Genomic DNA, 72,089 nt, shown 5'->3' on the forward strand with positions numbered 1-72,089 from the left:
GGAAGTTAGTGACAGAGTTTGAGAAGGTGTGTAAAAGAAGGAAGCTGAAGATAAATGTGGGCAAAAGTAAGGTGATGAGATGTACAAGGGGAGAGAGTGACAGCAGACTGGAAGTGAGCATTAAGGGAGAGAGACTGGAGGAAGTGGATAGTTTTAGATACTTGGGTGCGAATGTGGCAGGAAAGAGAGGAATGTAGATTGAGAGAAGTGAGTAAATGTCTTTTTTGGATTAGAAAGTGTAATGAGAAATAGACATTTGGGAATTGATGCTAAGAGGAAGTTGTATGAAGAAGTGATTGTGCCGACAGCACTGTATGGGGCAGAAACTTGGAAAAAAGAAAGAGAGAAGGAGTTTGAATGTGTTTGAGATGAAATGCCTGAGAAGTATGATAGGGGTTACAAGGCTAGATAGAGTGAGAAATGAGGTAGTGAGGGGGAGAACGGGGGTGGAAAGGGAGTTGGGAGATAGGGTTGATGAAAGAGTATTAGGATGGTTTGGACTCATGGAAAGAATGAGTGAAGAAAGACTAGTAAAAGAGGTATGGAAGGCAGAGGTGGAAGGAGTGAACATGAGGGGACGTCCTAGGATGAGATGGATGGATGGTGTGAAAGGGGCATTACGAAAGAGGAATGTCTGTTGAGGAAGGACGGGAGAGGACAGAAGATAGGGGTGAATGGAGAAGGGTTGTGTATGGATGATGCTGTGATGCATGAGGGGGAGTGGGTGGGGGATGGGGGGTGAAGGAGTATGTATGAGAAATAAATTGACGCAGGCCGAAGGGATTTTTCTCTGTCTTCTCCTTTTCTGCATGAGAGGACGAAGAGGGGGGTCGCCGAATTAATGAAGCGGCGTTGCTGTGGAAATGCTGTGTCTTGCGACACTTCTACTGATCCAGGGCTGAACAGGATGCAGGTATGACCTGTAATCCAGGTGGTGCCAAGATGAGAGGGAGGGAAGAGGGTGGAGGGGAGTGGAGTATGTAGGGGATAGAATGAGTGGGAGTGGTTTCTATGCCTTTTTCTTTTTGGCTACTTCCCGAGTAAGGGGGAAAATACCTTTGGTATATGTATGTATCTTCTTGAATCTTACGGATTTGCACCATGAATTCTGCACGCTGCTCGAACATGTCTAGCTCCACTGGGGTGTCTTTGATTACACTCAGGAAGAGTGCATGTTGCAGCGACACCAGCATAAAGATGATCATTGTCAACTTTTTTTTCTTTCTCTTATCATGAATGTCAACTTCAAAAAGGTCCTCTGAGAGTACTTCTTTCCGGAGTTTAGGAACCTTTCCTCTTAGGTGAACAATAGGGGATTCACTCTGAAATAGTGTGTTGAAGGCAACATTTTTAGCTGAAAGTTCATGACTTCCAGCTGAGCTTCCATGGATTTGTTGTGAAGTGCTTGCAGGATGCTTACCACTGAATCTGAGGAATCTTTTTTCACTATGAAGTAGAAGTGAGCAGCAGACGATTACTCCAAGACGCTGTTTATATACTTAACCATTGAAAACTATCGAATTTGTGAAAGACCGAAAATTTTATGAAGAGGAATAGTGTGCATCGCGGCACATGATTGACTGAAACTTCGATGTCGTCGACTATGGTAGTCCATGCTCACTTGCGCACTACCATTTAGTAAACATCAATAAATAATTGTAGGTATTAGGGTGGTAATAACAGCTGTAAATACCTTAATTGACATTAAAGGCGACCAGAATTCCCCAGAGATCCCCCCAAGAAGCCAAAGTTCCCAGAGTGTCACTAAATGCATGAAAAATCCCAGTCTGGGGACAAAATCCTCAGAAATGGGAGCCCTGCTCCCTGCACCTATCGTCAGTACAACTCAGCAGGTTTCGACGTAGTGTAAACACAGTGCCACATTCCTAACGTTTTTAGCTAGGTTTCACATCAGCCATCCCTTTGTTAATAAATATTCACTGTTGCAGTATATGCTTATGCTAATTAGATCCAGTGTATGTCGACATTTTAAGAAAAAGATAGACCTGTGTATTTCAATCCTCGCTAAATTATCTACCTCTTGCCACACTTTGTGCCAACTGTTGTAAGACTAAGGAACTTAAAATGTAAGCTAAATCGTTTATCGTAATATGCGCAGTTTGCAAAAACAATATCCAGCATGAAACTAATAACAATAACAATCCCTTCCTTACCGATTAACATGTATTGTTTTATTCTGGTTGCCGCCAAGCTATTCCAGTGACCACCTCGGTAACGAAGGGATCGACAGATATGAAAAATATCACAATACAAGGAAGAAATCCCAAAGGTTCTTTCATTGCTGTGACGCACTATACCGACGTTATAGTAGCAAACGATTTGCCAACGAGATTACTAAGGATTCCAAAGGCGGAGCATGCCGACAGGAGACCTTTTGGTCCATATCTAGGTCGGATGCGAAAAAATCATAATAATAATAAAATAATAATAAATAAAAACTATTATAATGGAAATAACAAATAAAATAAATAAATGCATAGGTATAGTTAAATAAACAAACAGGTAAATAGTAAATAATAATAAATTAACATATAATAATAAATGAAAATCAGAGACAAATGATAAAACAAAAACAAATAATATAAAATAAATTATAATCATTACAGCATCTTGCTTAGGTGTTTATATAAATGATTCTTAAAGCTTCGAACTGAACTACATTGTACTACCTGTGCAGGAAGTTTATTCCATTCATTAACTACACGGTTGGCAAAGTTGTTTCTACCTACTTCCAAATTGAATCTATTTCCGGACAGTTTGAGACCATTATTTCTTGTCCGATTCTCATTCAATGTGAAAATTTTGTCACTTTTGATGTCAATTCCCTTTAGAATTTTAAAGACCTGTATCAAGTCACCTCTGAGTCTACGCTTTTTTGGGGGGAAACAGATTCATATGTTTTAGTCGATTTTCGTATGATTTATTTTTGATATTTGGAATCAGTTTTGTGGCTCGCCGTTGTACTTTTTCCACTCTGTCAATGTCTTTAATGAGATTCGGTGACCATACGGAAACAGCATATTCCAAATGTGGACGAACTAACGATTTATATAGCTTGTTAATGAGTGATGGACTTTTGAAATCAAAAGATCGCGCAATCAGTCCTAGAATCTTATTTGCTTTCTCAGAGGCTGAAATGCACTGCTTAGATGATTTGAGGTCGTTACTGATAATTACGCCGAGATCTTTTTCACTATCCACTTTTGTTGACGAATTTCCAAATAACTTGTAATCGTACTTAGTTATTTTTACCTATGTGCGTTACCTTGCATTTACTTGTGTTAAATTTCATTAGCCACTTTTCAGACCATTGCTGTAATTTATCTAAATCTTCTTGAATATCTAATTGGTTTGAGTGATCATTTGCCACTCCGCACAGTTTTGTATCATGAGCAAATTTGGAAACAGTAGATTTTTGTCCATGGTCTATATCATTTATATATACTATGAATAGAAGTGGCCCAAGAACGGATCCCTGAGGAACTCCACTTGTAACATTTTTCCATCTAGAAGTTTTTCCATTTAAAACAACTGTTTTCGACCATACAACTGTTTTCGACCATTCAACCAATTACTAGTCCAACCTAATAGGCTACCACTTACTCCGTGTGAAGCTAATTTAGTAAGTAGTCTTTCGTGTGGGACGGTATCAAAAGTTTTTGCAAAGTCTAGATATATTAAATCTATATTGTTTCTTTTGTCATAATTCGAGATAACTGTTGTAGAATTCGAGTAAGTTAGTCACGCAAGAACGTTTCCGTCTGAAACCATGCTGGCTATCATTTATCAAATGGTTACTTTCTAAATGATGTTCGATAGCATCTCTGATGATAGTTTCCATTATTTTTCCTACGATTGAAGTCAAACTTATAGGCCTATAGTTATTTGGTTTATTTTTGTCACCTTTTTTGAATATGGGAGTAACGTTAGCTAGCTTCCATTCTCTTGGGACATCTCCGGATATGATGGATTTCTTGAAAATAATTTCTAATGGAACAACAATCTCATTTTTCATTTCCTTTAAGATTCTTGGATGCCAACCGTCAGGCCCTGGTGTTTTATTAACTTTGAGTTTCTCTATACACCTTTTAATTTTTTCTTTTGTTATATTTACCGTAGTGAGTAAGTTTACCCTAGACTTTTCACAGGTTTCAGTTTGGAATTCACTTTGAGGTGTTTCGTTTACGAATACCGAGCTAAAATAATTGTTTAAGATATTACACATTCCTTCTTTTGAATATTCAAGTTGACCATCAGCAGATAATAGTGGACCAATGTGATTCCTAACAACCTTTTTATCTCTAATGTAACTATAGAATTCTTTGGGATTCTCTTTGGATTTATCAGCGATGTTAATTTCGTATTGTCGTTTTCTTTTTCTTATTGTCTTTTTTAAATCTCTCTGTATTGATACAATTTTCATAGTCATTAGATGCACCCAAGCACTTATATTTCTTATAAGCCTGTCTCTTTTTAGCAATACTTTTTTTCAGTTTCTTTGTCGAGCCACTTTGGGCGAGCCTGATTTGGGGGACGTCTGTCCTTAAGAGGAATGTAAATCTGAATCATCTTAGTGAGCGTATTTTGAAATATTTCCCACATCTGATCTACAGGTCTTTAGTTTAATTTTGCCTCCCAATCTGTAAGGTGAAGCTCCTGACTTAGTCCTATGAACTGAGCTTTACTGAAATCGGGTATTTTAGAAACACAAGTATCTATTCTAAAAAAAATTAGGAGTTTGAATCTAACTAAGTTGTGATCGCTATTTGCAACAGATTCACCGACTTCTACATCAGTTACCATGCTTTCGCGGCTAGTGATCAATAGATTGAGTAAGTTTCCATATCTTGTGGGCTCTTTTACATGCTGAACTAGGTAATTGTCACCAAGAAAATCAATCAAGCGACTACCTATATGGCCATGTTCAAAGGTTATCCAATCAATGTCAGTAAAATTGAAATCACCCATTATCAATAAATCCCAGTTGCAGAAACTAGACAGTTCTTGAAATAACAGTTTGTCGTCTGCTAATGATAATGTCTTTGGCCTATATATTACACCTATATTCATTTTTTCTCCATTTGTTTGGGTTAACTCAACCCACAAACTATCATATGCATCTTGTTTCACTTTTTCTAAAACAAGCATGAATATTGTTTTTAACGTACAACAGAACACCCCCACCTTTCTTGTGGTTTCTATCCTGATGAAAGTGTTTAAATCCCGCAATATTAAATTCAGCTTCGAACTCTGTACCATTTAACCATGTCTCAGTTATTCCTATCACATCGAGATTTTCGCTTTTGACATACGCCTGTATTTCTTGAAATTTGTTCCTAATACTACGAGCATTAAAGTACATGGTTTTAAGAAATTCGTGATTATTTCTTTTTGACACATTTTGAGTTTCAATATCATGTCTTACATTATCATTTTGTTTTTTATTTATACCTTGCTCTATATTATTATTTGATCCTTCATTGACATTCAATGCCTCATTAACATTTCTCCCATCAAAATTAACATTTCCCCCATCACGGACATCTGGTCGATCACGGTCATCCGATCTCTTTTGTACATTTTGTCCCCCTACGTCACCGTGATTCACGCCGGCCTCCCGTCGTTCATTGAAATTATGTCCGGCATCCCTTCCTAGAATTATATTTTGTCCTCCAGTGACATTATATCCTACCGTGATTTTTTTCCTCCACTATAATTACATCCCATCGTGATCTTTTGTCTTCCATTGTCATTACATCCTATCATGATATTTTGGCCTTCATTGACATTCTATCCGGTATCCCTTCCTAAAATTATATTTTGTCCTCCACTGACATTATATCCTACCGTGATATTTTCTCCTCCATTATCATTACATCCTACCGTGATATTTTCTCCTCCATTATCATTACATCCTATCGTGATATTTTGTCCTCCACTATCATTACTTCCCATCGTGATCTTTTGTCCTCCACTGTCATTACATCCCATTGCGACATTTTATCCTATGACATTACATCCTAATGTAACATTTCGTCCTCTAGCGACATTATATCCTAAAATTATATTTTGTCCTATACTGGCACATTTTTCTACATTAATGCTATACTCTACACTGTTTTCCCAAGTACATTCTATTTCCCCTTCCCTTTGGGCTTCTACCCTAAAAAAGGAGCTAATTCATTACAAACTCCCACAATGAGGTTTGTAAGAACATATTTGCCTCTGCGGGTAAGGTGGATCCCATCAGAAGCGTAAAGGTCATGGCGCCTAGAAAAGAGATACCAAGGATCAAGAAAGTGGTATCCCAATTGTGTGCACAACTGCGATATCCTATCATTGATCCCTATGGCTCTACTGTGCCAACACGAGCCTGCGTAGATCCTCGGGGGGATCCCACAGACTACGTGACGGCTCCCACGTTCCTTCATCTCCTGAAGGAGGACCTTGTAATTCCGAAAAAGCTCCTCTGATTTCACCCTACCTACATCGTTACTTCCCGTATGAGAGGTCATACAGGAAACCTTAATTCAAAATCCAGTCACCTCTAGATGGCTTAGATGGGATGGCCCCTCATAAGGTGGTGATAAATGGAAACGTAAATACAAACTTAGGGAAGGCCACGCTACCGGTGGAACGACAGTAGCATTGATCAAGATCAACAGCGGCACTTTGGAAATCCCGTGGGGTGCCAAGAAAGGGTGGCGATGGAACAACGAAGATGATCAGGCTTGGTGGAAATGGTTATGAGACGGCTGGCGAAAGACAGATACACGAGTAAGAGCAAGTGGTGCCAGACTATTTGAGTAGAGCAGGATGTGGAACGGAGTGAGGTAGGTACCAATCTTTTTATCCAATGTTGGTGCCGTCCTGTTTCAGCTTCTTATGGCGGGGTAGCTCAGTCAGTCAATCAGCCATTTTGAATCCACTGCTTGCTAAACAGAGGCCTTTCTCATACCCATGGCTAGCTCGACTGCCCCAATCTCTGCCACGTCACTCCTGCAAACTCATCCCTTCACCTTTTGTCTGGTCTCCCTTTTACACACTTCCCATCTCTTGGCGTCCACTCAGTAACACGCTCCATCGTCCATCATTCTCTCGTGCTAACTTACCTGCCCAATTCCACTTCCTCTCTTTTACCATATCCGCATTGTTTTTCACTCCAGTCTGCTTTCTCACCCAACTTGCTCACTCTGTCTTTCAGGGTTATTCCCACCACTGATCTCCTATATTCACTCAGCTTTATCTCCATTACCTTCGTCAGTTTCCAAGTCTCACCACTGTAGGTTATTGAAGTCATTATACAATGATTGTAAATTTTGTGTTTCAAACATAGAGGTAGAGAGCTCATTATGTAATACTTACCAAACATTTTCCAACCAATTGTAATACGCATTTTTATTTCATTATCATGGTCTTTAGTCACTTTTACCATACTCGTAGCATTTGCCCCGTCAAAGCCTAGTCCACAGCGTTTCGACATGTCCAAGCCAAGACCCTCGACAGTACGGACGAGCAATTGGGCCAGGCCTTTACCGGTGAGGTCCTATACTATTTGAATAGTGTAGGATTGACTGACTGGTTATACCACCTATATATTTTTTTCAACAATAAAAAGTATAAAAAAAAATCCTCACCCTCGTAGTATACCATATATGAAGTTTTATCAGAATCAAAGTAGCCCTAAATTAAAATCTATCCCCCCCAAATAAAAAAAAATCCTAGCAATATAACCTCTCAAAATATATTTACCGTCTAAATATGCTATATATGAAGTTTTAACAAAACAGGAGTACCTATTAATATGGAACCATCCCCCCAAAAATGTATATTAACCGAGCTATGAGTTCTGATAAAACGTGTCTGCAGTATCTACACAGACCAAGTACACCTCTCTTATCACCTCCGCTCTGCGATTACTGCGTATGAAAAGGCAAAATGAACGCCAAAATAGCAACTCTGAATATACAACTAAAGAAACCAAATCTAAATGTCAGAGTTCAATAAATGAAGTAATTTTTCTAGAATACTCACTCCCTTTTAGAAATTGTTTTGCAGACTATCCCAGTCGATTCCACCATCGTAGTATATTTTGATCAAAATACGTGTTGAAAGATCAGATTTCCGAAGATTCCCGAGACACGCAGCCTTTCATCACGCATCGGTGGAACGTCATAGGAATTAACATTGTATCACGCCTTAGAAGTGATTATTGCGTATACACTCGCGGTTTCTATTGAAAAATGTCGCAGAATTTAATTGAATATGAAGAAGAATTAGACAATGGAGGTCGTTCATCATCCGTCCAGCTATAAATGTTTGAGCCCATAATACGACGCAAACGTCAAAAATGATCAGGAAATGACTGAACATGCCGAAGTAGACCTTCTTGACTATGGTGATGAATATGGAAGTCCGACCGTAGTAGTGAAGAAAGTGGGAAGGAACAGGATCAGGAAGAGTAAAATCAGGGATACAGGGAAGAAAATAGGAAATATTGACTGGTATGTCTAGGGATAGGTTAGGCCTAAGGCGAAACTAGATCATCTTATTCTTTGTGTTATTTGTGTAGGCTGCCATACGTATTTTGTTAATTTGAATAGATTATGAATATTCGTTAAAATGTGCAGCACCAATAATGAATTAGTAATTAGGCTCACAAATAACAAATCCATTAGACATGCACATATTATGAACATGACATTTTTACGAATCTTCATATTATGAACATGACATTTTTACGAATCTTCATAATGTGTGCATGTCAAATGGATTCGTTATCTCTACGTCCAGTAATTATGAATTCATTATTGGTGCTGTATATTTTATGCATGTTCATATGTGCAGATTCACAATATGTGTATTACATAGAATACCTAGACCTAGTCTATTGGCTGGGAGGTGGGTTCTCGTGTGCGAGGGACGTCCCCGAAGCTCTTCTTCAGAATCATGAGAGATGACAAAAATAGTTTGGGTAGACTTTTGCTACCCCAGCAGTAATTGAGAAAATTACATATTTTAATGTAGCCCTTTTATACCCAAAAAAGACAAATTGCATTAACGTACCGTATATATCTGAAACTGGCATACAGATCATAAGGTCATACATGGGTCAAATTGGACTATAAAACGATGTAACCTGTATAAATCCATGACCAAAAAGCTAGAAAAATAAATATTTTCCTGTCTCTGATATGCCTTGTCGAATACCCTGCACTTTATAAGGAACCTGCAAAGAAATTGTTATATTTATACATGCTAGGATACTATATATTACAGGGGAGGATCCTAAAACATCAGAAATAGGATAGGGGCAGGTCAACAGCCATTGGAAGCTTAGTCTTAAAGATGTGCAAATCCAAATTATTGAGAGTGTTGGTATTATTGATGCATTTCTTAACCGTTTTCACACTCGACAGCTACACAAATAACCATAATCTGTCCAATTTTCTCACTGCTATTCAAGAGATTCAATGTTTACAATGGCGCGCGAATATGTATGACTTTGTGGTGACGTTGTCTCAACCGCCGACGCCGGACACACCGGAGATGACTACTTCCCTGGCCGGTCCAACCCAGACAGATGGCGTCAAAATGCGAGCGGAGGCGTATCCACTCGTCAAGGCTCACAGTTCGCTCACGAGGATCACAGTCAAAGGGAAGGCGGCCAAGCAGAAGATTAGACGTTCCAACGGGACCCGTCCGTGATCCCACAATGGGGTTTAAAAGGACGGCCTTGTATGAAGACGTCAGCTGAAGGAAGTCTTGCGGAATTTGTGTGCATTCGGCAGCTGGCTGAAGGGAGGACACTTTGGAAGAAATGTCGTTAGTGATGGTTCCTGGTATACGACTTGTTGCATGGTACAGACAATTATCCCTGGTGCTGACTGACATTCTGTAATGCTGTAGAAAGTCATAGCCTAGGATGAGTTGATAGACGTCTGCAATTACCAAGGTCCAGGGGAACTTGACATTCTGAAGATCCAGGACAACGTAGTGGCTGCCATTTGTGGCGATGAGTGTACCGTTGTCTGCGAGCAGATCGTATGACGGAAGGTCTTTACTTTGACTCAGGGCTGCTGCAGGAGGCATGATGCTGACGGCTGAGCCCGTGTCCATCAGGAAGGAGAGTCCAAAATGCTCATTACGCACAGAGAGGAGGGTAGAGGCGGGGTTGGCGGTGCCTACCGACCCCCGCATCTGGCGTTTCCCGACTAGTTGCAAGGCTCGGTACATCTGAATGCTTTCTCACCAAAGCGGGCATGGTACCAGCAGGTACCACTATCCCTCGGCAATTTTCTTATTTCGGCCATTTCCTCCCGGAGCTGCTGCACATTTTGGTTCCCGGCAATGTTCGACGGATGAACGGTTCTGCTCACTGCACTATTGACTACGGGAAAGCTGGTCGAGGGGTGCTAACAGGAAGACCCGCGATCATTAGCACCTGTAGTATCACTGCACACTATGTTCGCTGCACTGTTGCTGTTTTCTGTGAGCATGATGTTTATCGGAGGCCCGCAATCACTAGCACTTATAATATTGCTCACAGTAGTATTTCTTCTTTCTGAGAGCGTGGTGTTTATCGATGCTTGCAGAGGCCTATGGCGCTGGTACATCCCGTCGGCGGTTGAGACAACGTCAACACACCACTCCCCCTCCCCACCTCTTTGGAAGCGAGCAGCGTTGAGGGTAAGAAGTCGTGCGAACGAAGTGGGGGCAGCGGGCAGGCCTTTTGACAAGACGGCCGGTGTGGATAATTGTCCCGTCGAGCGAGATCTCTGGAGAGGATGGGCTGGATAATGAAGAAGAAGAAGGCGGCCGGCTGTAAGCGTGGTCATGGTTTTGACGAAAGGGTCCTGGCTGGGCATGGAGCTGTGGATATAGACGGGTGGGTGAGTGGTGTAAAGGGAAAGTTGGGGTGAACAATTGTGGTGGGAGGAAGATTGATTGATTGATTAATTAGAGTGGGCAAAAGCCCGGCACAGGGTCGTTAGACCATTCGTGCCATGGGATAAAATAGATAACGAGGTTAAAATACTAAATTCTAAAAATTAAAACAACTACAACGTTATTGACTAATTATCAAAATAATCTACGAAATATATACGAAGCCTAGACATTAAGTAGCGAACTACAATAGAAGTAAGATTACCAATACATAGGTACGACACAGTTAAGATTAAATATAATAGAATAAATTAACGTCTTTTAAAAATCCTACAAGGGGTTGTATCATGGGTGTAGCACCAAGCATCTTACGGAGGTCAGGAGGGAGGCCCCACTTCCGCCGCCAAGGCTCGTAGTATCTGCACTCGATCAGGAAATGGCGAACGGAAAAGGGGGAGCCACACCTCTCGCAAGAAGGGGGAATCCGGGGAAGAGAATAAAAATTCGTGGGTTATCTTTGTATGTCCAATACGTAAACGGTTTAAAAGTTTCGGATAGAAACGGTTGTGGTGGGAAAGGAGTGGCCAGCGATCTGCAGAACATTTTATGCTCCGTAGCTTTTGGTTCGTTCTAATATTGTCCCAGGTGGTGTCAAACTTTCTACGCACGCGGGAGGAGATGGTAGTGCGGATGTCGGAAAAGGGAGAGTCCCCGCGCGATGGTAAGGGACGGGCCGCCGCAGATTTGGCCGCTCTGTCCGCCTTCTCATTGCCAATGATACCAACGTGTCCAGGGGACCAGCAGAATCGGACAGTTTTTTCCCTGGCTGCTGTTCTCGTTAGCCACTCTTGGATCTCAGATATCACGGGGTGGGACGGAATAAAATTGGTAAGTGCTAAAATTGATGATTGAGAGTCGCTATAAATGGTAAAATCATTAAAATCTGAATTAAGAATAAAGTGCTTCAAAGCAAGTAAAATTGCGTAAAGTTCAGCCGTAAAGACAGATGAGGTGAAGGGTAATTTTGCCGTGAAAGTTTGAGACGATGTTACGGCTTCGCAGCCTACACCAGCGGGAGATTTTGACCCGTCAGTATAGACCGCGATGGAGTCGGCATGTGATTCTTTATGCTCCTCAAACGAGGCAGCAACGATGTAGGGCAGGTGTCCACTTTTTGATTGTTCCATGGGGCAGAACTCGGGAATGGGCTTGCACCAAGGTGGGGTATCAAATTTTCTGGATTCGGACACCTTGGGGGCAGTCGCTTCCCTCCTCAAGTAGACGGAGCGCGCGTATATGTGCTGGGACTGAAGCCGATCTTTTGGTGTTGTACGTATCCCTGAGTCTCACGTTATTAACCACGTCAAAAGATGGTATCTTTCTGAACGATTTGCACTTGAAGTAAAAGGAGAGTAAAAGTTGCTCCCTTCGGTTAGAGAGCGGCAAATCGCCAGAGAGGACGTAGAGGGATTCGACAGGAGAGGTACGGTAGGCACCAGTACACAGTCGCAAAGCCTGGTGGTGTACTGTATCGAGGGAGCGGAGGGACGTCACACTTGCCGAGGAATAGATCTGGCACGCGTAATCCAGCCGTGATCTTATGAGGGCGTGGTATAATCTGAGGAGCGAAGGCTGGTCCGCTCCCCAGAAAGTACAAAAGGAAGTCATCAGCGAAGAGTGAGCACTGGAGTGAAGTGTCTGCCTCAGCAACCGCCTGGACTATTCCATTGATGCTGACCAAGAACAAGGTGGGGCTGATGACGCTGCCTTGGGGGACACCTTACTCCTGGGGTTTGGGCGACGAATATGCTCCACCGATCTTCACTCTCAGAGTCCTATCTGATATGAAAGCTCGAAGGAAGGAAAACATCCTACCCCTTACTCCCATCTCGAGGAGGTTCATCAAGATACCCCCTCTCCAAGTCGTGTCGTACGCCTTCTCCAGGTCGAAGAAGACGGCGATGGTATTCATGTTGCGCACTAGGGCGTCCTGCACGTGTGTCGAAAAACGGAGTAGAGGATCTAAGGTGGAGCGGTGTCGACGAAAGCCGAATTGGTAAGGGGTGAGGTAGTCTCTACTCTCCAGGTAGTGGGTAAGTCGAAGGTTGACCATCCTCTCAAATATCTTGCATAATACACTCGTCAGGGCGATCGGCCGGTAACTAGAAGGGATCTGGTGATCCTTGCCTGGATTGGCTATGGGGATGATCGTAGACAATCGCCAAGATAATGGTAAGAGACCAGAGTACCAAATCCTGTTATATATCGCTAGAAGGGTTATGAGAGTCTCCGAAGGAAGGTGTTTAATCATGTCCACACTAATCGTGTCGTCGCCTGGGCTAGTATTCGGCGTTTGGTCGATAGCATGCTTGAGTTCGCGGAGGGAGAAGGGCAGATTGTAAGTTTCAGTGTCGGTAGGAGCGTGGTCATCAGAATTCGTCACGTGATCCGGTAGCTGGAGTTCTCGATGTAGGGCAGTAGAGCTGGAAATACGGGAGAAGTGTGTGGCGAGTTCCTCGGCCACCTCGCACGGGTCTGAGATAACGGTGTTATTTATAAGGAGGGACGGTTGAGGAGATGGTATGTACCTGCCGGAAAGCTTCATCACTCGGTTCCAAACTGACACCGAAGGCGTCGACGTTTTAATGGTCGATACGTATTTCTGCCATGATCATGCGCTTCGCCTCCTTCATATACTTTCGTTTGGTCGCAACCGCTTTCTGGTATACCATCTTATTAGTCTCCGTCGGAAGGCGACGGAAACGCCGGTAGCAGGAACGAGCGGTGTCACGAAGCTTCCGGCAGGTGTTGTCCCACCAGGGAACAGGTGGTCTGCCAATCGGTGGGCGGCTAACCGGTATAGAACCGCCGGCGGCGTTAAGAACAATTGAGACGAATTGATTATAAGCTTGAATCGGGTCATCCACTCGCAAGTCACTTAGTTCGGAGCACAGCTCCCCAAAGAGTGGCCAATTTGCCGCTTTCAACTTCCACCTTTGGGGCTGGGAGATGGGGGGAGGAGAAACACGAGAAACTACTATCGGGTAGTGGTCGCTGCCGTGTAAATCCGCACACACCCTCCAGGAGAAGTCCACGAGGACCGCTGAAGTGCAGATTCCGAGGTCCAGGACAGAAGTAGTGTTGAGGAAGATGTTATGATAAGTCGGGTTTTCATCGTTAATGAGGGAGACCTCGTTCTCCTCTAAAAGTTTTTCAATGGCGCGGCCCTTCTCGTTACGGGAAGAGCTATGCCACAAAGGACTGTGTGCGTTCAGATCACCAAGAATGATAAATGGGGGTGGGAGTGCATCGACAAGTTCTTGAATGTCGGAAGCATTAACGCTAGAGCTTGGTGGCAGGTATAGGGAGCAGATCGTGTAGCTCTTGCTAAGGATGGCCCGTACAGCGGTCGCCTGGAGAGTTGTGCGCAAAGGGATGATAGAATGTTGAACGCTTGCGTGGACGACTATTGCAGCACCGCCCCTGCTTGGAGAACCGGCTGCAGGAACGGTACCGTAGAACCTGTAGTTCATACCTAGATTATAGTGACTGGAGGGAAGCATAGTTTCTTGAAGACAGACAACTCCGGGGTTGTGTTCACGGAGGAGGTACTTCAATTCCTCCCCGTTCGCACGAAGACCTCGGATGTTCCATTGAAGGAGTGTCGTGGGTGGTGAGAATTTGAAGAACTAATTAGAGTGCCGCCCCCCGATGGGGGACGGCTTAAGTTGGCCATCATGGGGTTTACGAGATTCGCGTCCCATAAGAGTTTTTTGAGGTAAGGTCTTGGCTCTTTGGTCTCTTTCTTTCGGTCTTTGTTCTGGTGATTTAGAAGATGGATCGGGATTAGGAGGCGGTTGTTTCCTCGACGGATCTGGCGTGGTTTTGATAGGGTGAGGCTGTGTAAGCTTTTTATCGGATTTGGGGGACACTGAGGGAGGAGGCTGAAGGGAGGTGTTGGAGGGCGCGGTCTTGGATGGGCGGTCGTTCGAGTCGCCGTCGGGCAGGGGTCGTTTCTGGGGAAGCTTCTTGCCGGAAAGGGCAGGGTGATGTTTAGGTAACTGCGGGAATGATGGAAGGTCCAAGAGCGAAGTTGTGGAGTTGCTTGGCTCTTCATCATAACGTCTTCGGTATCAGGAATCTCCCCATCCTGCACAGACGACGGGGTGGAAATGATTGCGTCAATGGAGGCTGAGAACACGATTGTTCCGAAGAGGGGGGCTTTTTCTCAAAGGATGGTGTGGGCGATCTATAGACCTTAGTTGAAGATTTTGATGACTTGCTAGGCTTAGAGTTGTTCTGGGGCAATTGTGACTTACTGGCTTCAGGGCGCTTCTTCGGTGATCTATCAGAAGACATTACGGGTCGAGAAGAAGGATTAACTGGATCCAGAGTGCCAAGATTGGATGTATTTGTCAGATGTGGAGGGGGAGAATCAAGTATGAGATTACCGTCGGTGACGCGAGATATGACACGTTGGGAGGTCGACTGGCGTGAAGATTGAGAGGATTATGCGGGGACGGTCGCGGCGGATGATGTGGTATCCGGATGTGATGATGAGGGAAGGAGCGACGGGTTAGCCTTTACTGAAGCCTTCGTTGCCGATGCGTAAGACGTGGGGCGCTGACCCCCCCGTAGGATGGCTGCCGCACCGCGAAAGCTGGTTCGGTTATTGTACGCAGTTTCCGAGACCAGTCTTTGCCAGGAGCGTTCCTCACACTCCCTCGAGAATGTGCGGTGAGTGCCATTACAAGCAGCACAGTTTGGCGCGAGATCGCAGCATTCACCCTCAGTGACGTGGGATGGTTTGGCGCAGTTGCGGCAGAGGGCAGGAGAACTACAGATCTTGGTGGAGTGACCGTACCGCAGGCAGCGGGCGCATGTCCTTGGCGATTGAACGTGGGACCTAACCGTACAGCGGTGGGGCCCAATCACGATCACGTCTGGGGGATTTGGGTCGGAGAATTTTAATATTATCAGCGGTGTTGGAACAAACTTTTGTTCTTCTGGGCTATACTTGTATACTACGTGGGCATCCAAGACGTTCTGGGGGCACATGTTATGAAGGGTAGTGGTTGGAAGGCTACTAAGGGAAGAGTTAAAAATCTTACCCTTTGAGCCATTATAGTCATCATATGGAGAAATCTTGAGGATTCCGCTGCCATAAAAATCTCCGGACGTACCCTGGAGCATAAATCCCTGGTGGGGTTTTACCTTCACTAGGTAGGTGTTGCGACCAAAGCGCGTGAAGGTTTCTGGAGTGAGTGGAGGGTTGGCGATCATTTTGTTGATCATATTAAATACTAGGACATCGTTACTGCCCTCCTCGACAGTCACTAGGTTATACACGGGGGCTAAAGCATAGGGATGGGGACGTTCAGGGAGCTCGGGAGTAAGGTATGTATCATTAGGGACGAAGTCATCGTCTTGTTCTTCAATATTTGATATTTTTAGGATGGAACATTTCAAGGTCGAATCCGCGATTTCATTACCATTGAGGGCAACGCTGGCTGCAATGCATTCTGATGGAGCTAAGAAACGCACATAAAAGTTGTTATAATTTGACTTAACACGAAGAGAAATACGTTCGATAGTACCAAAAGGGGTAACTAGCTTCATGAGCTCGAAAAAGTTTAGGCGCCTTGGGGCATGTTCGATGCCAAGGAGTCTTTTATTCGGGGTAGACGACGCTGTCTTACCAGCTGCGTCAGCTGGAGCCGGATTTGGGGGGCCGGCCACCCCACTAGAAGGAGATTTTTTCATGATTGGCTGCCAGGGCCAGGTTGTAGTGAGGATAGGGAGGACGGCACCAGGCGGAGCCTCACGCCTGGGCTAGGACTTGGATCGTAATCCTACTGCACCGGCTTACCGTGCTGCAATGCAGGCGCCCTTCGAGGTGGCATGATACCCTGCCACCAACAAACCTATTGGCAGGGACGCATTACCGTAGGATGGGTGTAGCGCCGCTACTGAGAGGGGCGGTTGAAAGTTAGGTCGGAGGGAGGGGACAGCAAGCGGAAGAGAAGGGAAGAGTGGAAAAGGAAGTCTAAGAGGAAGCCCTGTGCGGGGAAACAAGAGCCCCGCCCGGGGATCGGCATTAGTCGCCTCTTACGACACGCAGCCGACGTGGCGGGGGCTATATTCTATACTACACCCCCTAGCCCCAGGGGGCTGGTGGGAGGAAGAGGTGGGCTGGCTTGATGTGGATCAATGGCAGGGATGTGCTGTAAGAGGGAGCATGCCAATGTTCCTAGTTCTTCTCCTCCACCCCCACAGTCTTCAATGCCTACTCGCAACTCCCCTTCCTCTACATTCACCCCTCCCGCACTCACATGTACCTATTGTACCAAGTCAGGTCATTCGAGTGATTTTCGTTTTTGTTGTAAGCGTCATGTACACAAGTCAAGGCAGTCCCCTTTCCGTAGGAATGTATAGGATGTTTCTTCTAACGTGACGCATGACCTCTCTAGAGTAGAGCCGCAGGATAAGCTTAGCTACTGTTATATCCATGGTCATTGTAAACACTCGACTGATCAGTGTTTCAAGATTTTGCAGCTTAGAGCTGAGACATCTTCTTAGCCTCGACAATTTCCGTCCCATTTTGACTAGTGCTCGTTTCACAACCCAAAAGTTTAACTCAGTTAATCACCTTCAACTTTTTTACCGAGAATACACTTCTTTCAGTCATCGTAGATACTGGTGCAGAATGTAATCCCATAAGTAGAAAACCTGATCATGCTCTCCGGGATTTGTACAATCTCCTTTTATCTACTTTTTGTAATAGTTTGCATTCTGTACAAGGTTCCTCCTTGCCTATTCTTGGGTCTGTTCGCATTCCCTTAAGGCTTTCTTTACATGCTACAGTTTTCCATGTCACTTTCGTTGTTGTATCTGGTCTTGCACTTGTGTGATTGCCTCATGGGCATCGATGCTCTTACAGCACATGGCATTGTATATCTCCTAGTCGTCGTGTAGTGACTTTCTGTAATTTTGTTATTCCTGCAACAGATAGGCCAGTTTCCATTTGTGACCCCTCCTGTGCATGATCAGGTTGTTCAGTTGCCTTCGAAGGGACCTCCTCGCTTTTCCTCTTCTATTCTTTCTTGTGCTGCTGATGTTGTATGAGAGCATTGTATTGGACCTTAAAGTGCAGTTTGAGTTCCGGTGCGCATTTCAGATGCTCTAATTGGATCTAATGTTTTATTTCAGCCTGACTCTGTTCATGTTCGTCGCCTTGCTTTGGAAGGGACTCTCTCCATTATTCGCGAGGACCATGTTACCATAGCTATGGAAGCCAATATCATGGTTGCTCAATTCACTCTCCTAGCAGTCATTTAGGCTCCTTTGAAATAGTTGACATTGATGGTTTCCAGGATTCACCACCTATCATTGCAGCTTCTGTGCTAGTCTCCATAAGTGAGTTACACGGCTCACTTGGCCTCCAAATTTGCAACGTTTGTAGGTGAGATTGATTTTCCTAACGAGACTCCTCGTCTCACTGAACTATTAGTGACCCACCGTCAGGCTCTGGCTTTGCCTGGTGATCCATTAGGATTTACAGATCGTGTGATTTATAGAACTGATCTTCAACCAGATGCTCGTCCTATTTATGTTCCCTATTACAGGTTGCCTCTCTTCGGCTTGTTGCTTCGGCTTGGATGACGACATGCTACGTGAAGGCACTGTACAAGAGTCTCACTCGGAGTGGAACTCAGCACTCCTCCTGGTGCCTAAGAAGGATGGATCTTTTCGTCCTGTTATTGATTGTAGGCGAGTTAACGAGGTCACTATTCCTGACTATTACCCTTTGCCTGTATTAAGTGACCTTCTTCAGTCCATTAGCACTGGTATTATGGTGTTCACCACCTTAGACTTGAAAGCGGGTTTTTGGAAGATACTCCTGGAGATGTCTCGTAAGGTCACGGCCTTCTCTATTCCCGATGGACATTATGAATGGCTTCGTTGTCCCATGGGGTTGCGAAATGCTCCTTTGACTTGCCAGCGCTTGATTAACTCCATTTTTCATGGTCTAATAGATAACTAACTTTTTGTTTACCTGGATGATTTACTCTTAGTTTCCAAGGATGTGGAAAACCACTTCACTAAGTTGTCCATGGTCTTGCAACGGTTTGCTGAGGCCGGATTGAAACTCAATTTGCCCAAGTGTTCTTTTCTTAAGTCTAGCATCCAATCCGTAGGTCACGTTGTTGACAAACATGGTATTCACACTACTGACGATAAGGTCAAAGCGTTTAGGGACTTCCCTACACCTAAGTCAGTTGAGCAGGTACGTTCCTTTCTTGGCCTGGCAGGGTATTATCGTGCATCTATTAGGAATTTTGCTTCAATTCTTCCTCACCAGCGGAAAAAAAAAAAAAAAAACACGGGAGCGACGTGCGAATTCGCTCGGGAAAGTTCCAATGTCCCTCTCGCAAATCCAATAGCAGGAGCGATCCCCCACAAAGAGAAAGAGAGAGAGAGAGAGAGAGAGAGAGAGAGAGAGAGAGAGAGAGAGAGAGAGAGAGAGAGAGAGAGAGAGAGAGAGAGAGAGAAATCGCTCCCGCGGCAAGATTCAACGTTTTTCATGCATTATCCATCATTTGGCAATCCCTGAATCCCATCACCAATGATGAAAGGATCAGAGCAAACAACTTACCTGTGATTAATCATTGAGTGTGACAAAAGCAAGTGAGGAAATGAAACAAATCAACAACTGTTTGGTATTCCAAGTATAAGAAATGAAATGGAATTTATTTGTGTCTTGCTTTGATACTTGAAAAAAAAATCACTTAGCACAGTGATATTCCTATCAAAGAAATGAAAATAGAACAGGATTTATGCTTTAATATTTGTATGTGTATCTACTGTACTATAGTTATAGAAAATCCATTTATGAATGAATTCAGGTGTAAATGAATTAATGGAGAATGAGGAGGTTAGGAGTTTGTGGTATGGTGGGAACTGGAAATAATCAGAATATTTGGAGGCAGTTTTGAAATGCAATTACAAGAAGGATTTAGATTAATTCAATACCTGCATTGACTAAACAGTAACTGGATCGAATCATCAAAATTCAAAGTGCAAGAGTTGAAGAGTGAGTAAAACTGATTAAGAGAGCTAGTGTAAACTGAGCATTGAGAATGAGAAGTTGAGAACTACATGCTAATGGACTAATCAAATAATCATATAAACAGGTTTAACCTATTAGGTTGCTATAACTAGATTAATATCAAGTAATGAAAATTACATAGTGACCTTGTACTGCTACCATACAAGACCTGCATAGTACTATGCAGGACAGCAGAAAGTCAGAAACTACTAGTTTTATTCTACAAAACTCTGCAAGTGGATCTTAAACAACTTAACAAGGAAAAAGTAATTTGCATCATATTGAAATAGATTAACTAATTTGACATGTTTGTATCAATACATTACAATAATAACCTGTAAATTTGCATGTATCTTATTCTTCCCCCACCCATCCCCCTCCCCCCAAAATTAAAGGCCGATTTGTTATTAAAAAAAAAAAAAAAAAAAAATATTTTTCATGCACATGAGTAATGAGTTAGCCTTCCAATAGTTTGAAGGAAATCGAACCTGCAAAGACATGGCTCTGGAAGCATAAAAAATGGCTCTGGTAATTAAAAAAAATGGCTGTGGTGAAATTAAAAAAAGAAAAAATTAAAAATGGCTCTGAAAAAAAAAAAAATCCGTTCCTCACTAACACGTCTCCTCAAGAAGGACCCTTCCGATGGAGTGATGTTCATCAGGAAATTTTTGATTCCCTGAAACCTCCACTTACTGCAGCCCCTGTGTTGGCATTCCCTGACTATAGCCTTCCCTATACTATTTGTACAGATGCTCCTGGTACAGGTATTGGAGCTGTACTTATGCACGTTGCTTGTAGCCTTCATAAATCTTGGGAGGATTGGCTTCCCCATGCCAGTGCTTGTATTAACAGCACCATTAATGTCTCTATGGGCAAGACGCCTCATTATATTTATGGAATGGAAAAACGACTCCCTCATGTGCTTGATAGTCCTACTCGTCCCCTCTACAATATTGAGGGCTATAGCCAACTCCAATGTCACACTTTGCATTCTATTTATAGTTCTGTAAGAGATCAACTTGATGTCTCCAAAGCCAAGATGTTGAAAAACCAGTACCTACGGGCTAAGCCTGTTAACATCAGCATTGGCGATCATGTGTATAAAAGCATGCCTGACCGCCAATCTAAGCTCAATTGTAGATTTGCAGGTCCCTTTTTGGTGACTGAACAGTTACATCCTAATAAGTTCAGGGTCTTTGATCCTTCACAGGGACTGAGCGAAGTGTTACACGTGGATAGGCTTAAGGTTACAAGAGTGCCTATCCCTGCATTTACCCGGCCTCCCCCAAGGCCCCCTGTACAAACTATGCCTTGTGTATCTACCCCCTCATAATTATAATCTCCAGTCAGGGGGTCCTTTGTCTTCTCAAACTGTATTTGTGCATTGCTTATGATGTATCCATGGTGTCTTGCAAAGTATTCTTTGTGATATTTACCATTTTTGTGTCCATTTCATAGGTATAACGTGTAGCTACTGTTTACCTATTAAGTAACATGTCCCAGACGTCCGGCAATTGCTCTCTTTTTCTCGTGTTTAACTGACGCCAGTTCTTATATTTCTTTATATGTGTGTATGTAGTTCTTGTGTATCTTTATATGTCGTATTGTTTTGTGTGTATACAGTTATATATTCCTTGTGTTAAGTAACTATGTATATCATTTTCATGTTTAGGGTATGCTGATGTGCCAATTTCTTTTCCACAATTTTGTGATTACACTGTAGTGTGTGTGGAGGGGTGTAGGGGGGTGGGTTGGAGCTGTAGCACCTAGGGTAGGAAGCAGCCGCATCCTAAGGGATGGCTTCATGCACTTGGTCAGCACCTTTCACCCCAACTCTCACTTGTGGCTCCTAGTAGCTACGTTCTCGGGCCAAATCACGTGGTCGACGTCCGCGCCGACAGCCCTCTAAGTCTCGTCACGTGACCCACGTGACAACGTGGAATGTCCAAACATTACACCAAGCGGGGAAATATTATGGGGTATGGAGAGAAATGAACAGAATGAAGATAGATGTTATGGGGCTTAGTGAGGTTAGGTGGCCAGGAGTGGGAGAGGTGAAAAATGAGCATGGAGTAATTGTATATTCTGGAGGAGAAGGAGCAGAAAAAGGGGTAGGAATAATGATGAACAAAAAGGTTGCTAGCACTATGAAGGGATTCTGGGCAATGTTAGACAGAGTGCTCTTGGTAAAACTCAGGGGAAAACCTTTTGACATATGTTTAATACAGGTGTATGCTCCCACAGCAGAAGCAGAGGAAAGGAAAGTAGATGATTTCTATGATGTTAGATCAAGCAATGGAACAATGTGGAAATCAAGAGGTTAAGATAGTTATTGGTGATGTAAATGCAAAAGTGGGTTCAGGTGGAGAAGAGGTTGTGGGGCCATTTCGGTTAGGAGAGAGAAATGACAGGGGAGAAAGATGGATAAGCTGGTGCATAGAACATCAACAAATAGTAATGAATACGTGGTTTAGGCAACATCCACGAAGGCTATGGACATGGAAGGCACCAGGAGATACAGCAAGAAATCAAATAGACTATTTTACTATCAACCGAAGATTTAGAAATGCAGTGATAAAGGTAAAAACATACCCAGGAGCAGATTGTAATAGTGATCATGTGCCAGTTGTTGCAGATATTAGAATAAAATTGAAGAAATTAAGAAAGGAGACGGGGAAATCGAGAAGAGAAGTGTGTTGAGAAAGGACGAAGACTTGAAAAAGAGGTATTTGGTTACAGTAGAAAATAGATATGAAGTGCTGCGAGAAGAAGGGGATGTAAATGATCCGGGGTTTCAGTGGCAAAGGTTATGTGAAGCAATAGAAGAGGGAAATAAAAAGGCACTTCCTGAAAATAGAAGGAGGAAAAACAAATGGATAACAGAGGAAATATTCGAACTGATGGATAAGAGAAGAGAAGCTAAAAATAGGGATAGAAATGAATATAGAGAACTTAATAGACAAATAAAAAAGAAGTGTATAGATGCCAAGGAGAGTTGGCTTGATGAACAATGTAGGGAAATTGAGGACCTTGAAAAAAGGGATTCTAAAATGATGTATGATAAGATTAGAGAAATTACCAAGAGAAAGGGGAGTAATGGGGGGCAATCAAAGATAGAGAAGGAAAGGTTTTAATGGACGAGGAAGATATTAAACATAGATGGGAGGAGTATGTAAGGGACCTATTTGAGGACGACAGACAAGAAGGAGAAGAGGAAAATTATAGATATCTAGATGGGGAAGAAATAATGGAAGAGGAAGTGAAATTTGCAATGAAGAAAATGAAAAAAGGGAAAGCCATGGGTGAGGATGGTGTGATGATTGAAATGTTAGAGGCATTAGGGGATTTTGCAATAAGAAAACTCGCTAGTCTAATAAACCAAATTTACGAAAAGGGTACATTAACGGAACATGTGTAACTCGATTTTTATACCAATACCAAAGAAACGGAACAATGGAATGTAGTAAACATCGCACAGTCAGTATCATGAGTCAAATAACCAAAATTATATTAAGGATAGTTTTAAATAGAATAAGAAATAAAGTGAGAGAACAAGTTTCATGGGAGCAATTTGGTTTCATAGAAGGGAAAGGAACAGCAAATGCAATTTTTATAATAAGAACGATTATGGAGAGGATGATAGAAAAACAACAAAATGTATATCTTTGCTTTGTTGACTACGAGAAGGCGTTTGATAGGGTAAGACATGAGGATTTGATAAATATTTTGGAAAGAGTGGATATAAATAGCAAAGACATGAATATCATTAGAAATTTGTATTGGAAGCAAAGAGCAGCAGTGAGGGTACGGGGAGGAAGAACAGAATTTCAAGCTATAAAGAGGGGAGTGCGTCAAGGCTGTGTTATGTCTCCAGATTTATTTAATTTATATGGGGAGATGATCCTTAGGGAATTAGAGGGAATGGAAGGGATTAAAATTGGAAGATTTAATATAAATCATATCAGATATGCTGATGACACGGTATTGGTGGCTGACTCAGAAGAAAAACTGCAACATCTATTGAATGTAACCGTAAGAGCTAGTGAGGAGAAAGGTTTAAATGTAAATATGGAGAAAACTAAATTACTAGTGGCCAGTAAAACAGATCCACCAAGAGTGCAAGTACAAATAGCAGGGAGAAGAATAGAACAAGTAACCAAATTTTCGTACCTGGGAAGCGTATTGACAGAAGATTGTAGATGTGAAAAAGAAATAAAATCAAGGATAGTGATAGCTAAAAGCACATTTCAGAAAATGAAAGGGGTTTTAACAAACAAGAAAATGTCTACAGATATAAGGAGAAGAACAGTTAAAACATTTATATGGTCAACACTATTATATGGTTCAGAAACGTGGACAATCAGCAAAAAATTGCAAGAAAACTTAGAAGCAGCAGAAATTTGGATATGGAGACGAGTATTAAGAGTACCATGGACAGCGAAGAAAACAAATGAAGAAGTATTGAGAGAAATGGAGACAGATAGGAAATTGATGACAACAATAAGGAAAAGACAGTTGCGATTCTTAGGACATATAATGAGGAGGGAAGGGTTGGAAGAGGTGGTGATGACGGGAATGGTGGAGGGAAGGAGAGCAAGAGGAAAGCAGAGGGAGAAGTATATGGGCAACGGGAAAACAACTCAAACCAGCACAGATGTTACAAGTAACTAGGGACCGTGAACGGTGGCGCTCCATGGTTGCCGAAGTCCAAGAGGATATGGCACGACGGTAAGGTAAGGTAAGGTGTGTGGAGTGTTGTGTATATTGTAAATTATGTCTTGCCTCGGTCATTACTTTTTCTTCTTGATTACTCGGTGCGGTCACCGAGTGGTGGTGGCTGAGCAATGTTGTGGTGTATATGTATGCAAATAGCATTGTACGATTGTCATACATGCTTTCCCTTTTTGCACATAAGTGATATGTAATTTATTTATATTAATTTATTGAAAATGTTGTATTGATTGGTTTACACGTGCCAATTTGTGAGAAAAAAAAAACCATGCGGGCGTGTTTGTTTTCCTGCGTTAAGTAAGCTTGGTGTCAAAAGAAGTCTTGTTTCTACCTCCAAATTGGCAACACGCTAGTCTTTGTTGTGCTTGTTAATTTAGATATTCCATTCAAATTCGTTTCATTAGCCACCCTATAACAGCACAAGAGGGAGGGCATCGGCCAACCATATGGGGGATGCTGTGGTTTCAGTGACTCAACTGGTGGTGGAACCTTTCTATGAGTCCATTGGCTTGTGGGTGGTATGCAGTGGTCCGGTTGCGGTTGGTGCCAAGGAATTTGAGGAGTCTGAACCAGAGGTCAGATTCAAACTGGGCACCCCTGTCAGTAATGGTGTGAGGGGCACCGAATCTGGATACCCAACCTGAGAGGAAGGCATGGGTAGTTGTCTCAGCAGAGATCAGGTAGAGGAATCACTTTTGGCCACCTGGTGTACCTGTCGATACAAATGAATAGGTAACGCATGCCACGACAGGGAGGTAGGGGGCCCACAATGTCCACATGGACTGATTGGAAGCGTTTTGTGGGTGCGGGGAAGTGATGGAGTGGACCATGGACGTGGCGCATCACCTTTGATGACTGGAAGGTAAGGCAGGTACGGGTCCATTCTCTGACGTCTTTGTTGATTCCAGGCCAGACGACGCGATCCAAGAGGAGACGTTGTGTTGCCCAAATTTTAGGGTGACTGTGGTCGTGGAACGCCGAAAACACATCCTTGTGATGACAGGCCGGGATATACGGACGGGGTTTGCCTGTAGAGATGTCATACCACACTGAAACGGGGGTATTAGGGAGCTGTTGGAGCTGCAGGGAGGATGTGTTATCCAGGTGGAGGTGATGGAGTTCTTCATCCTTAGTCTGGGAGGCTGCGATGAGTGCATGGTCGATGGGTCGGTGTTCAGGGATGACGCTACAGGTAGTCCTGGACAAGGCACCAGCAACATGGGTATCTTCTACCTTGATGTATTTGATGCGAGTATCAAATTAGGACAAAAATGACAGCTGCCGAGAGACTCTCGGTGAGTCGTGGTCAGATACTCTGTCCAGTGTGTTGGTGAGGGGCTTGTGGTCGGTAAGGATGGTGAAAGGACGTCCTTCTAGAAGGTAGAAGAAGTGCTTACCAGAGATGTCTGCTTCCCTGACCAGTCCAGTCCAACTCAGGCTGATGAGGTCACCATCGCGAGTGGAGACGTATCCACTCGTCAAGGCTCAAAGCCAAAGAGGAGGCGACCAATCAGAAGGCTAGACGTTCAAATGGGACCTGTCCGTGATCCCACAACGGGGCTCAAAAGGACAGCCTCTTGCCAACCGAGAGCAGAACAGCCGCCCAGGAGAACAGTCGCCCCTAGCATCGCTTCGTATGTACTCGCGCCAAATCTAACGCGTATTTCCGCCTTGACTAATTCTACCAAGAGTTTCAACGATAGTAACGCTTCTCCATTCTTTGTAAGTACATCATATTCTCAAGGCAAACAAAAAGACTTAAAAATGCTTAATATCCATTGTTATTCAGTGGTGTACTTTTTACATAAACATTTCCGGAAACACGTAATCGCTCCCTGTTTTTAGAGTCGTGCTTTCGAAGAAAAGAGATAAGACATAAAACTCTTAACTGTATCTGGTTCTAGGTCACAGCGAATACACAAGACATTAAGAACAAGCAGCAGCTCAGTGAGTCGGCAACTGCACTCTCTTACTGTAATTCACCGGCTGAAGTTCCTAGGTCCGGACTTTCCCATATTCATAGGACATGGAATGCAGGGTGAGCTCGACCTGGTGTTCAACAGCCAAGCTTTTTTCCTCAACTCAACTATCTCACCCACTGCCCCCACCCTCTCCGACCACATACCCTTAATTCTTCGCATCTCCACCTCATCCATCCTTATCCCCAGTGACCCTCTGTTACGCTACAGTCAGGCCGACTGGGAAGGCTTCAAAAATACTCGTATGACATACACTGACACAAACATGAATAACGCTCCACATGCAGCGATAGAACAAATTACGCTCACTCACAAAGTTTGTCAAAAACGCTGTGAAAAAGCACATTCCTAGAACAAAGCACTGCAAGGTTGCCAAGTTCACCGCTTATATGTGCACTAACAGACTACATATTGCACTACTGAACAGATTTACAGACCCATTACAAGCACCCCTAGAGGCCCGTGACGCTATCCTACAAAATATGCACTGGCTAGAGAGTAGCCTGAGAAAGTCCCTCTACATCGATTCACATCGTGAGGAGGAGCAACTGATGGCTTCGCTCTTCGCCGCCTGTGCAATGGACCCTTCCAACTTCTGGAGGACCATCAAACGACAGCTGGAGGAGTGCTCTGTGCCTCCACCCAAGGTCATCAACCATCTTAACCACTCTGCACACTCCCCCCAACACCAGGCTGAGCTTCTGGCGTCAGCATGGAGGTCTTTAAGCCCCATCCTGTGCAAGGACCACATTGCTTTAGCACCTTGCACAGTGTTAACTCTTCCATGAATAGCTGTAGTGACCTCATTTCCGAGGAGACTGTTGATCTCTGGAGTTAGATGAAGATGATCCTCTTACCTGCCCCATCGTTTTGGGGGTTATCTCGGCTTTAAAATTCAAATCCCCTGGTCCTTTAGGCATCGATGCACACCTACTCAAACGTATGCCAGACAACATAATCTCACACATGACGACACCATACAATAGCTTACTAGCCTCTGGGTACTTCCCACAGCTTTCCAAGGCCTCCCATACCATCCTCATTCCCAAACCCCAGAAACCCGTCTCCGCCCTCTTTTCATACCGGTCCAATCTCCCTTCTGGAGTACTTTGGTAAGGTGTTTGAGCACGTCCTCTGCCGCCGCCTGACCGGGTACCTGCAGACAGAATATGCTGAGAGACTGCCAGTTTGGTTTTCGGCAGGTGCGCGGTGCAGACTACGTTATTTTCATGATCATTCAGTGGGTTCAAAGATTGCCATACGGTTGCCCTGGTAAGGCCTTTTGGTTTGTAAGGATGTGGAGAAGGCATTTGATACTGTCTGGTATGAAGGTCTTAAGTACATATTGTACCACAATTTCGACTTTGCCCTGCCGTTCACAAGGTTGCTCTGCAACTACCTGGACGACAGAACAATAATAATAAAGAGACGGGGCTGTCTGTCCCTACCTTTTGTGCCGAAGGCTGGAGTACCGCAAGGGTCATTGTCCCCACTCTGTACAATTTATAAACGTATGACCTGCCAGAGCTGGCTTAACCACACAACCGAGCTCTTACTCTTTCGTATGCGGACGACACTAATCACATTAGCAGATCCAAAACGCTGCAGGGAGCGTTACACGTAATACAAAGCATACAAGATGGGACACGTGTGGCGCATTAAGACAAGCGCATCGAAATGCCAAGCTGTATACTTCTTCTGCAAGCAAACCAACAGAACAATCACGAACACTCCTTTTGAAATAAACAACACAAACGTCCCAGTAACCATGCTTGTGTGCTGGGTAGCACAATGGATAGTGCCCTTACCTGGACCCCACACTTCCGCAGACAGGGAGCGAGGGCTATGGCTGTGCTGGGAAGACTAAAACGCTTCATAAATGCAACACTGTCCACCAAACATCGATTGTACCTAGCCCTAGTCAGACCGATTCCATGCCAGTCCCCAGGATTGAGCCAGCTGGCATGTCCCACTAACAACTACGACCATCACAAAGTTCAGAATATCAAGTTCATCATGGGTTCGCGATGGAGTGACTTCAGAACCAATGAGTTCCTACACCGAGTTTCCAACATCCGTCCACTCAACCAACACAAACACAAACTTCACATGAAACACCAAGAAAGACTGCACGCCAAACACAAACACCTAATACGATACATCACACCCAGACTACACTCTACAGACTATTTGTCAGCTGCGCCTCTCCCATGTGCTTTGTACACGAGAAATCGTGTATCCATTCACCAGCTTTGATCGTGACCAGACGTGCCGCGATGTGCTGGGTTCTAAGTACCACAGACATGAGTCTGTCTATATCCAGCAGCAAGCATAAGGAAAGGTAGCAGATTCTCAGTAGACGTGCTATGGCTGGCCGGGTTCAGTCCTCGGTGTTTGTTGTTGCTGTTGTTAATAATAATAATGATGATGATAATAATGATGTTGATATCCAGCCCATCAATTATCAGGCTGTATGTACACACGCTTAGAGGCAAGAACAACCTGTAGATCAGATGTGGGAAATGTTTCAAAATACGCTTACTAAGATGATTCATACTTACATCCTGTTTAAGGAGAGACGCCCAAAATGGCTTGACAAAGAAACTTAAAAAAGTATTGCTAAAAGAGACAGGCTTATAAGAAATATTAGTGCTCGAGTGCACCTAATGACTATCAGAGTTACGTAATAATACAGAGTTAAAAGAAAAGGACAATAAACATCGAAAACTACAATACGAAATTAATATCGCTGATAAATCCAAAGAGAATCCCAAAAAATTCTATAGTTACATTAGAGATAAAAAGGTTATTAGGAATCACATTGGTCCACTAGTATCTGCTGACGGTCAACTTCAATATTCAAATGAAGGAATGTGTGACATTTTAAACAACTATTTTAGCTCAGTATTCATAAACGAAACACCTCAAAGTGAACTCCAAACTGAAACCTGTGAAAAGTCTAGGATGAACTTGCTCACTACGGTAACTATAACAAAAAGAAAATTTAAAAGGTATATAAAGAAACTCAAAGTTAATAAAACACCAAGAATCTTAAAGGAAATGAAAAATGAGATTGTTGTTCCATTAGAAAATATTTTTAAGAAATCCATCATATCCGGAGATGTTCCAAGAGAACGGAAGCTAGCTAACGTTACTCCCATATTCAAAAAAGGTGACAAAAAGAAACCAAATAACTACAGGCTTTAACTTGACTTCAATCGTAGGAAAAATTATGGAAACTATTATCAGAGATGCTATCGAACATCCTTTAGAAAGTAACCGTTTGATAAATGATAGTGTTACGGGCGGCTGGTATGTGAAGAGACGTTACGTATAACGTCTAAGTGCTTAAGAACCAGCTCACTTCTAGAAGCCACTGTAGGACTGAACTATCTGGTCAGGGCCTAGATAGTTCGTAAGACTAGAAGTAAAGGTAACAAAGAAGATTCCAGGAAAGGAATATTAAACTAGCGATAAAACTAGTAAACGAAATTATTAATGGAAAATATTTACAGGCAATCAACACAAAAGAGAATGGGCAGTAGGGTCAATGGGACCGTTACATGATTATAAGAATATGGAAATTATCGTTCAAATAAGAAACACAAGATAAGTATACAATATGGTACTATCTAAGTACAAAGAGATCAGGAACATGCATCAGAATAAGTAATAAGTACAAATATAAGTATAGTAATGCAATGTATATCAGACACGTAATGTAGGCAAAAAGGGTGATCACTTCACACCAATCGTCTCATGAATCTAAACCTTCTAGTTTTTATCAAGAGATCAATATGTGGGAATATGACTACGAGTCAGCGATTTCCACCGCTTATATACCATTGGACCGGAAGCGGGATACTTCCGGTTAAGGGTGCGGGTGAGGAGGAGGGTAAGTTAACACGTCAACCTGGGTAGTTTTAGGACCCTCGACTCGCTTGAACAATCTATTTATTTAGTAACTGTCAAATCTGTGCGCTCCGAACTATTCAGGATTTCGCTTGTCTGTTTGTTCTACAAGAGTGCGCACCTCTCCGCACGTAGGCAAGATTACATATAGTGGACGGGCGTTACTGCTTAACATTGTTACAATACATACATAGATAAGAAATATGAACATAGTTATGTAATACAAAGGAACACAATTCTATAACATAATTACACATATGACGTAATATCTAATATTACGTTACACCTCCACCGTTTGGGAAAGCTTTTCACTTTCTGTTGAAAAGCTACGTTCTGGAAACTACGGAGTAGTTCTGCGCAGGGGACAGCTTCTTGCTGTAGTAGGCGATAGCGTGAAGAACTTCATTATGTTCTTGCAAGAGGGCGGCACCGATACCGGTGTCGCTGGCGTCGACTTGCAGAAGAAAGGGTCGTTGGAAGTCGGGTGCCCTTAGAACTGGTGCGTTAGTGAGAAGGGACTTCAGGTTTTTGAAGGCCGTCTCACAGGTAGGTGTCCACACGAAGTCGTGGTCTTTTCTCAACAGGTCAGTCAATGGTTCTGCTACATCTGAAAAATTTGGACAAAAACGGCGATAATAGCCACTCATTCCAAGGAATCGACGTACCTCTCTACGATTAGTGGGTGTTGGTACATCATTGATGGCTTTTATCTTGGCGTCTATTGGAAACACTTGGGAATTTCCAACTTTAAATCCCAAATAGGGGACCTGTGTATGTCCGAAATCACATTTGGACAAATTGATGGTAAGGTTTGCTTGTTCTGCTCTATAAAAGAAATTATTTAGGTGTTCAATGTGTTCTGTCCAAGACTGACTAAATATTATCACATCATCTAGATAAGTTTTTACTCCTGGCAATCCTGCAACCAGATTACTTATCATTCTTTGGTAAGTGGCAGGGGCATTTTTAAGCCCAAATGGCATTGCTCTGAATTGGAACAATCCCTCTTCCGTAATGAAAGCGGTAACTTCTCTTGAGCGAGGGTGTACAGGGATTTGATAGTATCCCCTTAACATATCCAACTTGGATACATACTTGGCAGTTCCTAGACTGTCTATGATATCATCTATCCTAGGGATAGGAAAAGCATCGGCCTTAGTATGGGCATTGATTTTCCTGTAGTCAATGCACAGGCGATAAGAATTGTCAGATTTAGGGACAAGAATGCAAGGAGATGCCCAAGGACTACTGGAGGGTTCAATTATTCCCTGTTGAAGCAGAGTGTTTATTTCTGCTTTTATGAACTCCTTCTTTTTTGGATTGACTCTATAAGGGGCTTGTTTGATAGCCCTTGGCGAGTCTAGAATTATTTCATGTTCTATCAAAGAAGTGAATCTTGGGGAATCTAGAAATAATTTTGGAAAACTTCTTAAGAGAGAAAGAATGTCTTTACCTTGTTTCTCAGATAAGTGTCCTACTTTTATCTGAAGATTTTGTAGTATCTGAGAGTTTTCCAAGGGAATCTCAGGAGGATTAGGCAGGTTATCAGGAGGCTCTTCCGATTCTATTGTGGTAGAGCTGTAAATTGGAATTGGATCTCTGGAATGATAAGGTTTTAAGGTATTTATGTGACAGAGACGGGAACTCTTTCTTCTGTCTGGAGTTTTGATTATGTAGTTGAGATCACTGGCTCTGGACAAGACTTCGTAGGGTCCTTTGTATTTAGCCTGCAATGGATCTCCTGGTATGGGAAGATAAAGTAACACTTGATCTCCTGGAGAGAAAGTTCTAAGTTTAGAATTTTTATCATACCGACCTTTCATTATTCGTTGAGCATTCGTCAAGTTCTCTCTTGCCAACTTCCAAGCTTCTAACAACTTCTCGGTGACCTGGGACACGTATTTCAAAGAAGGAACAGGTGGTTCTTCTTTCATCCATTGTTCATGAAGTATCTTTAGGGGACCACGGACTTCATGACCGAAGACTAATTCTGACGGGCTGAATCCAAGGCTTTCTTGAATTGTTGTTCGGGTGGCGAACAACAAAAAGGGGAGTCCGTCTTCCCAATTTCGAGTGTTCTCAGCACAGAAGATTCTTAACATTGTCTTGAGCGTTTGGTGAAAGCGCTCTAGAGCACCTTGTGATTGAGGATGATAGGCGGAGGAAGTTACATGATTTATACCTAGTGTTACAAGAGTTTCTCTAAACTTGTTGGAAAGAAAATTACTTCCTTGATCACTTTGAATGTTCTTAGGAAATCCTACCATAGTGAAATATTTCAACATTTCTCTGATTATGTTTTGAGCTTTAATATTTTTCAAAGGAATTGCTTCTGGAAAACGAGTGCTCATACACATGATTGTGAGAATGTACTGATTTCCTTTACTTGAAGGAGGTAAAGGTCCTACACAGTCAATAAGAACTTTTTTAAATGGCTCTTCCATTACAGGAATGGGATGGAGTGGAGCTTCTACAATTTTCTGGTTGGGCTTACCTACAAGTTGACATGTATGACATGTTTTACAATATTGGGCAACATCTTTGACAACCGTGGGCCAATGGAAATGTTGGGTTATGTTGAACAAGGTCTTTCTTACCCCTAAGTGACCTGCTAAGGGAGTATCATGAGCCAATCTTAGAACATTATTCCTGAAACCAAGAGGGAGGACTATTTGATTCCTTACTTGCCATGGCTGGTCAGCGGTTGCGGTGGATGCTCTCCATTTTCGCATTAGGACTCCGTTTTCTATATAGAAACCTCGTGACATATTTTCAACTTCTTCTGGAGATGAAACAATCTCGTACAAATTTTTAAGAGAATGATCCGACTTCTGTTCTTTGATTAATTCTGCTCTAGATAGAGAAACTGGTGAAGAAGAAGATGGGTCCGTTTGGGAGAATAGGGATTCTAAATTATAGGTCTCCTCTTCAGATTTCTTGTACTGAGATCTGGTTACAGCACAAGCGGGAAACAACTGTAAGTTATCTGAAGGTTCTACTGAGGTCTTAGGGTTATTTGTTATTAAGGGAGAAATGACTTTGCTTCCAGCGATGTCATTGGCCAACAATAAAGATATTCCTACTATGGGAAGAGAGTCTACTACTGCTACTTTAACCATTCCGGTTGTTAAATCAGACCGCAAGAAAACATTATGTAATGGACATTTTACAATTCCTCCAACTCCTTCTATCAATATATCATAACCTGTATATGACTCACCCAGATTCTGCAAGACAGAATTTAAAATCAGACTTTGCTTTGCTCCTGTGTCTCGGAGTATGGAAATAGGATATTGTTGTGAACTACTACTATGAGATATAGTTCCTGAAGATACAAATGGTTTGAAACAAGGATCATGATCTGATGAGGGGGGTTCTACATTACTTGACAATACCGGCTTCTTTGGTAGTTTATCCTGAATAGAGGATTTTGAATCATCTGATTTTATATTACTTACAAGAGTTGGTGTCTTATTGGAGAACGAGGGTGTCAGTCTCTTTCTGCAATTAGAAATGTGATGGCCAACCTGTTTACAATATGAACAAGTTACAGGGGGATTAGTCTTAAACCTTTCCATTCTTTGCCAAGGTTGGTTTGGAGGATATTGATTGAAATCAGACCTGTAACTGAAATGTGATGGGCTAGACTGATTTTCAAAGTGTTTCTTTGGGGACCAAGGATCAGAGTATTTTGTTGAATCTGGAATATGTGACTTTGACTTTTGGGATTCCATTTGTCTTGACTTAGGTTTATGATTTAGTGTGAACTCATCAGCCAATACAGCAGCTTTAGTTAAAGTTTCGGGAACATGATCATCTATAAAAATCCTAAGATCTGTCTCTAAGGTATTCTTAAACTGCTCCAATAAAATCAACTGTTTGTCTATCTAAGGTGTCCGTTTCACTAGCCAAACACCACCTATTGAATAACCTCTCTTGTTGAGCCGCATATTCTACGTATGTTAACTGAGGTGTCTTCCTATAATTACGGAATTTCTGTCTATAGGCCTCTGGTATTAGTTCATAAGCTTTTAAAATACAAGCTTTCATATTATCATACTCGCTTTCTGCTTCTGAAAGAGAAGTATAAATTTGCTGAGCCTTACCCTTAAATTGTGTTTGAATGATTAATGGCCAATTTTCTTTAGGGATTTGTAACTGTTGCGCCAATTTTTCCCACTGAAGAAAGAAAATTTCTGGCTCTCCTTCTGAAAATTGGGGTAGAAGTTTTACATACTTGGAAATATCTATATGACCTTCCTGAACTACGGGTTGTCTATCAACAATCCTAGCTTCTACTTCTGCCTTCTTTAATTCTAACTCTGCCAATTTGACTTTAGTTTCGTTCTCTCTTTCTATTTGTTTCACTTTAGCTTCCTCTTCTCTAGCTCTAAATTCTGCCTCAATTTGCATTTGTTTCAGTTTAGTTTCCTCCTCTTTAGCTTTAAATTCTGCCTCAATTTGCATTTGTTTCAGTTTAGTTTCCTCCTCTTTAGCTTTAAATTCTGCCTCAATTTGCATTTGTTTCAGTTTAGTTTCCTCCTCTTTAGCTTTAAATTCTGCCTCAATTTGCATTTGTTTCAATTTAGCTTCCTCCTCAAAATCTACTCTCCTGACCTTTAATTCAATCTCCTTAATCTTAAGTTCGGTTAGTCGTGCCTCTATTTCTAACCTATTTGAAGGAATTTGTATAGCTGTAATCTCTTCTGGAGACAAGATCTCATCTTCGATCAAATTTTCAACAAGTTCCTGAAGTATTTTTTTCTTTCGTAAACTTGTATCAATGTCTACTCCAAAGTGCTTGCCTATTTCTATCAAAGTGTCTTTAGTTTGTTTCTTTAAGAAACTTACCTTGGGATTTTGAACGAATTCTTGAATTATATCATCCATCTCTATAAGAATGTGTTAAATACCTTATAAAATATCCTGGCAAGGTCGCCACTTTGTTACGGGCGGCTGGTATGTGAAGAGACGTTACGTATAACGTCTAAGTGCTTAAGAACCAGCTCACTTCTAGAAGCCACTGTAGGACTGAACTATCTGGTCAGGGCCTAGATAGTTCGTAAGACTAGAAGTAAAGGTAACAAAGAAGATTCCAGGAAAGGAATATTAAACTAGCGATAAAACTAGTAAACGAAATTATTAATGGAAAATATTTACAGGCAATCAACACAAAAGAGAATGGGCAGTAGGGTCAATGGGACCGTTACATGATTATAAGAATATGGAAATTATCGTTCAAATAAGAAACACAAGATAAGTATACAATATGGTACTATCTAAGTACAAAGAGATCAGGAACATGCATCAGAATAAGTAATAAGTACAAATATAAGTAAAGTAATGCAATGTATATCAGACACGTAATGTAGGCAAAAAGGGTGATCACTTCACACCAATCGTCTCATGAATCTAAACCTTCTAGTTTTTATCAAGAGATCAATATGTGGGAATATGACTACGAGTCAGCGATTTCCACCGCTTATATACCATTGGACCGGAAGCGGGATACTTCCGGTTAAGGGTGCGGGTGAGGAGGAGGGTAAGTTAACACGTCAACCTGGGTAGTTTTAGGACCCTCGACTCGCTTGAACAATCTATTTATTTAGTAACTGTCAAATCTGTGCGCTCCGAACTATTCAGGATTTCGCTTGTCTGTTTGTTCTACAAGAGTGCGCACCTCTCCGCACGTAGGCAAGATTACATATAGTGGACGGGCGTTACTGCTTAACATTGTTACAATACATACATAGATAAGAAATATGAACATAGTTATGTAATACAAAGGAACACAATTCTATAACATAATTACACATATGACGTAATATCTAATATTACGTTACAATAGCCAGCATGGATTCAGACGTACACGTTCTTGCGAGACTAATTTACTCGAATTCTACAGCACAGTCATCTCGAATTATGACAAAAGAAACAATATAGATTTAATATATCTAGACTTTGCAAAAGCTTTCGATACCGTCCCTCACGAAAGACTACTTACTAAATTAGCTTCACAAGGAGTAAAGTTGGACTAGAAATTTGTTGAATGATCAAAAACAGTTATTTTAAATGGCAAAACTTCTAGATACAAAAATGTTACGAGTGGAATTCCTTAGGGTTTCGTTCTTGGGTCACTTCTATTCATAGTATGTATGATATAGACCACTGACTAAAATCTATGGTCTTCAAATTTGCTGATGATACAAAACTGTGTGGAATGACAAATGATCACTTAAATCAATTAGATATTCAAGAAAATTTAGATAAATTACAGCAATGATCTGAAAAGTGGCTAATGAAATTTAACTCAAGTAAATGCAAGATTATGCACATAGATAAAAATAACAGTAAGTACGATTACAAGTTATTTGGAAATTCATTAACAAAAGTGGATAGTGAAAAGATCTCGACGTAATTATCAGTAACGATCTCAAATCATCTAAGCAATGTACTGTATTTCAGCCTCTGAGAAAGCAAATAAGATTCTAGGACTGATTACGCGATCTTTTGACTTCAAAAGTCCATCTCTCATTAACAAGCTATATAAATCAATAGTTCGTCCACATTTGGAATATGCCGTTTCCGTATGGTTACCGAATCTCATTAAAGAAATTAACAGATTAGAAAAAGTACAACGGCGAGCCACAAAACTGATTCCAAATATAAAAAATAAATCATACGAAAATCGACTAAAACATACGAATCTGTTTTCCCTACAAAGGCGTAGACTCAGAGCAGATTTGGTACAAGTCTAAGATTCTAAAGGAAACTGACAACATCAAAAGTGACAAAATGTTCACACTGAATGAGAATACAAGAAATGATGGTCTCAAACTGTCAGGAAATTAATTTAATTTGGAAGTGGATAGAAACAGCTTCGCCAACCGTGTAGCTAATGAATGGAATAAACTTAATTCCTGCAGAGGCAGTGCAATGTAGTTCAGTTCGAAGCTTTAATATTCGTTCGGATAAACACCTAAGCAAGTAGCTGTAAAGACTGACATTTTTATATTATTTATTTATTTGTTATTATTTGTCTGTTTATTATCATTTGCTTGATTTCTATCTTGTAATTAATTGACCACAAACGGGAACGTTAGAGAACTTACCTGGTTGAGTTCTCTAACTAATCGTCGGAACTGGTGTATTCTTGAGGCTTCGATGTAATAGTAGAAATCCCTTGCCGAGGTTTATTTGTCCTTCTGGTACCAGAGTTGAAGCTTGTCTGGCGTTCAGTTCACTAAACTTAGTCTCGTTCGGCTGGAATTCTTACGAGCCTTCAAAACGGCTTCGAAGCCACGGGACAACTGATACTTTAAGTTCTCAAGTTCCCGATTTGTTAACCAAAATTACAACATAGGCTTAGATAAATAATAAAGAGGGAGGGGAGTTTAATAATATATTAATTAAAATTACGATAGTGTGGTACGAAGTTACAGGAAAGGTTCCCGATTCGAAAATTAAACAAGCTTTCGGGAAATTGCCGTAGCTCAAGTAAACAATGCCATTCCCGTAACAACAATTACCACATAGTTATCTATCAAGTTATTATTTACTATATACCTGTTGTTTATGATTTAACTATACCTATGAATTTATTTATTATTATTTATGTAATTTCTATTTTTATTTATTTTTTATTAGTATAATTTTTTCGCATCCGACCTAGTTATGGACCAAAAGGTCTCCTGTCGGTATGCTCGTCCTTTGTAATGTTTAGCATACACAAACAAGCACATCGCAAACAAAAACACGACTACATGCACAAACACAAAAATTTCCTTCTACTGAAATTATTTTCGTTTTTAACTTTCTTTCCTACTGCATCTTCTCATTTCAGTTTACCTACCACTTAAATTATTTCCAATTTTTCTATCTTTACCTATACTACAAGCGAGCGGATCAGTTAGGTGTTCACACTACAAGCGGAGAGGAGAGGGGCGGAGCAGAGCGTCTGAGCGACTCGTCCAAGAATCACTCGCGATGGAGTATTTCGTGAGTGCGTTCATATTACTCGACAGCAAAAGACAGAAACGACAACACTGGGTTCATCCCATCATCATCAGAAGAGATCGGTATGGAGAATACCACCATCTCTTCCATGAACCAAGGAGAGATGAATTGCGATTCCACGCGTATTTACGGATGAAACCGGCAAGTTTCGATATTTTGCACTCCCTCATAGGAGAAAAAATGTCTAAAAAGTAAGGAAGGTTTTTTTTTTCAAAAATAATTAATGAATTATTATTGATACATGTGAGAAACAAAGTCTGGACAAAATTGACAAAATGTGTTTTATTTCCTTTTACGTAAGACACGCTTTTTATGCAGTGTTAATTAAGTAATTTTTGTTGAGGATACATTTTATTGATGCTATATGTCTTATCTCCTTTTACAGGATTACAGCTTTTCGTAGGCCAGTTGGAACGGAAAAACGTCTGGTAGTTACTTTAAGGTGAGTTAAAGTAATAAATTAGTTTCAGAAAATACTGTAGTTTGTTAGGACAGTTACCACTTGTTAAAGGGGTATTATAATTATGTTACATCTTTTAGGTCAGAAAATTGGTTAGGTGGCACAAGAGTGTGCTGGACACCAGATGCTCCCTCGACATAATTACTTTCTATTTGATTCAATAATGCCTTCGAAGTTATTTGCTTCAATTCCAGCTTAGTTTGTACAAGTCTTTTGTCTTCAATTTGTTTCAAATCATTGGTTAGATCCATAGCAAACACTTCCAGTGGGTGTTTGGTTTCTTCCTGCTTTTTTCTTGAAACTGCTAAGTTTCCTTCAACAGATCGAGATCGAGCTTCTCTTGTTCAATGTTGTGTGAGCATTATGAAATGTACGAAGCTGCACTTGTCGATGACTCGCTTGGACGCCTGCTGCCGGCTGACCATATCTTAGATGCCTGTAGTGCTTACTCCAGTATATTTTCTTCAAAAATTTCCTCAATTAGGTCGTCTGTGTCACTGACGCTCTTGTCATCGTTGTTCGGTCCGCTGCACTGTGTATCCTCTGGGAGACTTGATGTCATTTTACGGCCAATGAATTCATCTTTCATGAAGAGAAGCTGTTTAAAATAGGGCCATGTTATCTGAGAGGACTTGTCAAAGGCTGGGGCTCCAGATTTCGTTTTCGGCAGGGAATTCACTTTCTTTCTCATAGCATCTTTCAAGGCTTTCAGGCGCTCCTTGACCTCGTTGACTGAAAAAAGAAGGAAAAAACATTATATATATATATATATATATATATATATATATATATATGTATATATATATTTATATATATATGTTTATATATATATATATATATATATATATACATACACACATATATACATATATATATATATATATATATATATATATACTTGTGTGTGTGTGTGTGTGTGTGTGTGTGTGTGTGTGTGTGTGTGTGTGTGTGTGTGTGTGTGTGTGTGTGTGTGTGTGTGTGTGTGTGTGTGTATTTACCTAGTATTTACCTAGTTGTATTTTATGGGAAGGGGAGCTATGATAGTGATGCCCCGTCTTCATATCTCGTTTTATCTAGACTGTTCTTAAATTCGTATATTGTTTTTGAACACACCACTTTCTCATCTAACTTGTTCCAAACGTCTATTACCCTGTGGGGAAAGCTGTTCTTTTTCAGGTCTCTTCTATAACTGTCTTTCTTGATTTTCTTTCCGTATCCTCTTGTCCCATTTTATTAGATCCTCTCTATCAATAATTTCTATGCCTTTCATGATTCTATAAATAGTTATCAGGTTTCCTCTCTCTCTTCTTTGTTCTAATGTCTGTAGCTCAAGTTTTGCTAGTCTCTCTTCATATGATAATTCTGAGAGTGTTGGTGGCCACGTCGTCGCTGCATACTCCAATCTTGGTCTTATCAAAATGACTAGTATTTTCTTCACCATTTCTTCATCCAGGTATGTAAATGCCACCTTGATTGTTCTTATTAAATTATAAGTTTCTCCAAAAATTTTGTTTATATGTTTCTCAGGTGACATATTATTCATAACAATGACTCCCAGGTCCTTCTCATTTTCTACTTTTTTAATTTCTTCCTCTCCCAATTTATATGATCCCACTATTTTTTTTTTTTGCTTCTTCCAAATTCCATTATACTACACTTCTTAATATTGAATTCCATCTCCCACTTCCTACTCCATTCCCATACTTTATTGAGATCACTCTGTAGCGACTCACAATCTTCTTCAGTGTTCACTTTTTCAACAATTTTGCATCATCCGCAAAGAAGCTCATATAACTTTCAATTCCTTTATCCATATCATTAATATATATAGCAAACATTATTGGGGCCAGAACTGTTCCTTGTGGAACTCCACTTATCACTTCATCCCAATTGGAATGTTTGTCTCTTATCACCACTCTCATTTTTCTTTCATGCAAGAAGTCTTCCATCCACTTCAGCAGTTTGCCCTGTATTCCTCCTGCAGATTCTAATTTCTTTAGCAACTTCTTATGTGGTACCTTATCAAAAGCTTATTTTAGGTCTAGAAATGCACAATCAGCCCATTCATCTCTTTCTTATATTACTTCTATTAGCCTTGAATAGAAACAAATTAAGTTTGTGACCCATGATCGTCCTCGTCTAAATCCAAATTGCCTTGGATTTAGTACTTTTTTTTTCAAATGCCTTACCCATCTAATTTTGATCATTCTTTTACAAATTTTAGCTATCGTACTTTAAGAGAGACCGGTCTATAGTTTGTAGGGTCTTCCTTGTTTCCCCCTTTATATATTGGTACTATATTTGCTCTTTTCCAATTTTCTGGAACTTTTCCTTCTTTCAATGAACTGTTTATTAGACTATGTATTTTGTTTGTTAGATCATTCCTGCATTCTCTCAAAATCCAGTTTGCCATTTCATCTGGTCCATGCGATTTTCTGACAACGAGATTACTCAAGTGATTCATTATTTCATTCCTTGATACTTCTATCTCTTTCATAGGGGGGGACTTTCTCCTCCCAGTCGATATCTGTGTGTTTACCTAGTTGGATTACACGGGAAAGAAGCTATGCTCGTAGTGACCCGTCTTTGTATCTTTCAGTATCAAATTTTTTATTAAAATATTGAATAGTATTTGCACACACTGTTTCTTTATCTAAGTTATTCCATATATTCAGCACTCTGTGTGGGAAGCTATTCTTTCTCCGATCTCTTCTATAGTTATCATTTTTAGTTTCTTTTCATGACCTCTTGTTTTTCCATTGTCATTTTTAAGTAAATCTTTCCTGTCAAGGATTTCCATTCCTTTCATGATTCTACATATGATCAGTAGATCACCTGTTTCTCTTCTCTGCTCTAGTGTTGGTAGTTCCAATTTCGATAATCTTTGTTTGTATGTTAAATTGGAAAGAGGTGGTGCCAACTTTGTTGCTGCTCTCTGTATTCTTTCTAGTTTCCTTATATTCTTTTTAGTACTGGGTGTCCATAGTATCGCTGCATATTCCAGCTTTGGTCTAATTAATGTGTGTGTGTGTGTGTGTGTGTGTGTGTGTGTGTGTGTGTGTGTGTGTGTGTGTGTGTGTGTGTGTGTGTGTGTGTGTGTGTGTGTGTGCGTGCGTGTGTGTGTGTGTGTGTGTGTGTGTGTTTGTGTGTGTGTATTTACCTAGTTGTATTTAACTAGTTGTATTTTACGGGAAGGGGAGCTATGCTCGTGGTGTCCCGCCTTTGTATCTCGCAGTGTCTAGTTTGCTTTTAAACTCATGAATGGTTTTTGCGCATACTATTTCATTATCCAGTTTGTTCCAAGTGTCCACTACTCTGTGGAAAACTGTTTTTCTTCCGTTCTCTTCTGTAGCTATGTTGTTGTTGTTTTTTCTTTCCATGTCTTCTTGTGTTTCTCTTGTCCCAGTTTAGTAAGTCATCTCTATCGAGTATCTCTGTGCCTTTCATGATTCTGTAGATGGTCAATAGGTCACCTCTCTCTCTTCTTTGATCCAGCGTCGGTAACTCCAGTTTAGCCAGTCTCTCCTCATATGATAGGTTTGCAAGTGCAGGGCCATTTTTGTTTCTGCTCTCTGGATTCTTTCTATTTTCTTTATAATATTTCTTTTTGTGTTGTTGTAAACTCACTCATGTGGGGAGATTGTTTGTTATTATCTTCGTCCCAATTTTGTATTTTCTCTCTGGTGAAGACAGATTTAAAGTGATTGTTCATGACTTCGGCCATTTCTAATTCTTCTGTGTATTCTATATTTCCTTGCCGTAGTTTCACCATTTCCTGTTTGTTTTTAAGTTTACCATTCACATATCGATAGAATAGTTTAGGTTGATCTTTCCATTTATCTATAATATCTTTTTCATAGTTCCTTTTCTCCTCTCTTCTCACATTAACATACTCATATCTATAGTTTATATAAATTTGCCATTTACTAGTTTTTTTTTTTCTTTCTTTTCTCCACCTTTTCCAAGCTTTGTCCCTTCTGTCTCTTGCCTCACTGCATCTTTTGTTGAACCAAAATTTGATGTACTCTCTCGCTTTTGTCTTGGTACATGCCTGTTTACCCCTTCATTGTAATTTTCCATCAGGATATTCCATTTCTCATCCACTTTTGTCTCTTCCATATAGAATTTTTACCAGTTTGTATTCCGGAAGAATATCTTTAGTTTTGCAAAGTCCGTTTTGTTGTACATCAATCTTCCTTTCCTATGCTTTTTATTTCTCTTCATGTCTATTTCTTCTTTTAGTACAGTTTCGATGAGCATATGGTCACTCTTTCCAATTGGTGTCTTGTAATGGATTTTGTCCACTATTTCAGGTTCTGTTGTAAATATTAAATCTAGATTCGACGGCTCTTCATTGCTTCTGTATCTGGTGTTTTCGCTGACCCATGTGTGTGTGTGTGTGTGTGTGTGTGTGTATTCACCTTGGTCTTTGGATCACGTGTCGAACTCGTGATCGACAGCTATTTCCCTCCCGGAAGAGAGCTCAGAGCTCGTATGACCGATCTATGGGTAATGCTATGACCTTACACGCACACACACCCAACTCCCCGCCCACGAGAGTTGGAGTAACGACTCGAAGCGCAGCGATACTGAAATAATTTCAGCCCTGGGCAAGATTCGAACCCAGTACCCCCGGCACCACCGTGCTGAGAGTCTGAGCCTCTACCAACTGCGCCACCGAGTGTGAGTGTGTGTGTGTGTGTGTGTGTGTGTGTGTGTGTGTGTGTGTGTGTGTGTGTGTGTGTGTGTGTGTGTGTGTGTGTGTGTGTGTGTGTTTACCTAGTTGTATTTTACGGGAAGGGGAGCTATGCTCGTAGTGTCCCGTCTTCATATCTCATTTTATCTAAACTATTTTTAAATTCATGTATTGTTTTTGCACACACTACTTTCTCATCTAACTTGTTCCAACTGTCTATTACTCTGTGAGGAAAGCTGTTCTATTTCACATCTCTTCTATAGCTGTCTTTCTTGATTTTCTTTCCGTGTCCTTTTGTATTTCTATCATCCCATTTTATTAGATCCTCTCTATCAATAATTTCTATGCCTTTCATGATTCTGTAAATAGCTATCAAATCTCCTCCCTCTCTTCTTTGCTCTAGTGTCTGTAGCTCAAGTTTTGCTGGTCTCTCCTCATATGATATTTTTGAGAGTGTTGGTGCCAATTTTGTAATTGCTCTTTGTATTCTTTCAAGTTTTTTTTATACATTTTTTTGTACTTGGTGACCACATCGTTGCTGCATATTCCAATCTTGGTCTTATCAGAGTGATTAGTATTTTCTTCACCATTTCTTCATCCAGGTATGTAAATGCCACTTTGATTGTTCTTATTAGATTATAAGTTTCACCAAAAATCTTATTTATTTGTTTCTCAGGTGACATATCATTCATAACAATGACTCCCAGGTCCTTCTCATTTTCAACTTTTTTTTATTCTTTCTTCTCCCAATTTATATGATCCTGTTATTCTGTTTTTGCTTTTTCCAAATTCCATTATACTACACTTTTTACTATTGAACTCCATCTCCCACCTCCTACTCCATTCCCAGACCTTATTTAGATCACTCTGTAGTGATTCACAATCTTCTTCCCTGTTCACTTTTTTTAATAGTTTTGCATCATCTGCAAAGAAGCTCATATAACTTTCAATTTCTTCAACCATATCATTGATATATATAGCAAACATTATTGGGGCCAGAACTGTTCCTTGTGGAACACCGCTTATTACTTCATCCCAATTTGAGTGTCTGTCTCTTATCACTACTCTCATTTTTCTTTCTTGCAAAAAGTCTTCCATCCATTTAAGCAGTTTGACCTGTATTCCTCCTTCGGTTTCTAATTTCTTAAGCAACTTCTTATGTGGTACTTTGTCAAAAGCATTTTTAGGTCTAGAAATGCACAATCAGCCCATTCATCTCTTTCTTGTATTATATCTATTAGCCTTGAATAGAAACATATTAAATTGGTGACGCATAATCGTCCTTGTCTGAATCCAAATTGCCTTGGATTTAGCACATTGTTTTTTTTTTTTTTTTTTTTTTTTTTTTTGTAATATTTTACCCATCTACTTTTGACAATTCTTTCACAAGTTTTTGCTCTTGTACTTGTTAGAGAGACTGGTCTATAGTTGGTAGGGTCTTCTTTATTTCCTCCTTTATATATAGGTACTATATTTGCTTTTTTCCAATCTTCTGGAACTTTTCCTTCTTTCAAGGAACTGTTTATTATGCTATGTATTTTGTCGGCCAGTTCATTCCTCCATTCTTTCAAAATCCAGTTTGCTATTTCATCTGGTCCATGCGATTTTCTGACATCAAGATTACTCAAATGTTTCATTATTTCATTTTTTGTTACTTCTATTTCTTTCATAGGAGGGACTTTCTCTTTCCATTCGATCTCTTCAGGTTGTATGTTCTCCCTTGTAAACACTGATTTAAAATGACTGTTCATAATTTCCGCCATTTCTATTTCCTCTTTGTATTCAACTCCTTGTCTTAATTTCTCCAAATCTTGTTTGTTTTTCAGTTTGTTGTTTACAAATCTGTAAAATAATTTTGGTTGATCTTTACATTTTTCTATGACATCTTTTTCATATTTTCTCTTTTCTTCTCTGCACGCTTGTACATATTCATTTCTATAACAAGTATATATTTTCCATTTTTCAGGTCTTTTGTACTTCTTCAATTTGGTCCAAGCTTTATCTCTTTTGTCTTTTATCTCCCTACAACTTTTGTTGTACCAGCACTTTACAATTTTTTTTTTTTTTTTTTTTTTTTTTTTTTTCCTTGGGACATACTTTTCCACTTCTTCTTTTTTTTTTTATAAATTTTTGTCAAAATATTCCATTTCTCTTTCACTGTTGTTTCTTCTTTGTATATTCCTTCCCAGTTTTTTTTTTTTTTTAAGAATTCTCTTGTTTTATCAAAGTTTGTTTTTTTCATACATGATTCTTCCTTTTCTATATTGTTCATTTCTTTTCATATATTTTTCCTCATTTAGTTCCAGTTCAATCAATATGTGGTCACTTTTACTTATTGGTGTTTTATATTCAATCTTGTCCACTATTCTAGGTTCAGATGTAATTATTAGGTCTAGTCTCGATGGTTCTTCTTCATTTCTATACCTAGTGTTCTCCTGTATCCACTGTGTCATTGTATGGTCAATAATCATCTCGAGTAGAACATTTCCCCATGAGCCGTCTCCATCCTTTACTGTCATCTCTTCCCGGCAGACTTCTTTGCAATTAAAGTCGCCCATCATAACTATTCTTCCTCTATCTTCCATTATCTTGTTTAATTTTATTCTTGTGTCTTCTAACATACTTTTATGTTCACTCTCTTTCCACAAGGCTGTTTTTGGAGGCACATAACTTATCACAAACTTTCTGCTCTTCTTATCTCTATCTTCCACTTCGATCATTATCATCTCTACTCTATTCTTCTCATATGTGACACACCTCACGTTTATATCCTTCTTAGTCAGGAACATAACTCCATCCCCCTTGTTTTGTCTCTCTGTTTCTAATCCAATAATTATATGCATCATGTCCTACACTGTTGGGTGGTAGTGGACCTTTTAATTTCGTTTCTACAATTCCCATTATGTCCGGTTCTTTTTCCTTCAGATTATCATTCAGCTCATTCAATCCTGTTATTAATCCATCTATATTTGTGTAAGACACTCTTAGTTTTCTGCCACTTCCATTGTATTCTCTGTTTCCCTTTTGTTTTTCTCTAGTATGTCATATTTCCTTACTTTCATATTCACTACTCTCCAATAGAATTTCTCTTTTTCTGACTCTGTTCTGTTCTCGTTTTTTTCCCTTATCTTCATATCTTTTCATTTTTTCCTCCTCTCTTTCCTCTTTATTCATTTCTCTTTTTATCCATACCTTTTTATATTGTTCACTTGTTGCTAGTTTCCCTGTTTTTGCTGAGATATTTTCTGCCGTCGTTTGTGACCTGAATTTAATCTTAATTGGTCTGGTCTTATCTGTACTATACATCCGATCTATACATCTCTTCAATTTGTTTCATGATTTCAGGTTCATCTTCCTGAACTAATTCTAGTAAACTGCTTACTTTTTCTTTTTCCTCATTGATTCTTGTGGTTCTATTTAGGTTATGTTTCTCATCCATTCCTAATATAATTATACATTTCTTTTTATCTGCTAAGTCTCTTACTATATTCTCCTTCTGTCTCATCACTTTAATAAGTGAGTCTTCAGTTTGTTCTTTCATTTGCTGTTTAATTATGTCAGTAAATGCAACTTTACTGTTTTCATGGATTTTTTTTCCAACCCTGTCCTTCTTTTGCTATGGCCTCTTTGTTGTCTTTATTATTCCTCTTTAATTCTTCATTCTCCTCTTTTACTTCTTTTAACTGTCTTTTTAATTCTTCTATTTCTTTAGTTAAGTTTTTGTTCACCTTCTATAGTTCTTCCAATTTTACAACTCTCTGCGCAATCTTTGCTATGTTACCGAACCTATTCTCCAAATGTTCGGTCATTTGTTCAAGTTTTTCCTCTAGTCTTTCTAATCGGGGGAGGTTGGTATCCGCCCCCCCACCCTCATTAAATCCCTGGAAATTATTATCCTCACCTTCCATTGTGCTGCTCTTATCTAAAATTCTAATCTGTGTGTGTGTGTGTGTGTATTCACCTCGGATCTGCTGCAGTCTCTGTCGAGACAGCCAGACACCACCCTACGGCAGTGAGCTCAGAGCTCCTTATTAGCCGATCTCTGGGTAGGTCTGAGACCACTCACACACCACACACCGGGACAGCAAGGTCACAACTCCTTGACTAACGTCCCGTACCTACTCGCTGCTAGGTGAACAGGGGCTACACGTGAAAGGAGACAAACCCAACTTATCTCCGCCCGACCGGGGAATCGAACCCCGGTTCTCTGGCTTGTGAGGCCATTGCTTTACCAATCCGCCACCGAGCCGTGTGTGTGTGTGTGTGTGTGTGTGTGTGTGTGTGTGTGTGTGTGTGTGTGTGTGTGTGTGTGTGTGTGTGTGTGTGTGTGTGTATTTACCTAGTTATATTTTACGGGAAGGGGAGCTATGCTCGTAGGGTCCCGTCTTCATATCTCATTTTATCTAAACTATTTTTAAATTCATGTATTGTTTTTGCACACACAACTTTCTCATCTAACTTGTTCCAACTGTCTATTACTCTGTGAGGAAAGCTGTTCTTTTTCAAATCTCTTCTATAGCTGTCTTTTTTTATTTTCTTTCCGTGTCCTCTTGTATTTCTGTCATCCCATTTTATCAGATTCTCTCTATCAGTAATTTCCATGCCTTTCATGATTCTGTAAATAGCTATCAAATCTCCTCTCTCTCTTCTTTGCTCTAGTGTCTGTAGTTCAAGTTTTTCTAGTCTCTCTTCATATGATAGTTTTGAGAGTGTTGGTGCCAATTTTGTAATTGCTCTTTGTATTCTTTCAAGTTTTTTTTATACATTTTTTTTGTACTTGGTGACCATATCGTTGCTGCATATTCCAATCTTGGTCTTATCAGGGTGATTAGGATTTTCTTCACCATTTCTTCATCCAGGTATGTAAATGCAACTTTGATTGTTCTTATTAAATTATAAGTTTCTCCAAAAATATTATTTATATGTTTCTCAGGTGACATATTATTCATAACAATGACTCCCAGGTCCTTCTCATTTTCTACTTTTTTTATTCCTTCTTCTCCCAATTTATATGCTCCTGTTATTCTGTTTTTGCTTTTTCCAAATTCCATTATACTACACTTTTTTGTATTGAACTCCATCTCCCACTTCCTACTCCATTCCTGTACTTTATTTAGATCTCTCTGTAGTGATTCACAATCTTCTTCTGTTTTCACTCTTTTCAGTAGTTTTGCATCATCTGCAAAGAAGCTCATATAGCTTTCAATTCCTTCATCCATATCATTAATATATATAGCAAACATTATTGGGGCCAGAACTGTTCCCTGCGGAACACCGCTTATTACTTCATCCCATTTTGAGTGCTGGTTTCTTATCACTACTCTCATTTTTCTTTCTTGCAAAAAGTCTTCCATCCAATTTAGTGTGTGTGTGTGTGTGTGTGTGTGTGTGTGTGTGTGTGTGTGTGTGTGTGTGTGTGTGTGTGTGTGTGTATTTACCTAGTTGTATTTACCTAGTTGTATTTTACGGGAAGGGGAGCTATGCTCGTGGTGTCCCGTCTTCATATCTCATTTTATCTAAACTATTTTTAAATTCATGTATTGGTTTTGCACACACCACTTTCTCATCTAACTTGTTCCAAATGTCTATTACTCTGTGAGGAAAGCTGGTTTTTTTTTCATATCTCTTCTATGGCTGTCTTTCTTGATTTTCTTTCCGTGTCCTCTTGTATTTCTATCATCCCATTTTATTAGATCCTCTCTATCAATAATTTCTATGCCTTTCATGATTCTGTAAAGTTATCAAATCTCCTCTCTCTCCTCTTTGCTCTAGTGTCTGTAGCTCAAGTTTTGCTAGTCTCTCTTCATATGATAGTTTTGAGAGTGTTGGTGCCAATTTTGTAATTGCTCTTTGTATTCTTTCAAGTTTTGTTATACATTTGTGTGTGTGTGTGTGCGTGTGTCAATCCACTCTATAAAACTGCTCTTTTATTGTTATATATGGGTCAAAATTATTTCTCTCCCTCTCCTTCCTATATACATCACGTGTGGTGTCAACTTGCCCCCCTGTAATCTCTCTCTCTCTCTCTCTCTCCACACACACACACACACACACACACACACACACACACACACACACACACACACACACACAAATGGCTCGGTGGCGGATACGGCTCGGTGGCGGATTGGTACGGCTCGGCGGCGGATTGGTAAAGCACTGGCCTCACAAGCTAGAGAACGGGGGTTCGATTCCCCGGCCGGGCGGAGATAAGTTGGGTTTGTCTCCTTTCACGTGTAACCCCTGTGCACCTAGCAGTGAGTAGGTACGGGACGTTAGTCAAGGAGTTGTGACCTTGCTGTCCCGGTGTGTGGTGTGTGAGTGGTCTCAGACCTACCCAGAGATCGGCAAATAATGAGCTCTGTGCTCACTGCCGTAGGGTGGTGTCTGGCTGTCTCGACAGAGACTGCAGCAGATCCGAGGTGAATACACACACACACACACACACTGGGGGCAATCATCTCCACATTGTATATACATACCTTTGTATTATATTATATTTTTATTGTAATATTCTATACACATCTTTTTTCTAGGTTCTTGGCGACGGGAGCATCATTCAAGTCATTGGCGGGTTTTTTTTTTTTTCCGTCTTGGAATATCTACCGTAGCTGGCATTGTCAATGAGACTTGCTTGGCTATTTGGGAACTACATGCAACGTGTCTGCCAATGCCGACAAAGCAATCCCTTTAAGATACAGCAAAGGAATTCTTTGATAGATGGAACTTCCCAATACCATTGGTTGCATTGACGGTAAACATATTCGCCTTCTGTGCCCAAAGAACAGTGGCTCCATTTATTTTAACAATAAAAAAAGTCTCAATCGTGCTACAAGGTGTTGCCGGTCCAGATCTCAAGTTCATTTTTGTGGATGTCGGGGCGTACGGGAAAGAGAGCGACGGAGGAATTTTTGGAAGATCAAAACTTATCATCTTTTGGACTCCAATGAATTTAATCTTCCAGTAACTGCCAAAACTACAGCAGACTTGCCAACACAACTGCCCCTCTTCCTACTTGAGGACGTAGCATATCCGCTACTCAAAGACCTTATCACCCCTTATGTCACAGGCATGTCTAAAAAAAAAACAAGTGTTCAACTATGCGTTCGCGTTGCCACCGGGTTGTTGAAAGTGCATTCGGAATTCTGGCCGGAATGTGGCGTGTACTACGCACCAAGGTAAAACGAGCTACGCACGGCAATGAAGGTGAATGTGGACAATGCCACTACTATCACACTGGCAACAATCGTTCTCCATAACTTTGTTTTATCAATGGAACAAGTAGATCCAACAGATTACGAAGATTGGATTGGTGACCATCCTGACAATCATCAAATCCGGTATCGCGAAAGACCATCGGCCTCATGGATACGTGACCAGCTAAAAAATTACGTTAATGGTATTGGTGCGGTTCCATGGCAGGCAGGTAGAGCTGGATAAACTGTATATAGTCATATGTTGTAGACTACGGGGACTTTACTATTTCTTTTTCCCTGTTATTATTTTCAATATGGCATAATTATTGTTATTAGTGACCTATTATTGTTTACGTTAAAGTAAAACAAAAGAGGATTGCTTTAAGATCGGAAGAAGAGAAAATTTCTATTTTGATATTGTAATCAAATTTGCCATGCGTGGTAACATTAATAAAATTCCCAGAAACCCTTGTACATTACATGTATATTATGGAAATAAAAAAGTAATTCTATTTTATATTTCATGCCCTGCTAGTTTAGTATTTCACTTGCAAACACTTTAATTTCTACTAACCGGTGACCAATAATGTGGCGAAAGTGAACGAATGTTGCATAGTGTGCCTGGATGGTTGGTATGCTCGTGTGAGTGATGCGTGATGTCGGAGAGAGTGTGTGTGTGTTTAATTTGGGAGTTTTAAGCTCCCACGGGCTTTGGTTGTGAGCCCGTTTGGTGGGTGATTGGACTTATGAGTGTGTGTGGGCCCAACCACACACACTCATACATTCACAAGATGTGCATACGTATATGAAATACGTATGCACATCTCGGTGAATGCACCCTTCCCAACGTGAACTGTATTCGGTGTTTAGTAATGAGTAGCAATGTTGTAATAAATTTTAAGAAAAGAGGGGGGAGGGTGATTCAATGTATGAGTGGTCGTGGTTTGGCCACGCCCACCCATACATTTACCGGATGTGCATGCCTATGTGAAATACGCATGCACTTTTCGGTGAATTCACCCTTCCTGACATGAACGGAGTACAAGTGCAATAACATAAAATAATTAAAGGGGGGGCTGACACTCCACCAGCCGACGCAGTTCATAATCGCTTAGGTGACGGCATAGGCGACGCACAAGACCCTCAGATGTTGTCGGAGGCCCTCTCCTCAGAAAAGCAGTTGCGGAACAATGCTGGAGGTAGTGCTTGAGGGTGGCTTCAGGGTGGCTACAATGGTGGCATCTTCTTTCTTCAGGTGTCGAATCTCTCTTGATTTCCCAGAAACAACGGTCCTCCAGTCGCAGACGGAAGAGCAGAGTTTCCACTTTTCTAGGTGTGGAGCGAGGAAGTACAAGGGGCTCATAGTCTGTGACTGCCCTGTACCACCTCGCCCTCTCTGACACCTCTGCCTCCAGTCTGTGCTGAAGGAACCGTTGTACCTGATTAAGAGCCCTGGTGCGTAGGCGCAACTGATTTCTGCTGAGAGGGACGACAACATCGACTTCGGGTCTTTGGCGCGCCGCTTCAGCTGCGGCGTCGGCTAGCTCGTTACCTGGGACACCTACGAGGCTTGGCACCCAGTTGAGCGTAACAATCCTGCCTTGCTGATGCAGCTTCAGCAGAAGTGCTAGGATGGAGGTCAGTAGGCGTACATTGTCGCTGGGCTGTGTCGATTCTAAGCTGCCTAGCAGAGACTGTGAATCCGTGTGGATTACCACAGAACCAGCCCGAGATATTAGAGCATGCTCTAACGCTCCTTGGACCGCTATGGCCTCAGCTTGGAGAGTGGACGCATGATCAGATACTCTCCTGCCGAAGGTCAAACCATCCGTCACGAAGGCAGCCCCAGCACTACGGGGCCTGTTGGGGTCTACGGAGCCATCCGTATAATAGACCGCCATTCCAGGTTCCGACAGTGCGCGGATGCCTTGTAGGGCCTGCGCTCGTACTCTTTCCTGGTCACATAACTTCTTCTTACTGAGAAGCTTTGGGACAACGAAGGTTGCAGGTATCGACAGCCATGGTGGGGGGGGGGGGCTTGAACTCTGGGTGTGGAGAGTCCCTACCCTTCTCAAGGAGAGCGCTGGTGAGCCTGAAGGAGTCCAGAAGTCCAGCCGCCTGTGATAGCCAGGTATCAGAGTGGATATGAGTACCCACCCGTCCCGGAGCTATCACAAGGCTCTGGCTTAGCTCAGTTATCCTGGGGCTCTGGACTATCTTGGCAAGAAAGTCGACCTCCAGCCCTCTGACCCGTGACGTTAATGAAGGCAATGAAGCCTCCATCTGGAGGTTAACAATCTTGGTCCAAGGTTGAGCTCCCCAGGATAATCCTTGCTGCGGCATTTTGGCAAGGCTCCAGGTCTTCAAGCTTGGCAGTCGCCACATTTATGAGAGCTGGGGCAGCGTAGTCCACCAAGCTGCGGACTGCGTGCACATAGAATGTGCGAAGGACCCGATGCGTGGCACCAAGTGCCTTCCCCGTCATTGCTCTCATAACTGTAGTTCTTGCCTTCAGTCTCTCTTTGAGATAGGCTAGTTCCTTCTGAAAGGTGAGCCTTTCATCAATCCAGACCCCCAGGTACTGATACCGGTGAACCCAGTCCAGCCTAAGGTCCTGGATGGTGAGGTGCTTCCCTTCTTTCCAGAGTCTCAATGCCATGGCCTTCGATTTTGTGGGGGAGATCTTTAACCCTAACCTGCAACATTCGGTCGCTACAGCGCTTAAACATCGTTGAGCCCTGTTGAAGCACTGCCGTTTCCCAGGATCACACCTACGTGCAATAGAAAAAGGTGAGTTAATGTCCATGCGTCCGTAACAATAATATATTTGCCACTTCCCGCAAGAGGATTCTGGCCAAAAGTTCCTGGAAGGTTGGGTATGACATCCTAAAGTAGTTGAAGAATTTGCATTCATCAACTTTCAAGTCTTCATGCAAGATGTACAAATTTCCCTGCAAGAATCTAGTGTTATTTATAGGGTGATTCCAAAACTGATGACAGTTTTGTTTTCATCGTCTGAATAACTGCATAAACAAACGCATCTTTCTTCCGTGCATCCTTCGTCTGGAGCAAGGTCTATATATAGATCTTGGTCTGGAGATGGTGGATGACCGAAAGGAAGGTTCAGACGGGAACGCAGGGCGGTGGTAGGGGTCTGCTGGTTTGTCAGTGAAACGCGAACGTGTGGCAAACACGTGTATAAAAATTTGACGCGTTCCTGTGCGCACGTTTGACGCGCGTACAGAAACGCCCGCTCGCCCGTGTGAGCCTTTGAGTTCACAATCACATTTTATTACTACTTGGCCCAGATGTTTCAGGTAGACAAATTCCTATCAAAAATATAAAACAATGAGGAACAACATAGCAAGGAGAAGGAATCAAAGTTAAAATTAAAAAGAACAATTTCAGCAACTGAAAAGTTATCATAAAAATAGTACATGGAGAAGAGAAGAATGTGAAAGATTAAACTGATCTATAAACACAAAAAATCTTTATTTTGTATAAGCGAGTTGTCTTAATGGTCCACTGCAGGACTGGTCTATCCCACGGTGGGATAATAGGACTTCTGTACCTCGATACAGTAGCATAACTTAGTTTGTTAAGTGTATGTGTATAGTGAAAAAAAATTGTGCAATTTTGGACATTTTGGAATGGCTATGGTGTGGTCTGAAAGCATGCTTGACTATACTGACTAGGTGCTAACACTTAGATAATACACCGGTCTATGATGTAACCGATATACTTGAGACAGGGAACGTTGGCTATGTTCTACTCTTAAGTTTAGCATAGTAATGGCCGTCCGATCAGGACAACTGCTTACGACCGAGCGACAAAAGCGGTGTTGCAAACTCGGCACACGCTTCACACAATTGGCAATTCACATTATTCACCCCGTCCAAGTATATGAATATGATGAAACTAACAGAGATGATGACTGAATACGTCTCACGTTTTCCAAAACAATCTCATTCAACTTTATCAGATAAATGTCTTGGAGGACATCTGGTACGTCTTGATCGTTGCAGTGCTCAGGGGCAGGCAGCTCAGCTAGGCTTTGGCATAGTTCAGGCATGGTCCTTCCTTGTCGCATTAGTCCCTCTGCAGTCGACAGGAACAGGAACGTCCACCGCAGGTCCGCCAACCATGTTCTCGACTCTGGTTAGCCAAAGAATGATCGTCATTGTGACGGGCTTTTTCGCTGTCTGGCTCAACCGCTCTAATGTCGCTATCGCCCGAAATTCTTTCTCGCTGGTCGGTCGGGTTGTCGGTGCCAGTCAATGTACAGACCAAGATCTAAGAATATAAGGTCTAACCACTTCCGATCGAATTTCGAGGGAGTTGGCGCAGCAAGCCCGTGAACGTCACCTGGCTTATCAAAGTGGGGTTAGCGGGTCCTATAGCTGTCAGTTGAAGTTGGTCCGTCGTTCGAAAATGACGTCGCCTTAGCTCGCACCGCTCCACTCAATTAGTTATATTCTGACAAATATTATATAAAATATATATATAAATATATATAAAATATTATAGTTCCTGTCTATATATATGAATATATAATATATATGATATATAATATATATATTTAATATATAAAATATTATAGTTCCTGTCTTCCTTGGCGTTTCACATTTTCTTCAGTGTATCACAGAGAAAAAAATGGACGCATCCAAATGACGTCAGAAGCTGCGCAGAACTGCTCCAGCGGTTAGACCTGTTTACTTAGACCTTGGTACAGACATCATCGATTTCTTTCCGTTTTGATGAGCAACATGTGCCCATTGTGGGTTCACATGTAGCAGGTGAATTACTTCGTATTTAGACTTCCGTAGTGCTTTCTTCAGGAGTGCAGTCATGGGTTGTCAGCCAAGAAGGGACAGCCTTCCCGTACATCGCCTTGCATGAGTGGTAGAACGAGCGTTCGTGTGGTGTCTTGATTGGTGGCAACGCACAGAAGAGACCTCTTGCTGTGCAGTGCATCTCAAAGTACGATTTCCTACATTTCAATTGAGCATGAGTGGGACGAAAGAACCAGATGTATAGTACGCCACAAAGTCCTATTGGACTTTTCGATTTGTTCATTGCCTTAAGGATTGTAGGCGGACTCCACGTTCATGTAGGAAGTCTCAAAACTTGGACGTCACAAAAGTAGGCCCCTTAACTGAGTGGACATAATCAGGTAGGCCCTATACTGAAAACAGATTGGATAGGCATTTGCTGGTAGTACTCGCAGAGGTATTTTCGGTTGCGAATGCGAACGGGAACCGACTATTTGTCTACGATATTTAGGATGTATCAATTCTTTGAGTTAGATGGCAAAGGACCCTTGTAGTCAATTGCTAGTCGCTCAAATGGTCGAGTTGCTCTTATTATTGTTCCAGGTTCTTTGGAGAATTTTTGTTTTACCAAGGCACATATCACGTTTACGAATCATCATGCAAATGTCCTCGCCTGAGAATGGGAGGTTTTGCTGTTGTATGGTGCGTCATTCTCCGAATGCCAGTGTGGCATAAGGACTCATGAATACGAGTAAGATCGTCAGTTTGCGTGACAGAAGCAGAACATCCGGAAACACAAGAGAGAGCATCAGTAAATTGATTCTTCGAAGTGATGTCAAAGGTGAAGCAACTCAGTTATAGTCTCCACCGCATTATTTTTTCATTCTTGATTTTCCCATGGTTTTTGGAGTCAAACATGAAATGCATTGATTGTTGATCTGTTTTCAGCCGAAATTTGCGTTCAAGCAAGAAGTGACGCCATTTCTTGATTACTTCCACGATTGCACAGGCTTCATGTTCGAAAGCTGCTTGTCTCTTCTCCGATCCTGAAAGGGATCAGAAGAAAGCGATTGGTTTTCCATCCTGGGTTAGTGAAGCAGCGATAGAGCCAGTAGGTGCATCAGTCTCAACCATGAAGACAGCACTGTCATCTATCGCTGACAGAGTGGCCCGTATTATTTCACATTTCAGTTCTTGTAGTGTCTGTGGTGCTGTCTCCAACATGGGAAACGTGTTCACCATGACAAGTGAATGAATTTTCTCAGAGAAGTTTGGCACCCGTTTTGCAGTGCGACAGCAGACCAACTGTTCTATTGAGGCTAGGTTTGTTGTTTGGTAAGCTAATCTCCAACACAGGTCACATCCGTTCTGGGTCTGGTTGAACTTGAAGGTTAGTCACATGCCCTAAAATGGAGATGGAGGACTGAGCACAGGCACTCTTCTCCTTGTTGACAATGAGACCATACATATACCAAAGGCATTTTCCCCCTTATATGGGAGGTAGCCAAAATACAAAGGCATAAAATCCACTCCCACCCATTTCATCCCCATATTCTCCACACCCATCCACTCCCTCCCTTCTCCTTATCTCGGCTCCTCCTGGTTGTCAGGTCATCCCTGCATCTCGCCCACTCCCCTGGGTCAGAAGCAGTGTTACAAGATAGTGAGACCACACTTCTTGAAAATGTCTGAGGTTCTTGTCATGTTCCTCTCATGAGTGTCTGCAGATTGTAATTTCATCTATGTAAGCAAATGTATCCTTGAGGTCCTCTTTGGCAATTAATTTGCCGAGTACCCGCTGAAAGCATGTAGCACCATTCGTGACTCCGAAGTGAATTCGTATTGTCTCCCGTCTGCTTCGAAGGTGGTGAATGGACGTTTCGCTGGCATTCAATGGAATTTGTCGATATGCCGACTTCAAATCTATAGACCTGAAGTAACTGCAAGACAAAATCTTCTCGATCATTTCGATTATTCCTGGTACTGGGTAAGCAATTGAGTCGGGGAATCTGTTGATAGTTTGTGAATAATCAATCTCCACCCTTTTCTTGCTACCTTGCTCTACAACAACTACCTGAGCTCTCCATGGGCTGCGGCTGGGGATGATGATGATGATGCCTTTGTTAAGTGGTCTCTCAACATCTGTCTTGACATACTTGATGTCTGCTTTAGGATATCTTCTAGACTTTACTTAAATTGGTCGGCAATATGGAGTGAGATTTGCAAAAATAGCTAGAGGTTTGATTTCTGCAGCAAGGAGCCCATACTGTTCCAAGGGAGGTTCCTCACCTGCAAAGCTCATGGAAATCTATTTTTGTTTCAGAAAATTATATCCCAACAATATTGGAGTGCATAGGTCATCTAACAGGTGCAGATAAATTCCAAAGTAGGTTTTCTTATTAACAGTAATATAAACCAGGGAACATTTAGTGATTTCAACAGACTTTTGAGGATGCCATGGATACTTGGCCTGATGAAGGGACAATTTTCATATCCAGGGTCTCTGCTACCTCTGAACAAATAAAACTTGCAACTCCCAGTGTTGACCAGAGCATTTATTAATTTCCCACCATCCAGTTCAACTGGTATGACAGCTGAGGAGAGACTCTTGCAGTGTATTGGAAGCAGTGGCTATTGTTGCCACCAACATAGAAGCAGATAGACAGTTTGTGGTGAGAAGCATGCTGTCTCTGTGATAATTTACATACATGGGCATAATGACCTACCTTACGACACTGGGCACATGCAGCATTCTTAGCAGGACAAGTAGATCTAGTATGCAATGTTCCTACACAAGAGTAACATTTCTATCCATGGGAAGCAGCAACATTCTCACTTAACTCAAGATCAGGTCTGCCACAAGGTTCATCAAATCCTTCATGGATTCCAGCTGCCAATCAGAATGCAGATCAATGCCTAGTGATGCAGCAACTGGTGCTAAAGCTCCACTAGTATATGAAGCAAAGTGTAACTGTGCCAGTTCAAGGGTTCAAGCCTGACTCACAGCAGAAGGTAAATCTAATGAGAGATTTTCTAACAAGCATTGTTGGATAACACTGGATGACATACCTATTATATAGGTATCTTTGATGGCCAGCTCCTCAGCTTAAGTGCCCATACAAGCCTCCTTCACTCAGCAGCTAGGATTTTCAGGTTATCTGGGAATGAGTCTACTGTCTCCCCACTTTGTTGTTTACAAGTAGCTAGTTTATGGCAGGCAAAAACTTCATTTTTCAGCTTAACGAATCTAGATTTCAAAAGATTAATAGCTCCAGCATAATTCGAGGCATTCTTGATGACTTTGTACAGTTTGACAGACATGGGCACAAAAGAGCAGGGCCCCAACATGGGTAAGACCCCTGGGCGAGTCCACCTTCCACATCCGATGGTCACTAGCACAATTCACATGTAACATTCATCCACAAAACAATGTTTATATACACATCATTCATACACACAACTCATGATAAATAAATCATGCATCAAAAATACATTAGGGGGAATTTGCTTTACCTTCTTTTCACCAAAAGTGCCGCCCCCTCCAAAACCTATTGCCCCCCCTGCCCCTCCCCTTGTCGGGGCCCTGCATAAGAGAGCTAACTTATCTGGTTGTAATTCCAGCTTAATGGCTGTGCAGAAAGCTTCAAAAATGTCATGCCACATAAGCCATTGACCCTCTGCATCTGCTGATTCAGGTTCAACATCCAGAGGACTTGGACGAAGGAATTTATCCATATTAACATTAGAACAAATTGATGTAACCAATACACTTGAGACAGGGAATGTTGGCTTTGTTCTACTGTTAACTTCAGCATTGTAATGGCTGTCCAATCAAAACAACTGCTGATGAAGACCGAAAAAACAGTGTTGCCAACTCAACACACACTTCACACAGTTGCCAATTCACACTGTAGTCTATAGTACCAGTACAGTAAGTCCTCATTATATGGTACATATGCATTCCTGAAAACCATACTGCAAATTGAAATTACCGTATACAGAACCCATTATAACATGTAATAATAGGATATTGCAGACGTACCTTCTTCCTGCTCTTTCCTCTTCAAAATATCTAGTGGGTACCGTATCTGTGAATTTTTCTTACCGTAAATAGAATTGAGGGTAGTAATTACCCATAACTGTGAATTTACTGGATAAAGAATTACCGTATAAGGAGAACTCACTGTACCTGATATCCACCATTGCAAAGAGAAGTCAAAAAGCCATGAATAAATGACTTGAATAATTACATGGCAATCGACCCACCACCTCTGGTCTCTCTTGCAGGAGACCCACAGCTCCTAGGTAGCTGGCAACAGCAACTAGATTGATCCATAAGTCATTCAAGAAAATAATTTTATGTTGTTATCTGGATATAGATTGGGACAGTGCAAGACAGTTGTTCAGTGTCGTCTGTATGATAGTTGTATCTGGGGCAGTTTGTTTTTATAGCAAGGCCTAATCTTAGTGCTGCACAGTGACCTGAATGCAGCCACGCAAGTGTGGCTTTTGCTTCTCTTGAGAGAGATTTTTCTGTATGGTTAATGTCTGTGTATAGATGACAGTGTTATGCAAAGAAGGGAGGGGCAGAGGATGGGGGTAGGGGATGCTTATGTGTGAATGGTATTTTGACACAGCCCGATGGAATTTCTATCCATCTTCTCTTTTTCTGCAAGAGGGGACAGAGAGGGGGGTCACCAATTAAGTGAAGCAGACTTGCTATGGATGTATTGTGTCTTGCTACATTGTTTCTGACCCAGGGCAGTAAGCAGGATACAGGGATGACCCACCATCCATGAGGAGCTAAGATGAGAGGGAGGAAGGGGCAGGGAAGGGGAGTGGAATGGATGGGAGTCTGTACCTACCTTTCACTTGGCTACCTCCATTGTAAAGGGGAAAAAGCTCTTGGTATATAATGTCTGGAGGAGTCTCATGGAGAAGAGCATTTCTGTTTCAGTCTTGGAGTGATCTGAGTGTGTACTTTTGTGTGGATGTATTATGTGGTGCCGGTGGAAAGTTGCCGAAATCTGAGTAGTACGCAGCTATTTTTTTTTTTTTTTCAGTTGGTTGTGTATGTGTAATATAATGAGAAGGGTAAGATACTGTTTTTTATTTCTTCTTTGAGGGTGGTTTTGGAATATCCAGTTATTATTCCCAATTTTTTTATCTTGTATGGGTTGAAAAATATTTGTTTTCCTAAATGCTGGGAACCATGCTGTGTAAGCTTCATCAATTGTGGTTCTCAAACACTATTTGTAACCTGTAATTAGAGTTTCCTTCTGCTATCCTAAGCCTGTGTTTGCAATTGGTCTTAATATATTTATTTTCTTGTTGATTTAATTTTCAAACCTTTAATATATAGACTGAGGTCATGTGAGTATCAAGTGTGGCTCAGATTTTTTGGGTTCTTTTTCAATCGATGGGTTTGGCCTTTCACTTTCACTACAGGACATTTCTTTGATTCATGGTACCTTGTCTCTGGATCAGGCTTAGAAAAAGCCTAGTACTTCCTAGTACTTACCAGGAATCAAAACTGGCACTCTCACCAAAAATAAAGCAGTTGGAGCAAAACAAAACAAAATACTATCCTCAATGCAATGATGCAGAACCATAAAGATGCATTACTCCATCACTAGTTTCGATGTCACAAAACCAGTAAAACACAAAAATACAAAACACACATAGTAAAGCTAAACATAGTTTTACTAGCAAAGACACAAAAAATAATGCAAATCACATTTTGAAGGATCATACAAGATATTAAAACTAAAAGAATAAGATATAGGAATTTTAATTTCACATTGAAAAAATTCTCGTGTTTCACTTCCTCTCAAATATATAAATACTCTGAGTAAAATACAAATATACAAAAATCATTCTTTTGTTATTCATAATGTTACAATGGTTAAATAACTGTCATTTTACACACAATACTGTACATAAACAAGTTAAAACACCAAAAATTCATTACAATACCCTTAAATCATAACATTTAAGCTGCAGTAATGAATAGAAATTGTGCATTTTTTACCTGACATGCTTACTATGGATTCTTTAAACCACAGTAAAATTATTAAATATATAACTATTCTGATTTCACAACAATCAAGCTACACAAGTTCTGAGGGTAAACAAAGCACTATAAAAAGATTCAAAAGTGACAAGGAGATAGTCCTGAAATAAATTCTTCCACAGAAATTTTGGCACACAATATTCAGGTATACCTTCTGAGACTGCTGTATAAGATATTAAATGTCCACATAAACTTAATTGCAGGATACAGTGTACAAGTTAATCATGAGAATCTTTGAAGTAAATGTTTGGGGAGTTATCTAACCATAGTGATGCAATAGTGGCACACAATTCTAATTCATACAAGTCATTGACATTTATTCCTAACATTGTATGTCATACCTCTAATTTGGTGACATAAATATAATTAAGATCAAAACTGCCATATTCAGGGAAAAATTGAAAACTGGACAAATGTTGATTTCATACTTCTTTAAATTTTTTCAACAACAGAAACAGTGCCTTGATACCATATGACAGTTTTGACAAATTAATCCAATCTGGTCCCATACTTATACATATTCAGTATTCCTTGCAAAGAACTGTTTGTAAATTCATATTACTTGGTTCATAGCAAGTTCTTCACACAGTAAGATGGTACAACCTCCATTATGCATATCATGTGAGTCACATTGTTGTCTAACGCTTCCAAATATCAGTAGCTTCTACAAACATGAATTACATGTAATAATTCTGCTTTTAGCATTAGCTTAACACTAGTGACACACATACACATATAGATATGGACATAGATACAAACATGCACATAAACATTTCTGACTATAATGCATTTTCTTCCTCTGACAGGAAGGTGGCCTGACTGTCACCAACACTATAAGAACAACCCTTTAGCCCAAAGGAGGCTGGTCAACTTCCCTATCATGTTGAATGTGGAATGCTTGGCACTCAAAACCAGTCTGCCAGAGCAGTCTCAACCACATGATACCAAAAGAGCTAATATAATTTTGGGCTGTCTAAGGATCAAAGCTCATGACCAGCCAGAAACAAATGCTATATACATTATGCTAGACACCTCTATCTTTCTGAACACTTATGTGAACAACAAAAGTTGTTGTCAGACATCTTTTAAAGAAAATAATTGAAAATAGTGAAAATACAATCCAGATAGGCGATTAACTGCAAAAAATAGGAGGAATGGGAGGCAAGTGGTAATGAAAATCCTTGGAATAATACTTTACTAAAAAAAAAAAAAAAAAAAAAAAAAGGACGTGGGTAATTGATATGATGAGTAAAAGGAGGAGACACTCAAGCAAAAATCATGAGAATAATGAAAAACAAGAAATATAGGCTGTTGCAAAAAGATCAAGACATGATTTTAAGAATAAACTGGATGTAGATATGAAAACAGGTCACTACGAGCATAGCTCTCGTCCTGTAAAATACAACCAGGTAAATACTATTTTCACATGGAGCCTGCAATGAGAAAAAAAAAAAAAAAAAGTGTGTAAAGTATCAGAAATGGCTTACAGCTCTAAAAGACTATCTTTAAACTATTTCTTGGGCAGTAAATCCATTACAAAAGTAAAAGAGAAAGACTTGAGAATGTTGATAAAAGACAACCAGTCACCTAACAGATATATCAGCAGGGTTGTAGGAGGGATATTTGGAATGTTGCAGAACTAACTTTTCACTATAAGGATAGAGATGATAAAAAATTATAGAAACCCTGATCTGCCCAAAATTAGAAAATGTGTCAGTGGTTCCAATATAGAGTGAAGAATATAAACAAGATCAAAAGTATACAAAGGGCAGCAACCAAACTGGTTCCCAGCCTGACAGATAAACTATATGCGGAGGAGGGACAGGACAAAAAGCACTGGGTCTGTCAATTTTGAAAGAGAAAAAAAAAAGTGATTTGATTACAGTATTCATGTCACTAAAGGGAAAAGGGACAGACTATATTGACAAAAGACATCTCTTGATTAGGGATAGGAGGGCTTTAAGAGGTCATTAGAACAATTTCAAAGACTACATGGCCAGGAGAAGCTAATAAGTTTGTCTACAAGGATAATGTTGGAATCATAGAAGCTATTTTGGTATAGCTTGCAGTAATAGTTGATCTATAGAACAAGGTATTGCAAGATCATAGGCTTAAACTCAATCTGTAATAGAAGGAAGTAATAGTAGCCTCCTGACAAAAAGACCTCCTTCTGGTAGAAGTCGATGGAATCACCTTGAAGTAGACTATGACATACAAATACCTTGGATGAGATGTGCAATGACCAAGTAACCCACAAAGGAGTAATACAAGATAGGATCAAGAAGTACAAGGCAAATGTCATCTTGTATCTCCAGTTGAATTACAAGAGCATACTGGTGAAAGTCAAGACAGCAATTTATAAGACCATCCTCCTGCCCATACTGACCTACAGTTGTGAGGCATGGACATTGATGACAAAAACGACATCTTGAGTGCAGGTGGTGGTGATGTGAGTTCTACATATGATCTGTGGAGCTACAAAGAGGGACAGGCTAAGGAATGAAAACATCAGGAGAGAGCTGGGTGTGGAAAGTATAATTAATTACAATAAAAGGTCCCAGCTGTGGTGGTATGGTCACATGGAGGAACGTAGGATGCTGAGGAGATTTGTTGTTGTTGTTGTCGTTCCCTAGACTGTCTGTCCGAGCAGTCCCGTCTCCCCAAGGAATGCCATAGCCGAAACTGGGTTTTCCCACAAATCCTTTATAGAGCGTATGTTGTGTTGTTTGCGTGCATGATTGTGTATAATGCAGTCTTCCATTATGTGTTGTATGGTATGGGGTGAAGTGTTATATCCTGGGCAGCTGTTCACAATGCGGTCATCCAGCCTCTTCTGGTAGCTTAGAAGTGCTGGGTGGTGACCGCACCGCAGTCTGGCCAAGTGGACTCTGTCCTTTCGTGGGAGAGAGGATTCAGAAGGGTGGATATCAGGGGGTCTGGCATGCAGCAGTGTGTTGTCTTTCAGTGTGTTAATGGAGCGGTGAGTGATATGATTATGAATATGTTTCCGGAGGCTGGTATTTGGTGGTTGTGGAGGAAGAGAAGAGAGTATCTGTGCGTGATAAAGGTCTTTGGGTGTTGTTTTAATGTTTCTTGATGTGTGTGGGTGTTCTGCTATGTAGTGTAGCGGGTGTAATGTGTTTGTGGTGGCTGCGGCAAGTGTTTGTGTGCCTCTCATGTCGAGGTGGTCCTTGACTTTGAGGACTTTTGTTTCATGGTGTAAATGGTCTGTAGGTGTTGTATTTGTGCAGCCTGTAATTGTTTTTAGGGCTTTGTTTTGTATGATTTGAAGGGTGTTGTGGCGTGTCTCACTGAGATTAGGAGCCCATGCAGGACTCGCATAATTTAACACTGAGCGTATGCATTGTTTGTATATTGTTATATTAGTTTCTTTGTTTTGTCCAAATGTTGTTCCAGTGATTGACTTAAGTGCGTTAAGTCTGGGTGTGCATTTGTTTTTTATGTTTGTGATGTGTTGTTTGAAAGACATGGATGTATTGTATGTTACACCAAGAATTTTCGGTGTGTTTGTGTGTGGTATTAGAGTGTTGTTGATGTAGAGATGAGGTATGTATTTGTGTCCTTTTGTCCAGCTGGTGAGAAGTGTTGCTGTAGATTTGGTTGGAGCTATTTTGAGTCTGTTTGTGATGAACCATGTGTTGAGTGTGTCAAGGTATGGCTGGATTATTTCTGCAGCTTTGTCTGTGTTACGATGTGTGCATGTGATTGTTATGTCGTCTGCGTAGGAAGAGATTTGTATTTCTGAGGTGTCTGGCGTGGGTAAGTCATGCATGTATAGATTAAATAGTGTGGGGGATAGAACCGAGCCCTGTGGTACTCCGTTCTTAATGTTTCTGATGTGCGATGATTGGCCATTATATTACACGTAAGCATTCCTACCTGCCAGATAATTGGCCAGCCATCTTTTGGTGTTATTGTGCATGTCTGTGTTATATATTTTATTTGTTAGGTTGTGGCGGGGGATAGCATCAAAAGCTTTACTAATGTCTAATGTTATAAGAAGTGTTCTTTGGTGGGGCCTATCTGAATTGATACCATCTAAAATTCTTTGTGTGAGGTTTGTCAGAAGAGTGTTTGTGGATTGTAGTGGCCTAAAACCGTGTTGTGAGTCAGCAAGGGGAATATGTGGTGTGACAAGTTTAAGTATTAGGCGTTCAATGACTTTAGAGGGGGTGCAGAGAAGTGTGATTGGACGGTGCGATGTTGGAATTGTTGGGTCTTTGTTCGGTTTTGGAATGGTGATTATTTTACCATGCTTCCAGATGTCGGGTATAGTGTTGTGTGAATAGCTGTAGTTTGCAATGTTTGTGAGTGTGTGTATACCTTGTGGTCCAATGTGTTTTAGGTGGATGTTGCTTATGTTATCAGGGCCACAGGCAGATGAGTGCTTGAGACTATGTATTATGAGTTTTGTCTGACTGTCTATGAAGGGTATATAGTCTGAGTCTGTGGGAAAGTCTTTCTTACGTCGAATGGTGCATCGGTCGTCAGGGTGAGAAGTGAGATGGCTTGTCTGTGCAAAATGACGTATGAGTGCGTTTGCTTGTTGTCTGTTTGAGGATAGATTATCTGTTGTTGTGATTATTGCTGCATGAGAGCGTGTAGTGTTACTGTTGGATAGTGTAATGCTGTTGAGTGTTTTGTACAATTTGCTGGTGTTTGTTTTGTGATCAAGTGTATTGATAAAGTTTTGCCAATTTTGTGTTTTTTGTTCATGTATTTTATTGGCAATCACAGTGTTTAGTGTTTGTATTTGGTCTGCTATGTTTTGAGGGATAGGTGTGGGGGTACCGTGTTTAAGTGTGTCACGTTGTCTGATGAGGCTTTGGATTTCTGGTGTGAAGTTGGGGTTGTGTGATTTTCTGTTGCCTCTAGGGATGTATCTCTTGTCTGCATTTTGTATGATTGTATTAAAAGTGTGCACAGAATTGTTTATGTTTGTGATTGGTGTACTGTTAAGTGTTTCAAAATGTTGTTCTGTCTCTTCAGTAAAAGCTTCCCAGTTAGCTCTCTTGTAATTGGTGTAAGTGTGTCTGTGGCCAACTGGGGTGCATCTTGTTTTGGTGGTGATGATGATTGGAAGGTGGTCAGAGCCAAGGGTTCCGACCACTCTCCATGATGTTGTTGGGGTTAGGCAGGGGGAGCAAAAGGTGATATCAGGAGAGGAGGGAGTGTAGAGGGCTTGGTGTGGGATATGTGTATGATTATGTGTGTTGTTCATGATAGTCAATGAGTCAAACTGAGTCTGTATATCAAGCCCTCTGTCTGTGTCAGGGTTGTCGACATACCAGGCAGACGACTTGGCGTTGAAGTCTCCACCCATGATCAGGTTGGGGATTGAGGCTAGTTGGCTAAAATGAGGCCTGAAGGTGTCTGGAACTGTGGGGGATGATTGGGGGGGAATGTACATGTTAACTATTGTCAGTGTTGATTTGTTGCCTGTGCGGATTCGAATGGATTGGATTTCTGTTGTGTTATCTGTGGGAGGGAGGAGAATTTTGGTTGTGGCACTTGTGTCCACAAAACAGATGGAGTTGTGGATCAGGGTGATGAGTCCACCGCCATAGCCGTCAGTCCGGTCTTGTCTGATGGTGGTGTAATTATGAAATGATGGTGTTTTGTGTGAGTGTCTTAGTTTTGTTTCTTGTAAAATCACAATGTGTATGTTGTGTTGTTTAAGAAAGTGTTCAAGTTCATGTTTTTCCGTGTTAATACCGTCAATGTTGTGTTGTAATATGTTGATGTTGTGTGTTTTGTATGTGTTGTATGTTGCCGTTTGGGGTTGAGGTTGGGGTGGTAGTGGGGAAGGTGTAGGATCTGGGTCAGAGGGGGGGAAAGGAGAGATCGGGGACAAAGGAAGGGGAGTACTAATCGGGAGTAAGGGCAGAGGGAAATTGTGAGTGGGTGAGGGTGCTGGCTGTGATTGGGGAGGTGGGAGTGGAGTTACTGGAGGGCAGGTAGAACATGTCCAAGTGTTTGTGTATTGGTTTGTGTCAGCAAGTGTTGTACAAGTGAGGTGGGCCCAGTTTTTGCACATATTGCACTGAACTGAGCCCTTTGTCTGTCTGCTCGAAGTAATGGGTTTAGAGCATGTTGGGCATGTGTATTTTGTGGTGGGCCCAGGATTGCTCTCTACATCTCCAGCTAAAAGTAGAAGAAGAGGGGTGATCGCCGGAAAATCACCCCTCAGTGCAGAAAAAACGTAATATTGCATGTTGGGAAAAAGGATTGTGGTACTCCCCAAGGTAGGTGTAGCTCCTCTTGGGGATCGGTGCCACCTGCGTAGAGCCGGTGGCCAGGGGTAGTTGCTGCCGTTTGGCCCCCAACTCTTGGGGCTGGGGGGTGGTCCCACGACGTAGACGCTGCAGCTCCAGGACCTGCTGAGGAGATGGCACCACTGGTTGCCTAACACAAGATGTTCCCTGGGAAGACCAAGGAAGAGATGGGACCAAAACATTGATGAAACCCTAAGAAAGTGGAGAACATTACTTGATGATGTCCATGCCCAGATGTTCATTGACCAGGGGTAATGGAAGAAGATGATCACCAACAGACCTTACAGCCTACTGGGAGATGGGTGAGAAGGTGAGACTATGTCTAAAGGATGTGATGAAATAGATGCATCACTACTTGGAATAGCTTAGGAGGTGATATAGCCTAAGCTAGAACAATACATGAATTCAAATCTAAATATGATAATTAGAAACTAAGAATTTAGAACACATTGGAACTATACATGAATTTGAGGCTAGGTATGATAAATTGGAGAGTAAGAGATGGGACCCAATGAGTGTTGCTGGTTTCCTGTATAATGCAATTAAGTACATACATGAATTTGAAGCTAGGTATGATCAATTAAGAGTAGGAGATGGAACCCTGTGAACCTTGTTCCTTTCTTGTGTACAACTGAGTAAATTAAGTATATTAGGTCAACAAACTTGACTATCCTTCCATGGCCTTGTTGTTAACAATCAGCCAGACATCAACACTTTATAAACTATACAAAATAAAGCATTTAGAATATTAGGATGCATCAAAATCACCCCAACAGAACACTTGCATTAAGAAACTAAAATCCTTCCCATAGAACACTGTATCAAAAGGATAAGTACAGTTTTATGCTAGAGCCCTTAACCCTACTCACGAATCCCATTACATCACACAAGTACAACCAATTGAACAACAAAATAACCACACCAGCAGCTCACTACTCAAACACATACAATAATCTACCACCTGTACCATACAAGACATCCATACAAAAATACATAACACCCAGATCACGAATCAAGCTCTTCAAGACAGATAACCAAACTCAACATTTCACCAAGCTCCCCAAGATCAGCCCTAAAGAAAAATCCCTTTCATGAAAAACAGTAATCACACTCTCCAGCTATAAGACAGTACCAGTATGGAATTGGCCTGGCAACATAATCGAAGTGCTGCAACCATCACACAGAAGACATTGGAGACCTTATCCTACATTTCCCAACAATAACTATTGCTAAACATCAACATAATATTTCTTCCCTGAGTGACTTATGGGCCTGTCCATTGGCTATTGCCAGTTACCTGGGAACTGTGGGTCTCCTGGAAGAGACCTGGTGCAACAGAATGACTTACTGACTAAGCATCAACTTCCTTAGTAGGGATTGAACCCAGGTAGAACCACAAAGGGGTGGCATGACAACAGTTGGTCTTCTGCCAGGAATTGAAGTCAGTAGGAAGTGCTAGTTCCCCTTAGGCTTTCTATATTTTTTTTTCATCATCTCTTCATCCATGAATTCAAGAGAGCATTTTTATCTTCCTCAGTAATCTGTGTCTCACAAACAACCTTACTTATATGTTTGTCAGTTGACAATTGACACATTATCGCCATTCAGCACTACCAGAACAGACACAGAACACAGGCATTGGGAAAAAAAAAGTTGTGTGACAGGGTGAATCAGGGAGTGATGAGGTGTCCTAGAAAGAATGAATGAATGAGGATTATTATTAAAGAGTGTGGAAAGAAGTGGAGAAGTGGGAGAGTTCAAAGGGAAGACCTACAATGCAATGGGTGAATGAGGAATTATTATCAGAGTGTGGAAAGAAGTGGAGAAGTGGAAGAGTTCAAAGGGAAGACCTACAATGCAATGGGTGAATATGTTAGTTTTGCAAGCACATAATGTGTCAGTAGAGCAAAGAAGTGTGCAATGTGGAGAGGGTGACTGTGAATCAATATATGAGACAGCCCAAATAGATGTGCATGAGGTGGTTTGGGGAAGGTCACCATATTACATAAGATCTGAAGAACATAAGAATCAAGGAGACTGCAAGAGACCATAAGGCCTACACTAGGCAGTTCCATGTCAATTACCACTTATAATCCCTATCCATACAGTTATCTAATTTTCTCTTAAAACAACAAACTGTTTCAGCACTCACTACAATTAACCACTCTGTTGGTAAACCAGTTCTTACCTATTTCCTTCTTAAACCTAAAATTGTCCAATTTAAATTCATTACAATGATTCCTAACCTGCTGTTTTAATATGATGACCTGTGCATCACCCTTGTTATATCCCTTGACCCATTGGAATACCTCTGTTAAATCACTCCACATTCTTTGTCTTTCCAGAGAGTGTAAGTTAAGGTACTGCCTGCCTTTGTATGGTAAATTTCTAAAGCCTTGTATAATTTTGGTCATTCTGATGAAATCAGGTAAGGCACCTGGGTTAGATGGGTGTCATGCAGTGTGTCTAAAAAAGGGAGGTACAGTAATGGACTGGCAGATGAGGTTGTCTAATGTTTGTCCCATTTGAATAAATCATCTCTATCTAGGATTTCCATTCCTTACATGATTCTATAGTCAATAAATCTCCTCTTTCTCTTCTTTGTTTCAGAGTTGGTAGTTCCAAATTGGACAATCTTTGTTCATATGTTAATTTGGAGAGAGTTGGTGCCAACTTTGTTGTTGCTCTCTGTATTCTTTCTAATGTTTTTATATTCTTTTTAGTACTGGGTGTCCATAGTGTTGCTGTGTGCTCCAGTTTTGGTCTTATAAGTGTAACTAATATTTTTTTTATCACTTCCTCATCCAAATAGTCAAATGCTACTTTCATTGATCTTAATAGATTGAAGGTTTCTCTATTTTATTGATATGTTTGTCCGGTGTCATGTCTTTGCTGATTATTACTCCTAGGTCTCTTTCTGAATTCACTTTTTTGACTTTACCAATTTTATAATTTCTCAATATTCTATTTTTACTTCTTCCAAATTCCATTATACTACACTTCTTGATATTGAAGTTTACTTCCCACTTTTGAGTCCATTTCCAGATTTTGTCTAGGTCTATCTGTAGTGATTCACAATCTTCCTTTGTACTTACTTTTAGTGTTTTTGCGTCATCTGTGAAGAAGTTCATATAACATTCCACTCCTTCATCCATGTCATTAACATATTATATGACAAACATGATTGGAGCTAATACCGAACCTTGCAGGACACCACTTATTATTTCTTCCCAGGTCGAGTATTTATTTTTAATTACTACCCTCATTTTCCTCCCAGTCAAGAAGTCTTCCATCCATTCTAATAATTTTCTTTTGATGCCACCTATTGTTTCTATTTTTCTTATTAGTTTTTTATGTGGTACTTTATCAAATGTTTTTTGTAGGTCTAGAAAAGCACAGGCTGCCCATCCATCCCTTTCTTGTATTATTTCTATTAGTCTCGAGTAGAAGCAGATCATGATTATTGTACGTGATCTTCCTTGTCTAAATTCAAATTGATTTGGATTCAGTATTTTTTTTTCTTTCAGATGTTTAACCCATCTACTTTTGATAACTTTTTCACATATTTTTGCTATAGTGCAGCCTGAAGGGATTTCTCCCCATCTCGCCTTTTCTGCATGAGGTGGTCTAGGGGTGGGGGGGTGTCACTGATTAAATGATGTGTCCTTGCTGTAGATGTGCTATGTCTTTCTGCATTGCTTCTGACCCAGGGCAGTGGGCGAAATGCAGGGATGACCCATCACCCAGGAGTAGCCAAGAAAAGGGGAAGGGGGGGGTGATGAATGGGAGTGGTGCATGTGGGGATGAAATGGGTGGGAGTGGATTTATGCCTTTGACTTTAGCTACCTCCCTTGTAAAGGGGGAAAAACCCTTGGTATGTATATGTACATACATACATATACCAAGGCTTTTTCTCCCCTTACAAGGGAGGTAGCCAAAAA

The 72,089-nt window shown here is 41.1% G+C and overlaps 2 protein-coding genes across 2 annotated transcripts; both read right to left on the reverse strand.

The window, feature by feature from the left end:
- Positions 1–10,080: 10,080 nt before the first annotated feature.
- On the reverse strand, positions 10,081–37,834 carry LOC143025237 (uncharacterized). The gene is made up of 2 exons (XM_076184697.1): positions 37,752–37,834; positions 10,081–10,893 (listed from the first exon to the last, which is right to left on the reverse strand). The coding sequence occupies exon 2, from the start codon at positions 10,887–10,889 to the stop codon at positions 10,437–10,439; it is 453 nt and encodes a 150-aa protein (XP_076040812.1). The 5' UTR covers positions 10,890–10,893; positions 37,752–37,834; the 3' UTR covers positions 10,081–10,436.
- Positions 30,647–34,377, reverse strand: LOC143025236 (uncharacterized). Its single transcript, XM_076184696.1, has 2 exons — positions 32,093–34,377; positions 30,647–31,246 (listed from the first exon to the last, which is right to left on the reverse strand). The coding sequence occupies exons 1-2, from the start codon at positions 34,371–34,373 to the stop codon at positions 30,966–30,968; spliced, it is 2,562 nt and encodes an 853-aa protein (XP_076040811.1). The 5' UTR covers positions 34,374–34,377; the 3' UTR covers positions 30,647–30,965.
- Positions 37,835–72,089: the final 34,255 nt, after the last annotated feature.

This window comes from Oratosquilla oratoria, chromosome 5 (assembly GCF_046742065.1).
Source record: "Oratosquilla oratoria isolate Oo_2021 chromosome 5, ASM4674206v1, whole genome shotgun sequence".
NCBI lineage: Eukaryota > Metazoa > Arthropoda > Malacostraca > Stomatopoda > Squillidae > Oratosquilla > Oratosquilla oratoria.

Bases quoted from the DNA above. Each gene is read 5' to 3' on its own strand.
- LOC143025237 (XM_076184697.1), bottom strand. From the start codon at position 10,889: ATGCCCAGCCAGGACCCTTTCGTCAAAACCATGACCACGCTTACAGCC.
- LOC143025236 (XM_076184696.1), bottom strand. From the start codon at position 34,373: ATGGAATCCCAAAAGTCAAAGTCACATATTCCAGATTCAACAAAATAC. The intron at 31,247-32,092 runs GTAAAGACATTC...CAAATTTTTCAG, and splicing joins ACACTTATCTGAGAAACAAG to ATGTAGCAGAACCATTGACT.